This window comes from Mustela nigripes, chromosome 13 (assembly GCF_022355385.1).
Source record: "Mustela nigripes isolate SB6536 chromosome 13, MUSNIG.SB6536, whole genome shotgun sequence".
NCBI classification, from domain to species: Eukaryota; Metazoa; Chordata; class Mammalia; order Carnivora; family Mustelidae; genus Mustela; species Mustela nigripes.
Window position 1 is genome coordinate 135,768,706 of NC_081569.1, and position 72,089 is coordinate 135,840,794.

Consider the following 72,089-nt stretch of genomic DNA (forward strand, 5'->3'; position numbering starts at 1 on the left):
CCCAAGCACCCCTGGCTCGCTCATTCTGCCCAGCGCTGTCACTGGGGGGACATTCATCTTTTATCCTGAATGCCGGGCACGAGCCTGGCCCCTCATAGGGAAGCAGGCCGTGTTTGGCAAATAGACAAACATAAGATCTCCTCGGACTTCCCTTGTGTATTGCCAGCCAGCTCCGAAGACACAGCTGCCCCTGACCTTGAATCCAGCTTGCAACAAAGTCCAGCCACCTGCCCCAATGCTGGATGGAAACTCAGCCGCCATTTTGTAGCCAATTCTCAGACATTCTCTGGCGGTTGAGAAGGGCAGGGGCTGACTTAGAAGAGCCGGCACCACCTCCCCACCCAGGTTCAGGGAAAGGTATTTGCTCTCCTCAGGGCTTATTATTCTTCTGGCTCTTACTGTTACTGCTGATAATAGCTGTCACTTACAAAGGCCCGCAGAAGTTAGGGGACTCGCCCACGCTCCCTTGGGTAATGAGCTGCCTCATCCTTCCCGACGTCCGCAGCGTAAACACTGTTGAGCACCACCACCCCTGCTCCCCCACCCCATGAGCCCTTGTCCCTCGGTTCCTCTGTCGTCTTCCGAGAAGACACTCCTCTCTCTGTCTTCAGCTTCTTGTCACATTTCTTCTCAGTCCTCTTTTCTGGCACTGGGTTATCTTCTCCCTCCATCCCTGGGCACTCAAGGATTGCTCTCCTGCACACTTTGCCATCCTGATGACCTGAGCTGCCATTGCCTTCAGCCCAGTTGGTCCCTGATGGTCCCGGCCTTGATCTCACAGTTGCCTCCCGGGCAACGTCCTTAGGGAGATCCACCATCCTTGCAGTCTCTGTATCTGGAAGCTCCCTTGTCATCTTCCCGCCCAAATCTGTCCCCTTCTTCACCTTCCAGACAGTGCCGTTAGCTAAAGGCTTTCCTCCCTTTACACAGACCAGTGGGGACACAGGCGGACCGAGCCAGGTCTTGAACCCAGCCAAGTTCGTCTGAGTCCAGAGTTCAAGCTCTTGAAATCCCTCCACACAAGGGGCAAATGCATCATTATGAGAGTATTAGTTGTTGTTTTTAAAACAACAGATCTCTCTATATATACTTTTGGAAGACTTTCCATCACTTGGCCACTTTCCGCCACTTGGCTTCCCCTACAGTTATGCCGCGGTGCCCCCACAGATGCTCTCTGAGGCCGCTACAAAGAGAAGCCTCGTGTTTGAAGCATAGCACTGAGTCACCCAGCGCTTGTACCCTGGCATTAAACTGAATCGTGCTGGGTTTTGTGTTTCCGAAGCGCTGGGAAGCATCTTGGTTGGTGTTTCCCACCCTTGGGGCCAGTGTCAGTCAGAGCCTCCAGCCTCCTGAGCCGGGGACTGCATTTATGGATTCCCCAAATAGATGTTTTAGCATCTAGACTCTGTTCTGAGCTCTGGGGGTCCGGTGGGGAACAAGACACATGAAGTCCTTGCCCCCCTGGGGTGACAATACAACTGATGAAGACACGATTACAAAGAAGGGTCATTTCAGAGTGTGACAGCATTTGAAATGAATAGGTCCTGTATGATGCAATGACAAAGCCCAGGAGGGGCTTTGGGAAGGCTTTCTCAAGGCAGTGACATCCAAAGAGCAAAAAGGAACCACCCACGTGAAGAGAGGGGAGGGGAGCAAGTCCAGAGAACTTCAGGAGGCCTTTGCAGCCAAAGCAGAGTGAATGAGAGCAGGGGGACTGGGAGGTGAGGTCAGAGGGCAGGCAGGGGCCAGATCGCCCTGGGCCTTGAAAGCCATGGGAGATGGCCTGAATTTTGTTCTAGGTTAGCAGGCATTTGTCTTATTGGGTATGCCATGGATGGAAGGCTCTGGGCCTCTTGACCTGAGCCATTTCTCAGGGTTGTGTTTACAGTGAGAAAGCTTGGGACATGAAGGAATGTCCCCTTCATGGCAGAGAACAGATTTATTTCCCGCTTGCTATAAAAGCTCAATTTCTTTCCCGTAATGCAAACCCATGGCATGCGTAGGCATACATCGAGGCCCATCCACGTCACCCCTGTGGGAATCAGGGCTAAGAGACCATCAAGGAGCCTGCACTGCCCACTGTTCTTGTTGTGAGTGACGAAGTCTGTTGTCTCTGACCCAAGAGTCTCGTGTCTCTTGTCAGCGTCCATGAAACCAGCCTGATCTGTCGGCTTTCAGCCAAGTGAGATCTCAGCCCCTTCACAGTTCTGGACAGGATGGCTTTTGGCGCTTGCAAAGACAGGGCATGCATGGAGAGGAGGAAGGAGGACCAGTCAGGAGGCTCTTGCGGTGGTCCAGATGAAGGCTGCTGGATCGTGAGCCTGAGAGCCAGCTGCAGACATGGAGTAAAGTGGACTGATCTAGAATTTCGTTTGGAGGCAGAGTTGTAGGTCTTGCCGAAGGCTGTAAGGGATGGAGGGAAGAGAGCAAGACAAGGTGACCACAGCTGTGTGACCACGCCCTGCGTGGCTGGTGGGTGCCCCTCGGCAAGATGGGAAGGTTAGTAGAGGAGCAGCCTGATGGGCTCTGGTTCAGCCACGTGAGGCCTGAGACCCCTGAGAGATGTGCAGTGAGAGCATGAAGGTCTGGAGATCGACAAGAGTCCTGGGCTTTATGAGGGGACTGGGGACTGCCAGCATGCAGGCATTGCGGAGAGCCACGAGGGGGCTGTTGGCCCCTCCCCGCCAGGAGCTGCGTCCTGCGTGCGTCCTGGTGAAATCCCCCACTCTACCCTGAGTGGGACCCTGAAAGGGCCCCTCTGGTCCCCAGCAGCCACCACTGTCTCTGGACCTGCCTTGAGGGCCGGCACGTCGTAAACTGGAGAAAGTCTCCAGAGCCAACAGCCACCCTGCAGAATCCTTGACATCTGGACTGAACCCCCTGTTCTCAGGGTGCCCATGGGGAAAATGACTTGGCTTCTTTAAGCCCTGTTTCCTAACTCCGTAGAACAAGAATAACACCCCCACCTCTTGGGTAGTGCTGTGGATTAAACGAGATTACTTCCTGGGAAGCATTCTGCGTGGGACCCGACTCACTAAGCATGCGGGCACACCCACTGCTGTGTCTATCCCTTCCTTTCATTCGGGGGCTGCTTGTAGGGCCTGGAATTCCGGGCAGGACCCAGTTCTAGGCTCTGCAGACACAATAGTGAATTAAACAGGAAGGGGGAGCTCACATTCTCGTGGAGGGGGGCATAGACTGTGAAAAACACATAGAATGGGGGATAGAAAAGCAGGTTGTGGTGGGACCTGTGTTCTGCCACCCAGATGTCCCTTCAGAATGGCAACTTGCACGACCCCCCACCCCCTGGCCCTGCAGGGAGTGTGGGTTGCCAGCAGCTCTCAGCCGAGTCTCTCTCTGTGCTCAGCGTCCTCATTCATTCAGGCTTATACTCAATTTCCAAGGGTATCTGCATCCAATGACTGGTCGATGTGGGGGCGTAGAGGCCATGGCTCAGTTGGCATCAATTCTGAGCTGGTTGAGGCCTTTGTTATGCAGTGGAGTCTGTAAGTTTTAGATGGATGGATGGACGGTGGACAGATGGATGGATGCCTGGCACTTGCTGTATTTAACTTTTTCACCTGAAGTCCACTCCCTTGGGTCCTCCCTGTTGCTCTCTGTCCATGGTACTGTGTGGTCGCAGCAATATTCTGCCACTGGCCAGCCTTTTCCCCTTTAGCCATTTGAGGACTAGCGCGGTCATGTGGCGCACGCACTAGCTCTGGACTCAGAAAGACCTCGGTCCAAGCTCAACTCAGCCATCCTGCCGTAGAGGGTCTGCCGTGCATCCTCAATTTCTTTAAGAAGTTATGTTAGGTGCTTACCTAATGCAATGGTCACTGAAAGTCACTTCCCTCCTATCCTTCGCTCTATCACGATTTCTTCTGTCCTTCCATCCTGAGTTTCCATTCAGAGAACAGCAGCCTCGGAAACTAAAAACTATTGTGTCTTTGTATCCTGCTTCTTTGTGAAGATGTGGGGGGTGAGCTTAGGTTGAAGTTTACTTTTGGAAAGGATCATCAGAAGAGAAGTCGGGAATTAAGAAAAGAGCGGACTCTGACCCACTACCCATAACGTACAAGCAGTTGCTGGCTTTGAGCTACCTGGCGGATGAGGTGAAAAGGGGCATGGGCTCCCTGCCACAGGTCTCAGGATCAGAGAGGGAAGAATCTACCAGTCATCCCAGGAGATCAGGAAAGGAGCATTCTACATGCAACAGAAGAAACTAAACCCCACCTCCTTCTAAATTTCTTCAGTTGAAAGAATTTTGGAATGCTCTGCTTTCCTCTTCCTAGGTAGAATTTCTACATAAAACCTAGGCCGAGTCGGGGTGGTGGTGGGGAGGTGGGGGGAGTTGGAAAGAAGGGAAGTAGAGGCTGTGAAAACATTATTCTTATTACACATAGCGATGGGGCTTAAACTAACATCTCTGATCTGCCGTGTCTCAGCATATGCACGCTGGCCGGAAAAATGCTTCCGCCTAATTGCCAGTGGATGAAACACTTTATTTATAGACATCCAGAAGGAAATTTGGCTCCCTGCTCTATAATACGGCAGGGAACAGGGCCAGGTAGCTGCTGGCTCCAGAGCATTCTGTGCTCCGAACGGCGGGAATGTGGAACCACTTTCCATGTAAACACAGTGGGTGCTTCTCTTTTTCTTTCTTATACTCTTTTCTTTCTTTTTAATTTTAGAGCTCTTTGGAGAAGAATGCACTTAACCACGAAGGCAAGGGGTTAGTCACCCCCCTCCGTGTGGCTGGAGGCACTGCCAGAGCTGACTTTTCTTTCTCGGGTTCTAATTAGCGACCAAGGAAATAAGGAGGATGGGGGTGCCCCGCTCCCAGAGTCGGGAGACCGAACCAGAGGCGGTCTGATATTCTCAGCCCCCACATGAGGACTGGGGGCTCTGCAGAGAATCTAGTAATGGCCCAACCCGTGGGCCCTTTGTGGCAGGGACGTCCTCGAGGAGGGGAACCTTTGCTCCACTGCACTCAAGACTGGAAGAAACTACACTGGGTCAGGGGAAGCCAGGGAGAGCTGCGGAAGGCCGGCTGCGGCGGGCTGGGTTCCAAGGAGGGATGGGAGCGGGGATTTGGGCTGCAGCTCAGGTTCCCCAAATGGTGTTTCAGTCCAAGGAGAGAGGCCCCAGGCAGAGCAGGCCCAAGGGTAATAAAGAGAGCACGCAGACAGCGCCTTACAGCGTCCAGAATGCTCTCAGCTACTGTCTGCCTGCGTTTCTGGTTGGCCAATGCAGACTGTGCACCTGCCGTGTGCCGGCCGTGACGGACGGGCTTCCAGGGGGAACAGAAGCAGTCACATCCTCTGGTTCGAGAACCACACGCCCATGAGTTTGCAGCATCTCCACTACCCCTGTGGCCTGGGCCCCCACCTCTTGCACGCTACCAAGGGCCTGCAGTGGCCTCAGGACCCATTGTGTCCCTGGTGGCAGCCAGTCATGCCCCTGCAAGTCATTCTCCACAAGGACCCAGAAGGATCCTTTTCCAATCACTCAGATCAAGTCGCTCAAGAGTAAACCAAAACTACACCAGGTACGTGAACAGGTAGAATGTCATCTGCATAAAACCTTCCAAGAGCCTGGTGATGGTGACTTTATGCGTCAGCTTGGCCAGGCCCCAGCACCCAGTCACTGATCCAGACACAAATCTGGGTGTTGCTGCGAAGGTCTTTTGTAGAGATGCTGAACACCCGCTGAAGCCTTCGCACCTGCTGTTCCCGCTGCTGGGCACACCCTTCCTCCAGACGTCTGCCTCCTTCTGCTCCCTCACTTCTTCCTCTGGTGTCTGCTAAAATGTCACCTTCCCTGACCACCTGAACACTCTGTCCTGTCACTCCTGTACCCCACTCTATACCCCCCCTCGAACTTGGTACTATCTATTGGAATACATACATCCTGACATTTTTATCTTTGTTTTCTTTCTCCTCGCTGGAGAAGGGATGCAATCTGAGGGCACAGCCTTTGGTTTGTCTTGATGGCTGCTGTTATCTCCACACTTGGCTCTGTCTGGCACGTGGCAGGTGCGTACTTATTCGGGCCGGCTCAGGCCGCCGTCACAAAGTCCCACAGACCAGGGGACTTCACCCACAGAAGTGTAGTTTCTTCCAGTCTGGAGGCTTGCAGTCCAAGATCGAGGTTCCCGCAGTTTCCGTTTCTGATGACAGCCCCCTTCCCAGCTTGCAGGTGGCCACCTCCGCATTTAACTTTAATCACCCTGGTAAAGGCCCCCATCTCTAGGTGTGGTCACCTTGAGGGGTTAAGGCCGTAACCTACTGGAAAGAACTTCAAATGGTACGTATCGAATACAGGTCACCAAGCTCAAGAGAAGCCGGGAGGTGCTCCCAGTGCTCCCCATGCTCCCCGTGCTCCCAGTGCCCACAGTCAGTCCCCTGCCAGCGGGGAGTGGGCCGGATCTCATGGTTCTCCGTGGAAAGCTGTTGCTGCACCTGTCCTAAATCACAAACCAGAAACCTCACTCATATCCTGTGATTCTAAAAAAGGGGGCTGGGGGGCACAGACAAAATCAAGATGAGGTCTTAGGGAAAATGGACCGAGGGAGGTGCATTTATTTGTTTGTTTGTTTGTTTGTTTAATTTATTTGAGAGAGAAAAAGCGAGAGCATGAGTGGCGTGGAAGGGCAAAGGGAGAAGGTGAACAGGCTCCCCGCTGAGCAGGGGGCCCAACAGGGAGCTTGATCTTAGGACCCTGGGATCATGAACCTGAGCTGAAGGCAGACACTTAACACCTGAGCTGCCTGGGCGCCCCCAGGGAGCTCAATTTGTAAGACAAGGATCCTGGGTGGCTCAGGCGGTCAAGGGGGCAGCTGAGCAGCTGCCGTTGGCTCAGGTCGTGATCTCAGGGTCCTGGGATCGTGCCCCAATTAGGCTCCCTGCTCAGTGGGGAGCCTGCTTCTCCCTCTCCCTCTGCCCGTACCTCCCGCTTGTGCTCTCTCTCTCTCAGATAAATAAAATCTTTAAAAAATAATAAAAATAAAAATAGAAATAAATAAATAAAAGACAAGCATCATAAGTATCTACTGATGTAGATGCTGTAGTACTGATGTAGATAGTGTAGATACTACAGTATCTACTACAACTACAACAGTATCTACTACAACAGGTTGACACTTTGACCCAGCATTTCCACCCCTGGGTGTTCTATACCCAAGAGAAACATGTGTTTCTCAAGCCCAGAAGACATGTACAAGAATGTTCATGGGAGCTTTATTCCTAATTGTCCAACTAGAAGTAACCCAGGTGTCTGTCAACCGGAGAATAGGTAAATAAATTGAGGTGTATATGTGTAATTAAATACTACATGGTAATAACAAAGAACCAGTCAATGGTAAATTTCACAAACATATGGATGACCAAAGCCAGTTGTGCCTGTGTGTTTGAAGTTCTACTGGATAATTGTATTTACAGGAAGAGCAAACACGGGCAAAACTCACTCCTGGGGAAGGAAATCAGAAATGGTGGTCCTGGTGGGGTAGAAGGATATTGACTGGGGACGCAGGAGGGAACCTCCTGAGGGTGCTGAACAAGTTCAATGTCCTGATTGTGATGGAGGTTAGTTACCCTGTGCCAAGCTCTAAGCTGGAGGTTTACGCATTTTGCTGTATATAGGTTATGTCTACAGTGAACTTTATTTTTAGAAAGAAGTCAAGCACAGGAGCCTCAAGTGAGGGCAGGGACAAGGAAGGGTGGTCCCCTCTCTTGCCCCGGGTACCAAGTACGGTTGTGTGGCTCTCACAAGACCTCAGTAAGTTATTGTTAGAGGAAAGGGTGTATGAATGGCATCAATAATCTCATATGAAAAAAAAAATAATAGCTCCTTAGAGAAGGGAAAGAAGTGGAAAATGAAGCTAGACAAAATATTCAGGTTAATATACCGCAAATCTCCATTTATCTATCCAATTTGGGGAAAGTCAAAGAGTGCTAGGCAGCCCTGATTACAATGCCAGCCCCTGTTTTGGTTGACAAATTAATCTGCCCAGGGTTTGGGAAGTGAGGGAGCATCTCTCTGCATCATCCCACGGGCCAGGCGGCCTCATCTGATTTCAGGGGAATAGTGGAAGCTTGCCTGATTTTCATGTAGATTACTCGAGAGCTGAATGTAAATTGATGTAAATCAGGGAAACAGATCAGTGGCCACGATACCTCATTCTCCATGGTGGGGCCTCTCCTGTGCAGCCACTGGCCAGTGGCTCTCTGGGTACCTTTCCAATCTGAGCCAGGCAGCCTTCCGGGGGTGGGGCTGGTGGGGGGGGGGGCAGGAAAGTCCAAGGGGAGGTCGTGGGGGCTCCATGGAGCCCATGAGGAAATAGGGTCTCCCAGGAAAGAGATCTATGACAACCACCAGCCGTGAGGCTCTCTGCAATGGCCTCGGACACATCTCGGCCCTAATTGACACATCAAGTTGCAAAGAGAAGATGGTTATGGTTTTTATAAAGGCAATATATGCTCATCGTAGGAAGACCAGCAAATTTAGATAAGCAAAAAGAAAAGAATAACGAGGACCCACAACTCCACGAGTCACGGGTAATCAGCTGAAATTCAGATGTGCCTCCTTTCAAACCTGTTCTAATATACCTGCAGATGTGTATGACTGCGTAAGAAATTTGTGTTTTCATGGTTTGTCATTTGTAACTGTCTTATTCCTTTGGCTCCATGTAATGAGCTTAGAAACTGAATCGGGATAAATGAGGTTTAGCCAGCAGTAGATTTTCCTTGGAGCTAACAATGCTTAAGCGACAGGACCCTTCCCCCACGTACACATCCCCTTCCAGGGTCCTGTACCTAACCTTGCATTCATCCTTTTGTGGTCTTTTCCTTCCAGTGGGCTCCCCAGACCATCTCCATGATCTGCGAAACCTGATTCTGTGCCAGCATTTGGCCACAGGTCAGTGCTAGAGGTTGAATTGCACCCCCTGAAAAGGTATGTTGAAGTCCTAGCCCCCAGTGGTACCTGTGAATGTGACCTTATTGCTGAGAGGGTCTTTGCAGATATAATCAAGTTCATATAAGATCATACTGGATTAAGGTGGGTGCCAATTGCGTGGGTGCAATGCATCTACAAGCGAAGGCATGCCAAGGACTGCCAACCACCACCAGAAACCAGAAGACGCAAGGTAAGATTCTCCCTTAGGATCTTCAGAGAAAGCAAAGCCCCGTGGACACCTCGATTTCAGATTTTTTTAACCTCCAGAACTGAAAGAGAATAAATTTCTGCTATTTTGGGGTGCCTGGTGCCTCAGTCGGTTAAGCATTTGCCTTCAGCTCAGGTCATGATCCGGGCGTTCTGGGATCAAGCCCTATGTCGGGCTCCCTGCTCAGTGGGGAGTCTGCTTCTCCCTCTGTCTCTCCCCATTCTTGCTCTCTTTCTCTCTCCCCCTTTGAAGTAAATAAAGAAAATCTTTAAAAATATTTTCAGTAGTTTTAAGCCAAGCAGTTTGTGTTATTTTGTACAGCAACCCGAGAAAGCCAAAGTAGCCAGGGAACCCCAAAGCTTGCTAGGCATCAGAATTGCTGGCAAGACTGAGGTGAGCAGTGGGAAGCTGTTAGATGAGTGAAGGCCCAGATCAATGGAAGGGAGCATGTCAGTGGCATGTTCTTGGCCCCCAGCTGAGTGCCTCCACAGTCTGCACACATCCCTATTAGTTGGCGTCTGACTTAAGCAGTGCTCATTTAAAATGAAGCATACCTTCTTGCTTTGACTTGACTTTTCCTCCATTGACGCCAGGAGAGGAAAGCAAGTTCCCTGAGCATCTGTGAAGTGTCAGGCCCTGAGCCAGGGCCTGCATAAACGTCCTGGTTGCTCCCAAGGAAAATAATATTATCCCCATTTTGCTGACAAGAAACCTGAGAGTCTGGAAGTTGATGCAGTTTTCTCAAGGTCACTGGGAGCAGGTGACAGAGCCAGGGTCTGAGCCTAAAGGGTTCTTGCACCAAAGTCTATGTTCTTTTCTCTCTTGCTTCCCTAAAAGGGAGCCTGGAACGTAATGTTAAAATTTTGGCTCTCATTGTCCACTGTTTACCAGCTGGTGAGCCCACGGTGAGCATGCAGTGAAGAAGAAAGAATCTTCCCCTAAAAAGGACAACAAACAAAAAAACCTTCCAATAAAAAGAAATAGGGAAATAATAACTGCTGGTGGGTATGCGAGGAAATTGGAACTCTTGGATGCTGCTGGTGAGGACGCAAAATGGCGCAGCTGCTTTGGAAAACACTACTATGGTTCCTCAGTCAGTTAAACATAGAATTACTATAGGGCTCAGCAATTCTGCTCCCAGGGGTCTACCAAAAAGAATCAAATGGGTGTTCTAGAAAAATCTTGTACATGCATATTCACAGCAGCACTGTCCACAATAGCCAAAATGGTGGAAGCAACCCACGTGTCCGCCGATGAAAGAATGGACCCACAAATGTTCCATACCCATGCCAAGGAGGATTATTCAGCCACAAAATGGAATCAAGTATTGACACCTGTTACAAATATGTCAATGGATGAACCTTGAAAACATCACGCTGAGTGAGAGAAGCTGGTCACAAACGGCCACATACAGGATGACTTCATTTATATGAACTGTTCAGAATAGGTAGCTCCACAGTGATGGAATGCAGACTGGGGAGGAAGAGGGGAGGAATGCGGAATGACTGCTAATGGGGACGCGGTCCCCTTGGGGGAGGATGAAAATGTTTTGGGACTTGATAGTGGGGATGGCTGCACAGCATTGTGAATGTATTAATGCCACTCAATTGTACACGTTAAAATGGCAAATTTTATGTTGTGTATATTTAACCACAGTGAAGGCTATTTCAAAAAAATCTGCAGTGGATTTCTCATGGTGCTCCCTTTTCTCCCCTCTCTCGTTTCTGTCACAGTCAAACTTCTCCAAGGAGCTGTCCCTACAGGCTATTTCCATGTGGCAGGCCATCATCCACTCACCCATTATGTCCTCCTGTCTGGCTTTGGGTACCATCATGACTTTGACATTGTCCCATCAAGTCACCTTCTCACCTCTCATCTTAACCTGGCCTGGCGGGCATCATCAGACAACATGAACACACACACACACACACACACACACCCCTTTTTCCCTTTGCGGTGAGGTGCCCTCCCTGAAGACTGTTTTGTTGCTGACACAGCTCACTAGGCTTTGGAAACTTTCAGACTGACACCTCAACACTGACCTTGAGCAAGGTCTCATTCTCCAGCAGGAGAGACAGGGACAGAGCCCAGCAATTACGTGCTGATGGCCGTCAACCTAGCTTGTCCTGGGGACAGAGATTCTCGCCCCCGCAGGCATCAGATGTGGTATATATATTCATGAGAGTCAAAAGGTAATTTGCACGTGTCTCAGATTGCATCCTATCTTTGCTCCCTCCATTTTCCTCTCCTGCAGAAGGTAAAATTAAGGCTTCAGAATATTACACCTTTTAGTAGTTACCAGGTGACAGGGAATTAAGGTGTCAAAGTTATTGACAGACGTGACGGGATGAACTTGAGCTTGGAATATCCCTTTATCATAGCTACAATTAGGGCACTTTGTAACCATGTCCCAGAGACAATAGCAATTAATTTAGACACACCACAACCACCGTAAAAACTCCTACAAACAATTTTACCAGCACATCTTCAAAACTCTTCGGGCTCACTGGGTTCAACTTCATTGGAAGTCAGAGGTGACAAAGCACGGGGGTTCAGAAGGAGGCTTTTCTATGAAGACAACCTGGCACACAGCCAGGCTCTGCCTCTTCTCAGCTTTGTGGCCTTGGACCTGTCACTTGCTTCTCGGAAGTTTGGTGTCCTCCTCCGTAGATTGGGGGCAGTACTCATTCCTCCAGCACAGGATTTCTCTGACATTTCAAGGAACACGTTTCTCCACCTTTATTATGTGCTGGGCACTGGGGGCAGGATGGAGAACCAGCCAGGTGAGTCCTGCCGTCCACATGTGTGCGTGCTAGAAAAACTACAGGTACCGCACTAGGGCAAGGTCTGGCTTCCTCTCAGCCTTTAGTGAACGCTAGTTAACATTACTTTGAGTACATTTTTTCCTTTTTTACCGAGATATCACACATTGTACAGTGCACAGAGTGTACTGCTCAGTAACGTGTTTTTTTTTTTAATAAACTTTATTTTTTAGAGCAGTTCACAGCAAAATTGAGTGGATGGTACAGACAGTTGCCATGTCCTCCCTGTCCTACCCGCACACAGCTTCCCCCACCGTCAACATCCACCCCCCCAAGAGCACCGACATTTGCTACAGTGGATGAACCTACAATTACACATGGCCGTCACCCAACACCTGTACTCTGCCTTCGGGCTCCCTCTCGGTGCTGTATATTTAATGGGCTTGGATAAACGTCTGATAACATGAATCCACCATCCCAGGGTCATACAGAATAGTGTCACGACCCCCCAAATCCTCTGTGCTCTGCCTATTCATTCCTCTCCCTCCCTGGAAACCATGGATCTTCCCCCAGTCTCCAAAGTTTTGCCTTTTCCAGAATGTCATCCAGTTAGACTCCTACAATGTTTCGACTTCCCAGACTGGCTTCTTTCACTTACTGCTAAGCCTCCAAGTCTCTTCCATGTCTTTTCATGGCTTGGTAGTTCTTTCGTTTTTTTTATAAAAACGAACAATAGTCCACTGTCTAGTGCACCACAGTGTAAAGCTCCATTAGCTTTTTCGTGTGTAACCACCGTCCAGGTCAGGCGAGAGGAGGGCTCTGGACCTCCCCAGGCCCCCTAGTGCCGCCTCCCGGACAAAGCTCCTCCCGGTAACCACTTCTCTCTCCTCCGTCCCCAGTAACTGGTTTTGCCCTGTTTGAACCCTGTAGAAATTGAATCTTCTACTTATCATCCTCGTTTATATCCGGCTTCTTTCCTTTAACCTGACGTCTAAAAGACGAACCCTCTGAAAGGTTCGTCCAGGGGCGCCTGGGTGGCTCAGTGGTTAAAGCCCCTGCCTTCGGCTCAGGTCATGATCCCAAGGTCCTGGGATCGAGCCCCGCATCGGGCTCTCTGCTCAGCAGGGAACCTGCTTCCTTCTCTCTCTCTCTCTGCCTGTCTCTCTGCCTACTTGTGATCTCTGTCTGTCAAATAAATAAATAAATTCTTAAAAAAAAAAAAGAAAAAAGATTCCTCCACATTACGTGTGGAGGAGTTCATTTCTTCGTTGCTGTATTGCATAGAAGCCTGTGGATTATGTGTTCTGTCTTCCACTACGAGCACGTCTTGTGGATGAGACGCTGAGCTGGGTCCCAGGGACTCCGCAGCGGGGCCACCGCAGTGGCCGTGACCAGCGAGGGCGCAGGGCAAGAGTGGGTACGAGCCACCCTACATTCCCCCACTGCAGCGTCTCCCCGGGTGTAGCCGGAACGAGGAGCGCATCATACTTCATGGGGACACTGCTGGGGAGGAAATGTAGTCATTTAAGCACTCGGCGAGCTCTCCTGAGGTGCCCAGCCCTCCCCGGGAGCCGGCAGGAGAGGAAGTGGACAGGCAATGCCTCCTGCTCTTGGGAAGCTCGTGTGAGGACAAGGGGGGAGTGGAGACAAGTTGCAAAGCGAAATGTGCTTTAATAGAGGTTCCGCAGCAGACTCTGGAAATCCAGACGGGGCGGGCCCTCCCAGCCGAGGACTCAGGGAAGATGCCGTAGACACTGTTGGACTTGCCTACAGATAAGCCCCCTCCTTCCTCACAGCCGAGCCTTCTAGGTGCAAGAATTTTTTTCTCAAAATGGCAGCCACCTCTTCCCAGAAGGTTGAGCTCCCCGCCCCCCGGCTCCAGAGGATGACTGCTGATTGGTCTGAGCCAAGCAAGAGGCTCCTGTTCCCCACCAGCCACGGGCTCAGTCAGAGGCACGTGATAAATTCTGGCCAATTAGATCTGAGGGGAAGTCATGTGGGCGTGGTTGAGGCGTTAGTCTGGGAAGGGGTCTCCGCACTATTGTGCCTCTGGTCTTCATCGCAGGTGGATGACCTTGTGTGTTTTGCTCATGAGAGTAGAATTAACCCGGAACTAGTTCTCTCTGGACTTCTAGTTCCGGACCGTAATAAACCTTCCGTTACTTACAGACAAAAACGTTCCAGTTTACAGTCTCAGAGGACACGAGCTCTCAGCGGAGTCTTTAAGGATGCTCCAGAATTCACGCGGGAGGAAACTCCATGGAAGGATGTTCGCGTGCAGGCCGGGACCCCACCAGGAGTGAAAGTGGGCATTGCCCGCACGTCCCATGGCCTGAAGGACCTGAAGCAGTTCTGCCCTGGAGGAAATAGGACGCGCGGACGCAGTTCCCGCTGCCTGGTGGTTGGGGTGCCCTGGATCGGCGTTCCACGACTCCGCCGATCCTCAGAATTTCCCAGGGCAGGTTGAAGATCAAACCCAAGGAGCAAGAAAGTTGCTTTTAGGTGACCTGTGCGCAGCCAGCAGGCCACTGTCAGTAAACTCAGGGCGGGGATAGGGTAGGGTGGGGTGGAGGTTTCACCCTGGACGTCAGGTACCCCAAAGCCTTCAGGGTTGCACGGCGGGGAGGCAGGATCCGTAGGGATGGGACTGCTTACCTGCTCAGTCGCTGTCCTCACTCTTAGCTGGGATTTCTGAACAAGCTTTCATTTGTGATTAGGGGGAGAAAAAAAAAGTGCACTGCTTACAATATTGATTTTTATTTTTTGAAAACCCCTGCTCCAGAACCGATTTCCTAATATGGAATGCATGGAACTAGGGGTCCTTGGCTGGACTTCCAGGAACTGGGGGAAGTTTCTGGAATCCGAAGCAGAAATCTGTGGCATTTGCATTTTTTCCCCCCTAGGAAGGAGACTCCATGGCTTTCAATTATTATGAAGGACTCTTGAAGCTCTTATCATGAAAGGTAAGAAGTGGAGATCACTTTTCAAACAAATGTGCACCCAGATCTCCTAAGGGCTTTGTCAAAGGGCAGATTCAGACTCGGTATGTCTGGGGTGAGGCTTGAGCATCTGCATTTCTCGGGGGCCCCCACCTGACAGTGCTGCTGCTGTCGGTCCATGGACCAGACTGAAAAACCAGCATCTACGGCTAAGCCACCCAACCTGGGAGGGACTGGCCACGTGCAGCCCCTGAGCTCCTGACACGTGGCCAGATGGAGATGTGCTCTAAGTGTGAAGTTCACCAGATTTCAAAGACTCTAACCCAAAACATAAAATCTCTCATTCGTAATTTTTTTTTATCGATCGGATGTTGCAATGATAATATATTGGAAGTATGGAGTTAACTACATGTAAATACTACATAAATGTAGTATTTAAATTCATTTCACCTGTTCTTACTTACTTTTTAAAAATATGGCCAGTAACAACAACAATAACAACAACTGAACCTTTGATCACATGAAACTCACATTATATTTCTCTTGGCTACGACTAACGGCCGCTGACTCAGGAATGAAAAATTGGTGTGAGGCGGTGGAATTTGGTCCCAGGGTCAAATCCCAGTGGTCCAGAGACCTTGGATCCGTCGCTTTTCCTGTCCAAGCCTGAGTGAGTTCCCTGTATAACAGGGAGTTGGGAAAAGTGAATGTTCCTCTCAGGTCTCCAAGGTCCTGCGTCTCTCACATGAGTGCCCCAACGTCTATAGCTTAATGTCTTCCAGAGTCTTCCGGAGAAGCGGCGCAGGGGCAGGTGTGCGTGGTCTGGGGCAGACTGCCTGGGTCCACATCCTGGCTTGCAAGTTGCCACCTGTGTGGCTTGGGGCAAGATGCTGCAGGTCTCCATCAGACCTTGTTTTTTCCATCTGTAAAATGGACGTGCTAATAGTACCCATTCGACAATGTTGATTAGGGGAATCGAAGAGTTCATACCTAAAAAGGTTCAGACCATCAACCAGCATACCACAAGCCCTCCATTAATAGGAACTGTTTTCATCCGTCACAAGCCAGAATTAAAATCCATAGTCCACTCCTTCTGGGTGAGATGAGCTTAGCCTTTTACTTATCACCTTTCATTCCCTCTTGTAAAATAAAGACACCAATTCTGGCAAACAAGTGATGTTCCTAGAGTGCCTAACACTGTGGGGGGGACACCGCCAGCCCCAAATAAATGACAGATGGTCATCCTCTTCTCCTTCCTGCTATTTTTATGTGTATCACACACACCAGGAGATGTTGTGTTTCATCACACAGAACGTCCCCCCCCCCCTCCCCTGGGGCTCAGCATCATCTAAGCTAGAGGGAAGGCACCTTTTTCATCAAGATGAGGTCGGGTTATAGGCTTAGGTAAAGTTGTAGCATGTATCTTCTGGAGAGCTGTTCTGTGCCCATCCAGAACTTGGTCAAATCAAAAATCAAAAAGAACAAAATCACCAGCCCCCCTTGCAAGGAGCTTCCTGGATGGCTCCTGTGGGTCATGGCATTCTGATTCATTCGCAAGACCTGGAAACTTGAAAATTGCACTTAAAGACTCTGTGTTTGCCTCCTCTCCTCTCTGCATTGTGTGTTTGGGCCTCGGTTGTTATATATTTTAGGTTTGCAACTGCATATGACACTTTGGGTTTTGCTTCACCTGATGGACGGGGTCCAGAAGGCTACCTGTTTGCCCTGCATGGGACATTGCAGTTCCCAAGTGGAGTGGCCTAGCGGAAAGGTCTGGAAAATGATTTACGGGAGGTAGGGCGTCGCCTTGCATGCAGTAAAGGATGGGTGAAGGGGCCGGTCCCCACTCGGGAAAGAGAGTGTTTTTTGTTCCAGGAAGCTGAGGACCACAACTATTTCAGACAAGCCGGCTTGGCAGTTCCTTTCCACCAAGCTTCACAGAAGGTTGCAGGGCTCATCAACTTTTCCAGGCTCTGAAGCAAAAAGGCAGCTGTGGTGTGGCAGAAAGTCTGCCAGCGCCGTAGCTGGTCCCGCGGCCCGCCTCTGCCTCTTGTGACCCGGCCTCTGCTTCCTCTTAGGCACACCCGGGCTAATGCTACATGGCTCCCCACTTAGCTGTGAGAATTCGAAGGAAGAGGTCTGAGCTGCTGTGTCAGGCTTAGAAAGGGAGCACCGTAAATGTTTATTGAGTTGAAAACCCATCACACGAGGACGCCCCGTCTTGGGGAGGGACCAGCGAGAGGAGAATTTCAAGCTCTGTGGCCAAAGTGCTGAAAATCCCTGAATTCAAAATGGCGTCTGTGACCCCAGGGAGGGCTTCCTGTAGGCTCCCTGGGGTCAGTCCTGTGAGGGTTGTGAGGAGGGAGAAGACCGGCCTGTTGGCTCCGGCCTGGCTGTGCTTGGCCTCTTCAGGGAATGACGCCCTTGGTGAATGGATATGGTACATCCGATGCTGGCTTCGGAAAGCTGGCCCGATGTTGCGTGCTCATCGACTGGCTGTTTCCCTTCCTTTGTTCTAACGGCTCACGGCACCTTGGTGGCCATTCTCTCCTTTTGTCTTTAGTCACGATAAATACCACACCTCCCTCCCCTACACACATACACACACACACACACACACACACACACACACGCACAGAGCAGGCTTTTTTTTCTCTTGGGTCTAAAGGTTGTATATTGTTTTATTCTCATTATAAATACAGACAGTAGCCAGTTGGAAAGAAAAGAATTTATAATCTCGTCAGAAGTAGGGCACCACCGCTCGTAGCTTCACGATCTACCCTTCTAGGATGGGTGCCTCCAGTTTCATTTCAAAAAGAGGATTCTTTCTCTATACGCAGGTTTGTTTTTGATCAAAAATATTTTTTCACTTCAAGTTACATCGTGAAACGGATCTTTTGAACAACGGAGGTACCGGTGGGATTGGCTGTGTATGTTTTACCTGTCCCCGTTCACACATACATTTGGATATCAACCTAATCTGTGCAGCAACAGCAAAGTCCAAATGAGATTATAGTAGGCGGAGAACCAGACCTCTAATGGCCGTATCTTTCTTGAGAAATTCCAAGACTGGACCCATGAGCCTTTAGGACTCGTGAAAGATAAAGTTGTTCCATGGCTTTGAACCTGAGTTTCTTATGCCATGAACTTTAAGTATTTAAACATTTCTATTTTTAATAAAATGCAAAAAAAATTGTACCCCCGCCCCAGATTGCATTGTGAGCACTTTCCCACGAGGTTACGTTTTCTTAGAAACACATTTCCTTGGAAACTTTTGTCAGCCAATAGTATTCCATAATATGGATACACTGTTATTTACTTATATCCAATCTATTATTGGATACTTGATAATTTCATTTTGCCATTCTCCTGCTATTAAAAATACACTTATATGAGAAACCTAATACTGATGGTTTAGTGCCCATTTCTGACCCTAGCTCTTGGGTAGATTCTTCAAAGTGGACTTGTTGGGTGAAAGGGCATGACTATATTTAAGGCTCTTAATATATCTTGCCAAATTTCCTTCCAGAAAAGTTGCAATGCAGCATATTCCCACCAGAAATAGATGAGAATGGGTCTTAGAACCATGACCTGCATCATGGGGACGCAGGATCCCCAGCCTGTCCCTGATGTCCCCCAGGGAGCTTGTTAATCCTCATCTGATAAAGAAGATGGCGTGGTTGGCTGAGAATGGCAGATGGGAATAGACACTCTTACGGGGCACTGTAGAATGTAGATGTAGAATTTATTTCTAGTTGCATCTTCACCAAGGGAGTAGTGACTGCTCTTAGCCAGACTGCCGAAGGGCTGGTGGCAGGTCTGGCCCAGTCTGGCTGGTTCATCTCTCAAAGTCTGCCTTCTCATTCTATACTGGGTTGCCCTGGCATGGTCACTGTCTTTCGTTAGCATCTTTGCTCACAATCTCCGCCTGAGATCACTTTAAATCCAGTCTTTACTAAGTGTGTGACCAAGCAGGACAGTATCCTTGAATATTCTCTGCATGAAGTCTGCCACCAGGAACTGGAGACATTCGCTTATCTCTGTATTCATTCATTTTTTCCTTCAACACACATATAATGACTACCTCCTATTGCCAGACGCAGTGGGAAGCACAGTGGTAGACAAGACATGCATGGTGCCTCCCCTCATAGAGCTTATTGGCTCATGGTGGAGCCATATAATAGGCCACAGATAAACAAAATAATATGTAATTTCCAAACTTTGACCTGCACCATAAGGGACACAAATAGAAGCTTAGGCCAGAGACCACTGTGGATCTACTTCAGAGAAGTGGGCAGGGATGCCTCTTTGAGGAGGTGGAGTTTAATCTGAGACTTGGATGAGAATGAGAATGGGATGATTGAGGGAAAAGTCTTGGCAACAGGAATATCAATCAGTCGATCCTTGAGATAGGAGAGCTTTTTGTGTTTATAAGGAACGAAAGGAAAATGGTGGAGTGAAGTGGAGGGTAACTGTGGCGGGAGGGGGGTTCGGAGCCAAGGGCAGTGAGCAGTTTTCCTTTTGTTCTAAATCCAGCCACCAACAGGTTAGAAATAGTGGCAAACAGAGGGAAATGTATCCCGGGGGCCCATTCTCCTTTGTAGATGGGTTAAAGAGAAAGAGACAGAGAAGTGTCATTGGACCATTTGCAATACTCCAGGAGAGAGATGACTATGACACAACCCAGGAGGAGGGTATAAAATAAAGCCAGGAGGAATTTCCACGGCATCTTGTCCAAGCCATCCTATTGGACAGCAGGAAACCCTGGGTCCAGGTTCTGCTGACCAACGGGCCTGTCACGTACATAGCTGGCTAACAGAGCACCACACACACCTGCAACCTGCTCTCACCTCTGAAATTCATTCACAGGAGAGCACTCCTTCCCCCCAGACACATGTAATTTCTAAAGGAAAAAAAAAATCAACCAGAAGACCTCTTATTTCAATCTATTCTGTTATTGACCCCCAAGCGGGAAAGCAGTTTCTGAGACTAAATCTTGGGCTATATTGGCCTGTTTTCTGATCTGAAAAGGGAAAGAGTATGTGTCTCCTCCTCCCTTGGCTGCTTCATTCAGCTGCTCAGGTGCCCTCTTGCTCACTGTGCCCGGGCAGGTGCTGGAAGCATGGTTATGAGTGAGTCACGATTCCTGCCCCTCACCAGAAGCTCCGGGTCCCTCAAGTCTGTAAGGCTCCTGTTAGCTTGTAAAAATAAACATCACAGATTTTTCCATTTTGCTGAGTGCCTGACCTCCGGGGCCCTCCCATCGCTCCTCTCAGACCTCGTCTGATGGATCCTTTTCATGGCGTGGACACTTCCTGCGGGCTTTCACTGTGACTTCTGGGGCGCGAAGGGCCCCAGTGGGTGTGTCGCAGAAGCCCAGGCCTTTTCCCTCAGACAGATGCCTGGAGTTTGTGACAAAAGCTAAGCCACGTGACATTCCTGCCCCTGGGACACACCCTCAAACCATTCCCTCCTCACGGTGGCTTCTCCCACCCACCCTCATCCAATTCCCCCTCTTGTCCAGCCTGGGCACAAGCAGAAACTGGTCATAAAGGACTGTCGGAGTGAATTTCCACAGCCTAAAACATTCAAACATGGCCGCCAAGGCTCATACCAAACCTTGTTACCATGGCTCTAACATGAACTCTTTCTAGAAGGGTCTGACTCAGGAGGTCAAAAACCTGTTTGTTTGTTTAGTTTTAGAGGGAGTAAACATAAAATGAGATCAAAGAACAGACAGGACGGGGGAAACTGTGACAGATGCTGAAGGCCTCCTGTGGGCCACACATGCTCACTTCCCAGTAGACCGTCTTATAGATGGGCCTCCTGAGTCAGAGAGGTTGAGAAATTGGAATGGCCAGCCAGTAAGTTTGAAGGCTGGGAATTAAATCAAACTTGTTTGATTTGAGGAATTTTTCCTCCTTACTACCTGGGCACCCAGATGAGAAGAGGGCTGGTCAAGATTAACGAGATTTTGGACATGGCTTCTACACCCCTTTGCCTGTACCGCCATGTGCAGGGTGCTGGACGGCAGAGAGAGCCCATGATGAGCTCCCTGCCCTCGTAGAGCTTGAAACTAGCAGGCAGATATCACACACACACACACACACACACACACACACACACACACACACATGACTGGAAAAGAAGGCAGAACGTGACAGAACAAGACTGCACATTAAGGGGATGGAGGCTCCAGGCGAACAGGGTGGTTTCCCCAACCTGGGTACATCATAATTCTCTTTCTTTCTTTCTCTCTTTGCTTTGCTTTGCTTCTCTTCCCTCCCTTCTTTCCTTTCCTAAAGCTTTTATTTATTTATTTGAGAGAGAGAGAGACAGAATGCACACAGGAGTGGGGGGCAGGGCAAAGGGAGAGGGAGAAGCAGACTCCCCCCACCCCTGAACAGGGAGCCTGACTCGGGGCTCGATCCCAGGACCCTGAGATCATGACCTGAGCCGAAGGCAGACACTTAACCCACTGAGTCATCCAGGTGCCCCTCTGCTTCTTTCTTTCTGTGAGAAGTTTTCTCTTTGATTATAAGTAGCTAACTCCGCCATCAAAGGACGTGAACGTGGCAAAAACGCCCTTTCGGGGCAGAATGTGTTTTATGGCCATCTGAAAGAACTAAGTTCCGGGCTGAGTGTGCGCCTTCCATACTGGGTGTGCTCCAGTGCCAGACGTTCAGTCCCTATGTTTCAAATCCGCCAACACACATGGGGTTCATTTCCGAATATTTGGTAATAACGGGGAGTTCTCGAGAGGTTTAAAAAGAAAGACCAAAAGGAGGGAAGGGAGGGTGGGAGGGTGGGAGGGAGGCGTCCTCGTTTCCTGTTGCTGCGTAAGAAATCGGCACAAGTGTAGCAACCTAAAGCAACAGAATTGATAATTTTGCACTTTCTGTGGGTCGGGAGTCTGGGCATGGGTGGGTAAAAGGTCTCACAAGGTGGAAATCAAGGTGCTGGCCAGGCCTGCGGTCTCATCTGGAGTTCGTCCACACTCAGGTTGTTGGCAGAATCCAGTTCCTTACCTCCTTGACTCCGTGCTGGCTGTTGATTGAGGGCCCCTCTCTGGTCCCAGAGGCCATCCCATTCCTTTCCAGGTGGCCCCTCCAGCTTTAAGCCACCAATGGAGAACTTCCCCTAGGAGCGCTTCCCATCTCTGACTTCCCTCAACCCAAACTTGAAGGGATCCTCTGATTAGGGTTGGCCCACCAGGATATCTCCTGATTTGAAGGTCAACTGACTTGGGAGCCTCCTTCCATCTGTAAAACCCCTCCCCACAACATGTGGGTTCATGTCTGACTGAATAACTGGGAGAAGGCAGGTGTATACTGGGGGTCAAGAGTATGGGGTAAGGATTCTGCTGTAATAGAGAGACAGAGATGGAAAGGCTGCCAAATGTCTATGATGGTAGATGGAGTAGAAAGTCCATAAACACAACTTTCATTGGAGAAGGTGAAGGGGGTGAGTCATTGCCCACCCTCCCGCATCCACAGATACCCACCCTGGAGGCGCTGGTGGGTCCTGCAGACCACGCAGACTCAGGGGGCTCAGCCAGCCCTCAGCGCACAAAACTGGCCAGGTGGTTCGGAGAACCCCCACCCCAGTGGCAGGATGCACTTTTTCAGCCACATTTCCTTCGTTATGAACTTGAATTTTGTCCACTGGGTCAAGGGGAGTCCAACTGCCAAGGGTGATTTTCTGGTTCATTGACTTTTCCAGTTACCTCGGCTCTCTCATTTAAGGAGACAACCTTTTCTTTTCTTTTTTCTTTCTTTTCCAAGAATTAAGAGCGACAACTTGAGTTGTTTTTCCTCTTCCTTCAAAAGCAATACATGTTTGTTGTAAAAGGAGAATAAACCATACATGAACCAAAAGACAAAATATTCCTTTTCATATCCCCTCCACAGACATGGCCACATTTAGGAACTATGTGTTTGTCCAAAATGGAAGGGTATCATATACATTGTTTTTAACCCATTGTTTTCACTTACTGCATTGAGAGAATCACTGCACATCAATATTGTCCTACAGCTGCACTGTGATTACATAATGTGATTACATTATTACATTATATGATTACATCACATAATCCTCTGTGATTATGGATATATCATATCCAATTATGGATATATTATGATTAATTTAGCCAATCTCTGATTATAAACTATGTTGTTATGAACATCTGATGACTAAGACTGAATTGCCTCCTTAGAATAAGTGCCCAGAAGTGGGACTGGTGGACATACTACCTTCTGTGTCTCAGTTTCCTCATCTATGAAATGGGGATAATAGGAGTGCCCATGTCCCAAGATGTCCCAGTTAAATATGGGGCCGGTAGTCCTAAGAGGGTCCAGCACATACTAAGTGTTCAATAAAAATGGCTAGTAAGTAGCACCTTTTTGGAAACATTTTTTAAAGACTTTATTTATACACTGTGCTGCTCTCCCATCTGCTTCCCCTCTGGCCACATCAGGTATGGCCTTACCACTTGCTTTGGCCAGTGGAAAATAGGCAGGGATCCTGTGTGCCAGTTCTGACCAGCCTTAAAGAGAATCATCAGTTTCCTCCTCCTGGAAGCAATCGTCATGCGATGTTCCTTTGAGACCGTGATGTTGTGGGGAAGCCCATACTGGCCATATGGGGAGAGAGGCCCAGCCAGCCCCCAGGGGTTTCAGTCATCCACCCAAGCCAAGGCATCAGACTTGCAAGTGGTAGTGCCATCTTGGATTTTCCAGTCCCAGTAGATGCCACACAGAGCAGAATAACCACCTGGCTGAGTGGAGTTAGGAAGCTGCCATTCAAACCACTGAGTTTGGGGATGGTTTGCTATTGCGTAATAGACAACTGAACACACCCCCATCCCCCATGCCTGAGCCTCTTCCCCTAAGATGTCCAAGAAATTTCAAGGGATCTCATTCTTGCCCCAGGAGCCAATCCTGGCTGGTGTTGCCAAACGGGGGGCTCAAATCTGGACCCAAATCTTTGCGTTCAGAGGCCTCCACAACCCAGCCTGCGTGTGGTCATTCTAGGCTGTGATCTATCACAGGAGTGGCACCCGACCCCCTCAAAGGAACATTTTAGATTTCTGTGCAGTGGGTTGGTTGTTACAATGACCAAGGAGGGGGTATAACTCGTTGTTTCTTGGGAGTATAAGTATACTTGGGAGTTTAAGTATACTTGGGAGTACAAGTACTGTGGAGGCATAGGGCTGGCCCACACAACATGGGGTTTCCTGAACAGACATTGTGTGAGTAGTAAGTCATCATACACTCTGAATTTCTCTGGGAGAAAGTGATCACATAAATCAATGGAACTTCATTAAGAACCATCCTACATTGGGAAAAACACCTCCCTGGGCACCACAGCTTTTGCTCTGTGAGTTTCCAGTTCAGTCGCTGTGTGTCTATGTGTCCGTCTGCTGGGGATGGTTCCCACATGACATCCACATGCCCAGTGGAGACAGACCCACGCATCTCCCCACTGAGATGCACACACTTTCTGTTATAGACCACTTCCTTTTTAGTTTGTCTTCATCTAACACTAAGAGCATTATATTGATGTATAAAATTATGGGTTTAGTTACAGTATCAGGTCAAGGAGCTTTTTTTTCAGAATGGTAAAAAGGAAGTGAAACTAATTGTTTGAAAGGAGCTTTGGGTTAGATGGGTCAAGAACTTTCTCCAAGACATGCTATGGTGCTATCCTCAAAGCCAGAGGCTGAGACTTAGTACTGCATAGGTATGACCTCCCAGTTCCCAACATGGGCGCTCCAACATGGCAGTGAGACAGGTGCAGGCTGAGCCCCAGAGGTGTCACAACCCCCAAGGAGGGGCCCAGACTCTGGAGGGCTTCTCAAGGCTACAGAGGAGATTTACTGTCCCTCCGCATTCTGTCCAGCCACCTGCAGTCCCTGCCAATGACAGGCCTGGGCACCCAGCCCTCCTGACACAACTGCTTCCCCAGAATCTTGCTATTAGTCAGGACTACTGGGCTTGACCAATGTTGGGAGTCATTGTCCTTCCAGGCCAGAATCACGTGCCCCTTCCACGTGTATCCCTAGGGAGGAACCCCACTAGCTCCTTCTTCCCACCCCTTCCCTGGCCTAACTCCTCTGGCCTTGCTCAGAGCCATCCTGTCCATCCAACGACAGAGCCCCAGTTCAGTCACACAGTCTGCTTACACCCATCCCCTGCCTCCTCTACACCTTACCAAAGAATAATGATACACCTGCCATTGTTAGGTAGTCCAGGCATAACACACTTCTTATTTAATTGGTTCAATTTATTATTATTATTTTAAAGATTTATTTATTTATTTGACAGAGACACAGCAAGAGAGGAACAAATCAAGGGGAGTGGGAGAGGGAGAAGCAGGCTTCTGGCTGAGCAGGGAGCCTGATGCGGGGCTCAATCCCAGAACTCTGGAACCATGACCTGAGCTGAAGGCAGATGCTTAACCAACTGAGCCACCCAGAGGCACCCCTCAATTTATTACTTTTAATAGCATAATAAACATCTGTCAATCATCCCGCAAAACCTTAACCTAAGAACTTAACATAAGTGGCCCCACATATTTCAAACCTGTGTTGTTTGAGGGTCAACTGTAGTAATTTTAGAAAGCTACCGACAAGCAAATGCGTTTGCTAGCTTTGTTTCAACTGCACGAGCAATGGATGTTAACCATTTTAAAAGTGTTTGCTACTCTATTAGGAATCGAATAGTTTATCCAAGTTATTTAACTTGGTTTTCTTTTAATAATAGTGAACATATAGCTGCTGAGTCTATTTCATTGTGTTCCCTTGTGTGACTTGCCTATTCATGCAGACTGGCCCATCTTCCTGATTGTGTTATGTCTATATTTGGATACGAAAACGACCAAATACTTTCCGGGAATAACGTCTGTTATGGGCTGAGCTGGGTCCCCCCAGAAGATAGGCTGAAATTCAAAGCCCAGCCCCTCCAAATGTGACCTTATTTGGAAAGAGGGCCGTGGCTGACATAATTAGCTGAGATGAACTTGTCCTGGAGCAGGGTGAGTCCCTGATTCAATATGACTGTGGTCCTCCTAAGGCAGAGGAAGAGACATGGAGACAGAGATATGCCCAGGAAGAGACCACGTGATGACAGAGGGGGAGGCAAGAGCGAGGCAGCTCCACGCCACGGAGCACGAGGGATCACTTGTACATGCCAGAAGCTAGCAGAGTCAAGGAAGGATTCTCTGCTAGAGTTTCCAGAAGGACCACAGCTCTGCTGACCCCTTGATGTCAGACGTCCAGCCTCCAGAGCTATAAGCCCCATTTATAGAACAGGTGCATTGGCCCCATCCTGTCTCCCTCTGAGATTACTGAGAGGCCCAGAGGGACTCCACTGACTTTAAGGTGCTGTGAAAAGAGCTGAGTTTTAGCACGACACGAATAATTTACTCAATAGCCACTGTCGCCCTCCTTTTGTGTGCTAGATTTTGTGGCCGGAGATGTGAAGATCAGCTCGAGGATCTCAGGGACAAAACTCAAGGAGAAAGTGGGTTTCCACTGAATCCTCAGAAGAACTTGCCGAGACAGTTAAGAGAGTAGCATATCCTGGTTAAGAGCTGGGATATGCCGGAGCTCAAGTTCCATTCTTGCCAGTTACTACCTGTGTGACTTCGGAAAAGCTCAGGACCTCTCTGTGCCTCAGCGCCCTTGCCAGTGAAGGTGGCAACTAGGGCACTCTACCAGGAGACGCCAGCAGGGCGGCCTGCGGGAAGCAAGGAGCCCTGTGTTCCTGGAAGCCTGGAGACAGAGGAAGCTCAGACAGGGGCCTGGGTGATGTGGACACGGTTCATGCACTGAGCAGGTGAACTTGGGGGCCCTGAACTCCTGAGAGTTTACAGATCCGTAGCCTTCCAGGAGCACTCGGGCTAAGGGACATTGCCAAATAATTCCAACGTGGGTGAGAAATGATTGGTGCCATGAAAGCTACGCAGAAGAAATGACCTCACCAAGGAGTCGAGGAGGGCTTTGAGCAGGAGGCATGTGTAAGGACTTTGTAGGATGGTCTGGATTTGGACCTTTAGTGACGTGAAGGAAGACGCCTGCTGGAAATGGAAACATCTATCTGTGAACCGGGACAGGTAAGCACAGGCCCATTTGGGGGGGCGGAGGGCAGAATGTCAGTCGGGGTGAAGCTTAAATGCCTGGAAAAGGGGTTTGGTCATTCACTGGGTGCTAGGGAGTTCCAGAAAGAGTTCCTACCTTCGCTGCTTTAAGCAGAACCAAGCCCCTGATTGCTAAAACCTGCCTGCACAGATTTGCACTGGCCTTTACCTGAGTGGTTAACAGAGCTGCCTCCAGCCCCCTGCCCCTCCGGCATGATGTTACGGTGCTGGGGCCCTCGGCCTTCGTCTTCACTCGCTTCTGGCTTCTCTGTCCCAGGCTTGTGCAAGAGACAAGGAGCGCTCAGAAGCTGGTAACTGTGGGTTGACGAGAGGGAAGCCGGCCAAGGGAAGCAGGGGCCCCGCCAACAAGAGTGGGTTCTTCCTCCATGGGGACCAAGCACTGCTCTAGCTCTGGGTGCAGCAAAGGGCCACTGAGACCCCCGGAACAAAGAATCCCGCTTGAGTGACGGCTCCAAGGAGGAGCTAGAAAGCCCATTCAGCCTATGGGTGGGACCATTCCACCCTAGGTCCTCAGAAGGTGTATTTGCAGAGACACAATCAAATCCAACTCCCCCCAGGCCGCCACCACCCAGGGTGGAAGCAGAAGCCAACCCCTACTTTCCAACCATCCCAGTCCCTCTCTCCGCCCTCCCCACCCCGCCCGCCCAACCCATCTATCTTCCTGAGCCCATTTCCAGCTTGGGAAGGACTGGGAGCACTTTGCTTTTATGTTCATAAAACTCAGGAGGTTGAAATGATGAAGAAGCTATCTCAGAGATGGGGAGAAGGTCCCCAGGGAAATGGCAGACACCCCGATTTGGAATGTCCAGAGCGTTCCCGTGCACTCCCGCCACGGCCTCAGGCTCATCACCCGATGTGGTTAACGGCGCAGTCTGCCCCTGGGCTGGCTGGCTGGCTCTGAACCCAGCTCTCTGTCTCATCAGCTCCTGACTTCCGATAAGTTGTGAGTTCCCCTGTGCCTCAGTTTCCTCATCTGTAACATGGCGACGACATTGAATTACTTCATAGGGCTGTTTTGAAAATTAGGGAATTGTTACCTGTCAGAGGCTTCCGGCAGGGCCTGATGCAAAGCAGATGCTCTTGTTTTTATTCTTATCAAGCAGGGCGTGGCCTCCCCTGTGGCGTCAACCCCCGATGAGGTCCTAATTTGACTTCAGGGTGTATGGTCCTTGGCATCCTCACTCTATCACTTAGGCACCAAGGGACAGTCACCAACCACCCTCCACCGCCTGCCTCGGTTTCTCCACATATAAGACAAAGTTGAACTAGGTCAGTGATTCTGAACTCTGATGGAGTCATGGGCCTTTGAGGATTTGTGGGAAGCCGTGAACCCTGTCCGAGAAAGATTCTTCACGTGATCTAAGCATTGCTTAGCCCCCAGAAGCCTGCTCACGGGCGTCCGTTTGAAGACTCCAAGATCTGTGGGCTCCCCTAGCCTCCAACCAGCTCTGGCAAGGAAAGGAGGTGGGCACGGGTTGAAAGCCGAGGGATGTCTCCAAGTGTCTCCTCCTTGCCTTTTGCCTTTTCTTCTGTCTCCCCCTCTGTAGTTCCTGCTTCTTGAAATGCTGTCCAACTGTGAAGATAGAGAAACCTCAGATTCCGGAGCAGGAGGGGACCCGGACTGGACCTTCCTCCCACCCCCACCCCCATTTCTGTTTGAGTTTTTCTGGGTCCCTTCTGCTGCTCGGAAAAAGCCTTCTCTGTTAGGGGTGGGCGGGTCATGGGGGGCATGTTTATGAGAAAACAGCGTAATCCATACCCAGGGAAGAGGCGGCGTGAGAAACTCAAGACGCTGGGGAAGGCATCCCTCTTTATCTGCTGGATTGGAGGCCAGCTGTCTGTGCAACAGACCATCTCATTCACTGCTCAGTGGCAATCAGGGGGATTTACTGAGGCCATCCCAGCAGGAAAGCAAAACCAACCCCACCAAAAGAAAAAAGCCTCACAAAGCCAGGCCTGCATCATTGAGGTGTCCCCCATAAAGGAGGCCAGTGAGGCACCTTGGAGCCCGGGGGCCCCCATTGCTGGGGCCTGAGGTAGAGCCGTAAAGCCTTCTGGGTGTGTTCCCTGTTGTCCCACATCCCTCCCATAAATGGTCCAGCCACTTGGCAGTCTGCTCTTGCCGTTTTTATTTGGGGTCGTCCCAAAGGCCACGTGGCAGGGAAACAGCGCTGGGGACACAATGGTGGCACAGTGACCGGCCGCATGGGTCCTGGCTAATCACTCAAAACACCTGGAGAAACCCGTCCGAGGAAACAAGAAACAAAATCCCTGTGATTAGGGTCGCAGGCTTCTGGTGGTCCCAGCTAATCTCTTTCAGGTGGAGGGCCCGGTGGGGAGGCCAGGCTGTCCCCGACCCGGAGCTGTCCCAGAGCCTGGGCCCCCCGGGCCCGGTGGCTGGAGCGTGTCCAGCCTCAACGTCTGTGGCGGCAGGTGCCCTGCCAGTGACGAGGGGGCCACTGAGACAAGCCGAGGTATGCACAAGAACCCCATAAAAGAGATCAAGCTATTTAACAGACCACCCCCCTCCGTGGAGAGTTCCTCCAGCCCCCTCTCCATCCAGCCCTCAAGCAGATCGGAAGCCAGAACAGCCCAAGGTCAAAGCAGAGAGGCAGGAATCTGACGGCACTCAGCCTCTCAAACAAAATCATCTGATCATTCTTACTCATTACAGAAGTAATACACATTCATGGTGAAAGATTAAGGTGACATACAGACAAGAGAAAGATGAAAAAAAGTGAAAAGCGCAAAATCCCACGCCCCAGAAATGGTCATGTTTAATATTTGGGGCTTATCCTTTATTGCTACATGTAATGGACGTTTGTAAATGTCATATCCATGTTTTCTTCTCGAGACAGAATTATGTGATCCACACCATTTTAAATCCACCTTATTTTTTTTATTCATCCGTTTACCCTCAGCATCTTTCTGTGCCATTCACTGCCCCCCAACAGCATTTCTGGCTGCTTCGTTGTCTTTGCACTGTGAGGAAACCTGAAATCATTCGGCTAATCCCAGCCTCGCGGTTTCCCGAGGTTTTCCACACTCACATTCAGGATTACTTCGATGCATTTTTAATCTTGAAAATGTCATGAACTCCCACCTGGGGCATGGGTTGGAAAAAAAAAATAAAAAGCTTTAATGAATTTAATGAGAATTTTACATGAATTAGTGTATTGATATACATACTGGTCTAGGACAGACTTTGAAGTGTGGGGGGTTCTTTGGGGTGGGAAAGAATGACCTGGCCCACCCCCAGCCACCCCCAGCCCACCAGTTGCCCAGGAGAAAGCTGAGGCTTGAGAAAGGAAGTAGTTTGGCCAAGATGGCAGGACAGGAAGAGCCTGAGGTAGGACCTGAGCCCCAGACACAGCGAGCACGTTCAGATGGATTCAGGGAGGGATTTTCCATCAGTCCCAAGTGAGGAAAATGCCCAAAGAGGTCCGTCTTTATATCATTTCTTCTTTAACTGACAAAGAGTTTTGTTCTCCAAACAACTCAGGGCTAAAACCACATCTTGTCCCTTGAATGTTGGTTTTTGGAATGACCCAGCCTCACCAGCTGGAAACCGAGTCATTGACTGCAACCGAGAGGGGACATCCAGGGACCTCTCTGAGGACAGTCTCCTTGGGCAGAGCCAGATTCTCGGGCAACACACACAGCCCACACTCAGAAAGATGTTCCCCCCCCACCCTGGGTTAGGGCACTGCTCCGCCATCTTGAAATTCTGAATAAGGAGCCTGCACTGTTCTTCCCCCTGCAAATCCTCTAGCTGGTCCTGACCTAGGGTTTGGACACTTCTCCTGCTTCCCCGTTAGCTTCATCTCACATGTCACCCGAAGGGACCTGGACATGCAAGCCTCCTCGGCACAAGGAAGTTAATTTAGGTCCCCAGTGGGGAAATGAACCAACCAGTGTCATGTGACCATCAGTGATAGAGCTGGGACCCTAACCCGGATTTCTAGGTCTGCTACACATTGACCTGCTGCCATCAGACATCCATTGGACACAACCATTTCATAAACAGGGCAGTTACCCTTTCCCACTGAGAATGAAGGCCATGTAAAAGAGGTGATTTGAGATGTTTGGAAGTTTCTGGCAAGGATATCTGTCTGCAAACACTGCTGCCATGAGCCTACCTGAAGTCTACGGTTAGAAAGAACGTGGCCTCAGGGCACTGGATCCCCAAGCCACATCTTTGGAAACTCCACAGATCTGTAAGTAGTCACACAATGGCTCTCGTTCAGCTTACATTGGGTCACACCCCTAATGGTCCCACCTGCCATCTGCTCAGTACTGGGGAGAGGGTGAGGACCTAGATCCTGCCTTTAGGAAGCCTACACTCTCATAGACATGTAACTCCATGGGTGTCCTCAGACTTCCCACGCTGAGGCTCTGCAGTCCCTTCTGAACTGGGGTATGTCACTGCACCACCCTGAACCCCAGTGTCTTCTTCAGTGAAGTGGGGATAACACCCATGTTGCCCGGTCCTTATGAAGACAACGCCTTTGTGTCTGATAGAATCCATGCCCACCGGGCGGGGGTCCTCTGGGTGGCTCAGTGGGTTAAAGCCTCTGCCTTCAGCTCAGGTCATGATCCCAGAGTCCTGGGATTGAGCCCCGCATTGGACTCTCTGCTCAGCTGGGAGCCTGCTTCCCCCACCCCACCCCAGCCTGCCTCTCTGCCTACTCGTGATCTCTGTCAAATAAATAAATAAAATCTTAAAAAAAAAAAAAAGAAGAAAAAGAATCCATGCCCACCAATGACAGACAAAGATAAACATGCACTTTCTTGTCACTCAGGCACGTTTTCGTCACCGCCTCAGAGAGGACTCCCCTGGCTGCTCCGTTTCCGTGTTACGCTCTGTGAACATGGCAACTCAGCTTTCCTCCCTCACTGCGCTGCTCCCAGAGCCTGGCACTGGGCTTAGCACATGGTAGGTGCTCAATAAACATTCACTGAATTGTGTTGAAAATGAGCCTGATGTAAAATTCCTTCCCTTTCTTACTTATTGTGCCTTGGACGGACGCCCCCCAGAAAGAAAGCCACGCCCCTCTGCCTGTGATTAGGGGAGTTGACCGTGACCTGGCAGCATCTGGCCCTTCCAGCCTCACCCCTGGGACACACCATGGACCTCCCAGCGCCTCCCTAGACCTCCTTGGTTCCCAGTGCTCTGCCCCCTGCACAGCCCAGTTCCATCATTTCCACCAGCCTGGTCCTGTTGGGAGCTGATCCCAGGAAGCCAGGAGAGCCGGGATGGGGAGGGACACAGGGAGGAAGGGGGTGGCTGCCGAGAGCTCAGGCTATGGAGGCTACCCAGGGAAGGTGGCAGGCGATCTCGTGGTCTGGCCCGGGTGGCCGGCTCAGGACACATCACCTGCGGATGGGGCTGTGTGTCCGCGAAGCCCTCTCAGCCCCTCCATGTACAGACCTCTTCCCAAATTCGCAGTTACTGTATTTCCTCCAAAGTCTGTGCGGCGTGGTATCCATGTCTGCAGGGACGGCTGAGCCTGGCACCTTCCAGGATAGAAAACGTAGGTGGCCATTTGGGCAAAGTGCATCGGATGTCCCGGTGGTGGGGACACAGCCCTTCATCCTGGTCCCGCTCGTCACCCCCTCGCAGCGGGCCCTCCCCCTTGGTGATTTCACCGTCTGTCGACCCAAGAACAGTCACCGCATTGTTTCATCCACAGCCCGATCCCACTCCCTTTACATTTTTACCGCTAAATTGAACCCACTGCCAGTAATCTAATTTACCTTTGAAGGCATACACAATGCCAACACGACCAAACGCCAATAAAATTTCTAGTAAAACCCATAAATGGCTCAGTACTCGTGTTTATGGAAATCTTAGCCTGCTCCTGCCCCAACAACCCTGCAATCGAGTCCTAAATCATTCCCATATGACGGTGAGACACTCTGGATGCCCCCAGCAATGGGGAACGAGGCCTTTCTCCAAGGCTTGTGGTGGAGACCCCCAGGTTCTGACCGGTCCAGTGGGAGAGGGCATGGATGTGGCTGGCCCAGGGTCAGGTGCACACACCTGCTGTCCCTCTTCCTGTCCCACGCCCTGGCACCCCGCCTCCCTGCCTCCCAGCTCCGCAGCCGAGGCCTCTTTCAGAAGCACTGACCATCTCACTCCGGTTTCTGGAATGACAGATGAGAGAAAAATTAATCAGTAATTCCCCTCTCCTGCTGAGTCACCCTATTCCATCTGCTGGGCATATCACAGGCATTTCTTGGATTCACGAAAGTGAGGCTTCTTGGTGTTGGAGGAAACCCAAGGAGGACACCTTTTCATAACACGTTGAATAATAAAAGTTCAAGCAAACGCCCAATGAGGACTGCGTATGTGGTGGGCCTCGTTCTAAGAATATCACATAGATTAACTCAGAATCCCCATGATAACCTCTTGAGGCAGAGCTCTCCTTGTTCCCATGGAGCTGGTGACGAGGCTCAGGCACAAAGGGGCTGAGTAACGTGTTGATACCACAGAGGAACGAAGCCTCAGAGCCAGCTTTTTTGTTCCAGAAGATACTCTGCAGCTTCTCTCCACTGAAGAAGCACCTACTATGTGCCAAGCTGTGGACTGTGTTCCCTACACATATTACCCTGGAGCCTTGCAACAGCCTTGCCATGCAGGACTGACGATCTCCGACAGGTGAATTATATTGACTGGGGACGCCCACCTTGAGATTTGCAGGCTCAGCCAACATGATGGTTGCATGACCTAAGGTTCAGAGGACTGAGTTATCACACTCCTCAGTTCATGGCTAGAGGCACTGCTGGTCCATGCTAGTTTCCCAGCTTGAGTGATGGATGGATAGGTCAACACGATCTCTTTTTTTCCCATTCCCCAAGCTCACTCTTGCCATTGTCGTATAAAACACGTTCATTACTATATGTGCAGGTAATATGATTGTACTTAGATATTATTCTGGTTCTTTTTTTTCCATTCAGCTATGTGTATTTATGCTCTGTCCATGTTGCTCCGTGTCTTTCCCTAATTGCTCATGGTATTACATGGTGTAGGCATCTAGCATGACTTCATTACCCATCCCCGCCCCAGTGATTGAAATATGAGTTGCCTCCCGTGTCTCTAGACCTAATCAGTGAGGTGATGAACATTCCCATAAATATCTTCTGGATTTCTCCAGACCTAACTCTAGGGAGTTGCACTGCTGGGTCACAGGAGATACACCTAATTGATGGCGTCCTGTTGGATGATCTTCCAGGATGACGTTCCACCTGCCTCCCCGTACCCTCCTTTCTCATCCATGCTAGTCTGCATGGATGTAAAGTGATATCACATGGTTGACTTAATTTGCAATTTTCTGGTTACTAGTAAGAGCATTTCCTCTTATGCCTGTTAGAATTTGGGGCTGCATTGGTTGTGAATTACTAGTTCATACTCTTTGACCATTTTTCTATTGCGATTTCTGGTTGTTGTTATTGGCGACGGTGATGGTTTTTTTTTTTTTTTTTTTTTTGTAGATTTACCATAGTTTATATATATATATATGCTAGGCTATCAGTACCTAATTAATTTTAGATATTAAGATATTGCACATTTCCACCTTATGTCTATCAGTTTTGTCCGGGTTGCCCTTAATGAACAGAAATCCTTAATGTCAATGCACTCAAAATCCATCTGTTCCTTCCGTACACTGTATTCAAACCATAGCTTGTATTCTGAGGGTCTTGTATAGGAAATCCTTTCGTGGCCCCAAGTTACAAAGATGATCTCCTATAACTTCATGATGTTTATGTTTGTCTTTCACATTGAGGTCTTTAATCCATCTGTGGTTCAACCTTATTGTACCACTAGTTAGGCTTCTAACATTTTTTTCTTCCTGTAGTGACCCAGTTTCCCCAATACCTAAGCAATCCTTCCTTTCCCCATTGAAATGTGTGCCCCCTTTACTGTTCATGAAGTTCCCACATACACATACAGCTCTGTCCCAGCCCCCTCTTTGCTTCCTCGGTGTGTCATCCCAACTTGGTTTGTGGGGCAGTGGCTTTGCAGTATGTCTATGTCTGATAGACTGAGATTTCCCACTTTGCTCCTTTTTTTCTCAGTTGGTTTAGTTATTCACAGACCTTTATTCTTCAAAATAAGTTCACGGAATCTGTTAAAAAAGCCCAACTGGAATTGAGATTGAGACCAAGACGGATTTGTGGATTAGTTCGGAGAAATTTGACATCTTTTTCATATTAAGACACCCCCATCAAAAGCATGAAATAGCTATTTATTTTGGGGGTCTTAAATCTTTTAATGTAATTACATTTCAGAGAGGTCATGTGTTCTCCTTTTAGGTTACTTTCTAGATACTTTATGACTTTGTTGCTCTTGTTTATGGTATGTTTTATTATATTTTCTATTATTCATGTAAAAAATCTACTGGTGTTTTTTAGAAGTTGTTTTGTATTTAGAAACCTTTCTGAATTTCTTACCAGTTTTAGTAATTTATTTTTTATTTACTTTAAAAAATATATTTAATTAATTTGGGGCACCTGGGTGGCTAAATCAGTTAAGCATCCACCTTTGCTCAGGTCATGATCCTGGAATCTTGGGATTGAGCCCCGATCAGTGGAGAGCCAGCTTCCCCCTTGCCTCTCACTCTGCTCATACTCTCTCGTTCTCTCTCAAATAAATAAATAAAATCTTTAAAATAAAAAAGATTTAGGTAATTATTATTTGAGAGAGGGAGTGTGCGTGGGGGAGGAGCAGAGGGAGAGGGAGAAGCAGGCCCTGTGCTGTGGCAGGGATCTCGATGCTGCGACCCCAGATTCATGAACAGAGCCCATACAAAGAGTCAGATGTTCAACCACCTGAGCCCTGGTTCCTATAATTTATTGATTCTGGTTCATTTGGGTTTTGTTTTTTTTTTTTAATGTGTCTGCAACTTTCCTTCCTTAGATTACTCTTATTTATTTAGGGATCAGGATTACACTGATAATTGCATAAAAATAATTAAATGGTTTCTTTTTCTTCATCTCCTCTTGAAATCACTTGTATAAGATAGGAATTTTCTTGACTTGAAAATGTGGTAGCATTCACTTGTACAACTATCTGGGCCCAGACCTTTTGTGACAAAGGGACCCAGATCACCATTTCAGTATCTTTAAAATGCGCAGTGGTCTATTGGAGATCAATTGCTTCTTCTTGAATAGGCATTTGCTATTTTTTATTCTTCCAAAAATTTGTGTTGATTTTAAAATGGGTTACCTTTTAGTTTTTCCTAGTACTTTAAAATTATGTTTTAGTTTCTCTTGTATCAGTAGGCATTTTCCTCATTTTTATTTTGTATTTGATTATTTGCATTTTCTTATCTATCTTAATTGATCTTTTTGAAGAAATCACTTTTGGCTTCATTAATCTTTTTTTTTTTCTTCTGTTGCTGGTGTTGTTTTCTCCATTTTGTTGATTCTGATCATTACATTTATTATTGTCTAACCAACGCCATCTCTAACCTCAGTTCTGAGCCCCACGGTGATGCTTTTTCTGCTTTGCTGAATCACCTCTGCGGCAGCTCCTTCAAGGGACATTTGACCTCTGTCCTTCTGTGACCCTTAACTCACTGTCTCAGGATACAGCATCTTCTGCCTTTGGGTGACTTTGCTGCAAGAGTAACTCTAGGGCACCTGGGTGGCTCAGATTGTTAAGCATCTGCCTTTGGCTCAGGTCATTGTCCTGGGGTCCTGGGATCAAGTCCTGCATCAGGCTCCCTGCTTGGAGGGAAGCCTTCATCTCCTGCTGCCTCTCTCTCTCTCTGTCTTTCATGAATAAATAAATAAAAGCTTTTTTTAAAAAGAAAGTGACCCTAAAGATGACTCTCTATAACATTTCTCCCACATTTTGGTGACACAAAGAATATCCAGTTTCACCTTCCCAGGACTGCTCTTTGACTATTTCAAGATATTATTTTTAGGTGCTTTGACTTTTCTCTTCTCAAAATAAATCATCCCCAGAGTTCCTTCAATGGCCCCCATGCGGGTCTATATCGGGTCCCCAGCCCCCTTTCCTCTGGAGTTTCCAATCTATCAGCACTTCTCTTAAATGACAGGCTTAGAATGTAGGACAACTCTCCAAAAGTAAAACAGAGCTGAGTGAGAGAAAACCACCTCCTTTATTTTAAATGTTTTATATCTATTAATGCCACCTGAGTGGGTATTACTTCCATTGGCCAATCTCCCACAGTGGGACTTACCCTGAACTCACTGCTGGTGCAAATCCTTTCTCTGTGTGCTAGTTACTGCATAAAAATAATTAATTAAAAATAATTTTGCATAAAAATAATTAAATGGTTTCTTGATTCTGACTTCTCTTTCTGATCCTGAGAAGTTGAAATCACTGGCTCCTTCATTTTAGTTGGGAGATACTCTTTCCCCCAACTGTTCAGTTCCCTTCATTCATAAATTCTACAAATATTTAAGCAATTACTGTGCATCAGACCTCGGAGACATAGCAGAGGACACAGCCCGCCAGGCTCCATTTCCCAGGGCAGTCCCCAGCCCCCACAAGGATTCATAAATTTGGCTTCCAGAACATTGACGAAAGCTGAATCCATTCATTAATCCGGTCATTTGCCAGACACATATCTGGACTCTTACGAGGCACTTCCTATGCTCCCCTCTTGCCCATCCTTGCCCTCAAGCCCACCCCCTGCTATGTGGGGAGTAGCCGAGGAGAGGGAAGCAGGGAGCCAAGCTAGGCTCTCAGTGAAAACCTCGTTCTCTGACCAGAACCCAGAGCCCCAGCCCAGCCCTAGTGTCTCCCAATAAGCCATCAGCCATGAGAGGTGACCCCCAGGATCCACACTGGCCCTCCAGCTGTGCCAAGGTCATGGGTGGGCTCCAGGAAAGTGGAGAAATCTTGTCAGGTGCTTTTGGGGGAGAGAGTGCCCGAGATCTAAGACTTCTCCTCTGTGTGTCTGCCAGTCAGACACCAGAACTTAGGGCTGGAAGGACCTTCCCCCCATTTTACAAGTGTGGAGACTGAGCCATCTGCCAGCCATTCCCCGAGGCTGGGGCAGGGGACTTAGCTGACTTCCTACCATCCCCCATGTCCGCTTCCTCAGGGAGGTTATGGTGAGGACAAGAACCCAGGTGGGGTTGATGGGCCTCCTCCTTGGACTTGGCATCCGGCACCAGCCCTGAGGAGCTACAGCATCCCAGGAAGGGGGCCTCCCCGAGGGCAGGGAGGCTTGTCAGAAGGGGGAGAGCCCCATCACAGGGAAGCTGCAGGGAAGCAGGCTCTGGGACCGCTCAGGGTGGGTGAGAGCAGGCAGCCAGGCTGGGCCAGAAACCAAGCTGCCCTTGGGTTGGTGATTAAGTATCAAGGTGTTGTAATATAGTGCGTTGTTTCTTGTCTCAGAGAGGGTCTGCTCGAACCTGCTCCTTTCTGCTCACCTTTGCAGCCACTTTCTGGCCTGGCCCATCTGTGGCTGGCTTTCCATGAGGTCCCCTCCTCAGGAGGTAGCACACCACCCTGCTGCTGGAGGTGACACGGGCCACCACAGTCTGGGCAATTGTAAGAGAAGCAGGATCTCGGGCCTTGCCGAGGACCTCCCGCATGAGAATGCATATCTTAACAAGACCCCGGGTGTGCATTTAAAGTCTGGAGAGTTCTGCCATAGACTGTGGTTCTGTGAGGGTCAGAAGCGTGTCTGTCTTATTCCCAGTCTGAGAAGCACAGGTCTGATAGCTGTTCCCCCTGTGTGACCCTGGATGTGGCATTTCAGCTCCGTGCCTCTGTGTCCTCGTCTGTGAAATGGGGCAGCCCAGGCCTCAGTAGAGCCGTGGGGGAGGATTCATGAGGTGGGTACAGAGAGAGGGGGTCCATGGTCATTGCTGTTATTGCTACTGCCAGCCCCCTTGGAGCATGTTCTAAATCTTCTCGGTCACAGAGGTTATAGGCTATGCTCTGGCTTTATTTGGGTGCCTGCCTTGTTTTCCGTGTTTGTTGTTTCTCATTATTCATTGCCTTATTGCCCAGACAGTGCAGTGACATCGTCATGGGGGTGTTGCAGAGAACTGCATGGTGTCCCCCCGCCTTTACCAACCAAACTCCTTTCCGCATGTGCCGGTGCTCTTTATGTCAACACAGCCGTCCAGGATTTACTGAGCATCTCCTTTGTGCCTAACCTTGCCTTAGCGGCTAGACTTAGTAACAATGAAAAAAACAGACAGAATCCCTGCCCTCCGTTCATCACTAACCTCCCAGTCTAATGCAGGGAGACACACACAGAGGTAAATAAGCAAACGAGAAAGTTAATGCGATGTAGGTTCTGGGTTGCCTGTTTCTCTTTTCCCTTTTACATATCAGATGTGTGTTACATGTTGTTCATAAAGCGTTCAGCTCCCCCACCCTTATAATGTGCTTGGAACACTTTATGGACCAACGTGATGGAATCTGTGGAGTCACAAGCCCCCCATCTATTCTCAGAGCTTGTTCCTGGGACAGGTGGGGTCCTCTCCTTCCTGCTGCCGATGGGCCTCTTGTGAAAAGGCATGAGATGTAAGTATGGTGGGTCAGAGCGGCACCCTGTCTGAGTCCCCAGAGGAGGTGGGCACACGACTCAAGCCAGGCCACCCGGCCCCAAGCAGAAGACTTCTTTGTCTGAGTACTTGGGAAGGCCTTGCTCGGTTTCTTCTTCTTCTCCTTCTACCCTTTCTCCTTCTTCTTCTCCATCTCCTCCCCCTCCCCCTCCTCCTCCTTCTTCTTCAAGCTCTAGGCCCAACATGGGGTTTGAACTCACCACCCTGAGATCAAGAGTCATGTGCTCCACCAACTGAACCAGCCAGGCACCTCTAGCCTTTCTTTCTCAGTTGACTTGAGCCAGGAGGACATCGGGCTAGATGTGGGGCAGCGGTCTCATCACTATGAAGGGAGAACTTCTGAGACTGTGGGAAGAACAGAGGGAAAAACCTGGAGACTGGGAGAAAGAGACCAAGGCGTAGAAAGACTGTAGAAGCCTCTGTCACCTGTTCTTGGACTTCTAAGTTTTCCAATGAAGACAATTTGCGCTGTTTTTCTCAACCCTTCCTAGAGAGATTGGAGGTTCTCTCCATCTTCACAGGAAAAAAAAAATGCAGGCTGTATGTTGCAATATGGGAGACAAATATAATGAATGAACACTTCCCAGAGTAGGTCTCAACCAATGGCACTCAGGAGATGACCTGTCCATGCCCCAGCACCCTCGCCCCTTGCGTGGGAACATCTTGAGGGCAAGTTCCTCCCTGGCTTCCGCATACCCCTAGTGGGATCCAGCTCTGGTTGCCGCCATGGTAACACCCACTTCCCTAGGCCTCCTCCTGGTCCCCAGTGCTGCTCCTGGATCACCTCCCAGAGAAACAAGGGTCACTCCCTTCTTTGTTTCAGGGTCTGCTTCCAAGGGAATCCCAACTAAGCTCCTTCAGGTCTATCTCCCTCAGATCACGAGGTCTGAATGGGGGCATGTCTGACACAGAGCTAGCACAAAGAGAAGCCATTCTTCCTCGCCTCTCTGGTGTTAAAACACATGCTACGCTCCCTTCACCATTTATCTTAAGGGCCTGAGAGGGAAGCCAAGCAGCCTTGGCAGGTAAACGCTTATTATAAATTTTACTGGTATGGAAGATGTGTAGCACACAGTTAAGAGATAACACAATACCCAGTACTCTTTCCTGTACATTCCACACAGCTGGTTGATTCTCCAAGAATGCTTTCACGGAGATGAGCTCCCTGAGCCGTAGCCAACCAGTAGTGTCGACTGAAGAATGAGGACAACACCCCCAGCCATGACGCTGGATGTTCCCATTGGTGTTAGCACTCGTAAGACAAAAGCGAACGGTGACGATTTCATGAGTAATCCGGGAGCAGGGTCTTTGCGGACTCAGACAATAGTTTTCAAAGGCTGGGAGACCGGGGCCTCAATTCTGGGGACTAGTGACAAGGCACAGCGACAGACACCACACGCGTCAAGCATATTCCGCATACTTTTCTTAAATCTAAACAACCACGCAGCGGTATACATTCTGCCGCCTGTGGGGCAGTGGCCCACGTGCATGGTAGACACGCCCATCCAGGGAATGGGCGTGGCCTGGGCAAGGCGCCGCTGGGTGGGAGCAAAGGCAGCGTCTCCGTCTCCGGTGTCCCTATGACGCCGCTCCAAATGCACATGAGGAGCTCAGGCGGCAGCAAAGGTCTAGTACAATGACCAGGAAAGATGGGCTTTGAGTACTCAGGACTCTGCTTTTTCATTAATCCCGTTGATTGTTTTTGGGCAGTTCTTGGTTCACCGTGACGTCGAGCAGCAAGTAGAGTCCCCCGCTCCCCGTCCCCAGCCTCCCCGACTTCAGCATCCCTCCCCAGAGCGACAGGTACATTGGTAACTGTCAGGGACCTGTAGATCATCATCCCCCAGAGTACACAGGGGACTCTGGGCTTCCGTCGTCTTTTGCGAATGATGCTGCACAAGACGAACGTGTGATGGCACGCATTCACTATCTTGGTATCGTGCAGAATAATTCCACGCTCACCTTTGTTTCTGATAGAGGTTATTTAAGTATGAATTTACACAATTTAATTATTAATGATGGCTCTATTTAAAGCCCTGCTCGTAAAATTCCTGAAAGGGTAAATAACTGGCTCTAGAGGTTTAGGGCATGTTGGCTCCCCTGTCATCGGGCCTCACAGAGATGCCTGGGTTCCCAGGCCACACCTGCACAGCTGCCTAATTACTTCCAGGCAGCACCAGACAGGCTCCAGGTAGCTCTGAACTTGGAAGACTCACTTTGGAGCTGAGTGGAGCTGGGTGCCTCCCCCGTGACGGGTGGGACCCTCTTCCCTGCCACTTCTGGCCAGAGCTCTTAGCAGTCAGGTGGCTGGTGGCACTCTCCAGTTTGGGGACAGGTATGACACCTGGGAGCCTGACACGAGAAGCTGCGCCAGATGGGCCAGGAGCGAAGGTCGATTCCCCAAACCCTTATTCCTGCAGGTGCAGCCGCTTGGGAAGCGCGATCACGCGTTGGGGTGGGAAATCCTGAGGAGTTCACAGTAAACATCAAAATCAATTTTATGTTGAGGAGGAATCATTTAATTGGAGAGCCACGGCCTGAAAGTGCCCTGTCCACGCGCTTAACTCGCACGACTCTCATCTGTATCGCTCTCCAGAGAGACTGACTCAGGACGTGCTGCCTTCAGTGGCAGCCCCCGGAGCGGAACCCCGCAGGACCCCGGAGGGAGCCTCCTGAACGCTCTGACATGCCAGGCCTCCCAGTGCGGGGAGCTGGGGCTGGAGAGACGGCAGATCCTGCAGTCGGTGGGGATGGACGTTTCCAGGACAGGGAGATTTGCGCCACCACAGGGGGAAAGAACAGAAGAGGCACGGACCCAGGACACCCAGGGGGCTCATCCAGTTAAGTGCCTGCCTTCGGCTCAGGTCCTGATCTTGGGGTCCTGGGATCGAGCCTCATGTTGGGCTCCCTGCTCAGTGGGGCATCTGTGTCTCCCTCTCGCTCTGCCCCTCAGCCCCGTTCAGACTCCTCTCTCTCTCTCTCATGCTCTCTCAAATAAGTAAACGAAATCTTTAAAACAAAAAATAAGAGGCCCCAACCCAAAACTTATCTGTTTAATACCCACGTAGCACCTGTGATATGTCACACACTGCTCCAAACGATTTACAAGTACACGTTACAAATACTACATGTAAACCTCATAAACTAAGGTACTATTAAACCCATTTAACAGCTGAGTAAATAGAGGCCTCAGAAAGGTAAGGGACAGAATTTGAACTCAGGCGGTCTGGTCGGTGAGTCTGTGCTCCTGTGACGTCACTCGTGAAGGCAGCACGGAATGCAGGGGGGTCGGAAACAGCTGTAGCCCCCCTTGGCGGGTGTGGCTGGTGTGGGTGCGGAGACGGGAGAGAGCCAGCGGGGAGCAGATGTACGCGCTCACGCATGCACACCCACACGCGTAGCCACAGTCACACACATGTGCGTGTTCGCGGCTGTGTATGGAGGCACATGGGTGTACATGTGGACACACACTCGCGGGCACAAGGCCATCACTTCCTCTTCACCCTGAGGGCGGCAGCAGGTCCTTGACACAGGAGAGCGTTGCCCTCAGATCTGTGCTTTGGAAAGCTCCCTGCGGCCAGGAGGCTGGTGGGGAAGTCATTTCTCTGCCCCTCAGCTTCCTCATTCGAACAGCAAAGGACCTGTTTTTCCTGTAGTGAAGCCCAAGGCCCTTGTAAACCGTCAGCCTAACAGCGTGTGAGCCATGTTTTCACAAGCCCGTGTCCTTGTCCTGAGCGTAAACTGTGAATGTTCCAACATGGCTCCATGGCTCTCAGCTCCTTATGCTGGTGTTGGGGGTGTGTGTGTGTGTGTGTGTGTGTGTGTGTGTGAGACTGTGTGTGTGCGCGTGTGCCTGCGTGTGCCTGAGTGTGCATGAACATGCCCGAGTCTGTTGCAGCCAGAGAAGAAACTGGACCCAAAAGGAGTAAGAAAAATGTGCCGTGTCACCCAGCAAGCTGACGAGTGAGCTAGGATTCAAGTCCAGGCCTGCCTGAGTGGGATCCTCAAGCCTCCTGCCTCTTGCCTCGAGGCTCTGGATATACCCAAGAGTCAAGGTCACAGAACATCTTCCCCAGGCCACTTGTCTCCGCTGACCATTTGACATCCCCCTCCCCATGGCAGGGCTAGCGGACCCTTCCAGCAGGCCTCACGGGACAGCCATCTACGCGCCATTAACCGCAGGCGACCTTTGTCCACCTGAAGGTCTTGACCTGTATTCGTTCTTCAGAGCTTGACAAGTTGTAAGGCCCTTTGTCTGTCCCTCCCTCTTTCCTGACCTTCCTTGGCCTACGAGCCAGGGTGCACCGTCCCCCACCCCCTGCAGGAGCCTACTGGCATCGGAACAAGGGAGACTACTCGGAAGAGGTTTCACATGGGATCCGACCTGTGCTCAATTGCCGGCCTCATCACTTCCCACCTGTAAAATGGGCACGAAGTAAGCAGTCTACCCAGGTAACCTATGAGACACGCAGGACCTGATGCTGGGTAAGAGGGTGTGTGTGAAACAGGAAAGGGGCAGTGGGGGCCAAAGGCTCTCTGGAGAGAGAAAGGTGCAGGCGGGACCGTTGTGCAAAAGGGGGCTATTGGCCTTTCCTTTGACTTCTGAGAAACTTACGCAGAGCTGCCCCAGAAGGAGACAGAGCCATGAATGTGATCTCTGAGTCCATAGGTCCGGGTGCTTGGACAGAATGACCAGGCGCCACGGAATCCGGAAGGCCAGTGGAACTGGAAAGACGTGGGTTCGAGTCCCAGCTCTGCTACCCATTAGCCGAGCAACCTCACCAGATTCCCCCGGCCTCTCGGAGCCTGTTTCCTCTTCCCCAAAATGGGGAGAATCACACCCACCTCTCAGCTCTGGGGCCCCTTGTGGGCTGTGTGGAGAAGGCCAGGCACAGAGAGGACGTTCCAGAAATGGCAGCTCCCAGAGCTGGCCCCTGTTGTTTGGACACTGCCGCTCAACAAGGCAGGGAACACCCCCCCGACCCCTCAGCAGGGCCTCGGGAAAACTCCAGACTGCCCGCAGGGAACAAAAGCTTCCGGCACCCCCTTCCAGCCGGCACTTGAGGCTTCGCTTGCCTCTCTGAAAATTGAATTAAAACTTAACAGTAGTACCATTGTGGAGGACACGCCGTGGCCTTGCCGGGGAGTAGTCTTCAATATTCACCGCTGACAGGATGGAATTAGCTGCGTTTTGTTTTCTTTATTCTTTCTTTCTTCTTCTTTTTTTTTTTTTTTGAGTTTTTATTTCTTGCTCTAGCTTTCTTCCCCCCAGCCCGGCACAGGGGGTATAAGCTGGTGTTTAATCTTATCCCGAGAGCCCTGGGCCGCCCTTCAGTAGGACGAGCGGGAGGCCTTGGCCCCCCGGCCCGACCGAGGTGAGTGCCCCATGAGCAGAGGCCGAGGGAGCCTCCCTCTGCGGATCTCCCCGGCATCCGAGTTGGCCAAGGCGGGTTGTGCAGGCACAAGAGAATCAATGAAGAATTACGGTTAAGCTCCCTGATCATTATCCTCATTAGAGGTAACCAGAGCCCCCCTGGCCCGAACGCAGCTCTAAACCCCACTAAGACGGGACACACTCGGGAAGAATACGCTGTGTGTAATTTAATAATCCTGGAAACAAGTCCGCATTCTTTTCTGTCTTTGGCCCAAAGGAGAGGTAATTCCTGATGCAGCCAGAGAAGTGGAACCGTGCCGACTCGAGAGAAAGGCCTAGATGGGGTGGACGAGGAGGACTTGGGATTTGGAAGCTGAGCTCTTTCTCCTGGAGGGAATCACCTCCCAGTCCTCCGTGCCCCCAGCAAGGCCTCCGCTAGCCCGTCAGAGCCTTCTAGAACCTTCACATGCATCAGGGAAGGAGCTGCTTTCTCCAGGTCAGTGCAGCCCCACATGCGACTTTGTGTGTGGTGAGCGGAGAAGAGGTTGGATTTCAACCTCACTTTGCCCTCTTGGGCACATCCCTGTATAGACAGCTCCCATTACCTGCTCGCATGCAGAAGCACCTTACAGTTTACAAAGCACTCTCGCATCCTATTTGGATTTTCCCACGGTCCCATGAGAGAGGTCAGGTGGGACCGCTGCAGCCATTTTGCAGATGGGAACATGGAGGCCCAGAGGTGTGAATGGCCTGCGGAGCTGTCCTGGACCGTGGCTGGGCTGGAACTTGGGGCTTCTGACCCCGAGTCCAGGAACCCTTTTTGTGTCGCCCAAGGCCATTAAGGACTGAATTGTGGGTTCCCTCTGATTTATATGCTGAAGACCCCAGCCCAGTGCCTCAGAATGTGACTGTGTTTGGAGACAGGGCCTTTAAAGAGGGGATTAAATTAGAATGAGGCTGTAGCCCTGATCCCTTCAACAGGTGTCTTCATAAGGTGAGATCAAGACACAAACACCAAGGAAGACCCAGTGAGGAGACACGGAAACGACAGTGACCTACAGTCCAAGGAGCGAGGCCTTAGGAGAAACCAACCCTGCCGACACCTTGGTCTTGGACTTCCAGCCCAAAGACTGGGAGGAAACCGGTGTCTGTTGTCAAAGCCACCCGTCCGTGCTGCTCTGTTACGGCAGCTCGAGCAGACTAGTGAATGTCCCGCCAGGCCTCCCGGCCTCCATGGAGACTGCACTGTTAACCCAGTCCCCATGTCTCCTGTTGGCTCCCAGCACCGCCTTGTGAACTGACCAGTACTTGACCCCCACTCTTGGGACTGAGACCTGACTTGTGGTGGCGGTGCTGTGGCGGGGAGTGACAGGTCCCAAACCCCTGGTTATCCAATGAGGCTGGCGTGTGACAGAGCTGGAGGTTTCTTAAGACAATGGGACATGTAGGATATTCTATCCCACTAACGTGTGTCTTTGTTACCATTTATGCTTTGATATCAGCTTCATGTGCTTCAAGGGTGCAAGACAGCTCTGTATCTGGAAAGATGACTTCTGGAAGAACGTGGTGTGAATTTCATTCTTAGCATCGTGGCTGTGTGTGTGCATATCGTATCTACAAATACACGTGCAGACGTGCTTTACGACTGGCTTTATGTATTGAGTTATCTGTCAAAAATGACATATATACGCCAGCACAGATGTGTTTGTATTCCCACCAGATGAACACACTGGTAGGGTTTTATTCAGCCTGTTTGCCATCAGCATATGAAATGTTAGACCTTTGCATTAGGCAGAAATCTTCAACACCAACAAACTGATTCCTAGCACCCACTTTTCAGACAGATGTGTCTACCTGTCCCTCCTATGTGGATGGGTCATTCCACAGACCAGAGCACAGAGTAAAGAGTATATAGCAGGTGCTTAAAGGCTGGTGCTTTGCAGAGTGAAAAGCATACAGCAGGTGCTTAATAAAGGCTGGTGCTTTGCAGAGTGAAGAGTATACAGCAGGTGCATAAAGCTGGTCCTTTGCAGACTGAAGAGTATATAGGAGGTGCTTAATAAAGGTCAATCCTTTCTCCCCAACTTCTGTCCATCTCTCCCCCCTGTTGGGTCCTGGCCCAGTCAGGTGAGTCGGTAGGAGTCACCAAGGGCCAGCCCTGCCTACACAAACAGGGTGTGGTCTTGACTTCACTGATCCTTGGCCCTCCCTCCAGTGCCCCAGCACCCCCTGGGAGGACGGTGCTTGGGTGGGAATGTCCATGTTGAGGTCAGCAGGGCAACGGTCTCTTGCAGAGGTGGTGGGGGGAGCTGTCACTACCGGCCTGTAGCCAGAGCAAAACCCTGACTCTGGTCTGAATGGGGGTCAACCTGGGCCGGCCTCTGCCACTCATGGATTCCCAGCACGGGACCACCGGGCCCCAGCACACAGGAACACGGCCCACGGACAGGGCAGCCCAAGTAGAATCCCACCCAGGAGAAGTAGGAAGAGGCTCCCATTGAGACATTATGACTTGGGGCTGGATGGCAGGGCTGGGGGTGAGGAGGCAGAGCCCAGAGGGGCAGAGAAGACTTTGCAGAAGGAGCTGCGTTTTCAAATGAACCCGGAGGCAGCGGGAGCTCACAGGTCGGAAATCAGCCACGCCCGTCATGGAGCTGCAGCATCTTCTTGGCGTGGGCCCAGGACCCGACTCTGCGTGGACTGGCTACGTGACCTTGGCCGAGCCTTGCCTTATCGGGAGCGCTGAGAGAGGCAGAAAAAGCCGAGAGGGTTTCCCACCGGCGGCCGGGCTGGGGTGGCCACAGCGTGAGTGGGCTGGCGGGTCTTCGTGGGAGGTCACAGAGGGGCGGGGTGGGGCGGGCCACCCACCCCAAAAGTTCAAGCGAGAAAGGAGGAGACAGTGGCTGTCCCTGGGGAGAAGCCCGCTCCCGTGCCCGCCCCCCAGCCGGCCAGGAATGTGCTGACGGGGGTATGGGGGTACAAACCCGGTCCCGGCCGAGCCGGGGCCCTTTCGTCCTGCTCTTTCATACAAACAGCATCTGTCTGGTCGGCCCGAGCGCCCTTCCTCACCGCATGGGCCCTGCCGTACCTGAGACATATAAACAAGGCTCGGGCCTCAGACTATTGAATTAGGCCGCTTCTGGCGTTGCTATCGTTGGCAGAGCAGTTCCTGCACGATTGTTATCAGCTCTAATCAAATCTGCAGAGTGGCTGGAATGCTGATACCTTCCCCAGCCGTGTGTCCTTCCGCAGACGCGGGCGGCCACGCTCCCCTCTCCGCAGAGTCGCCCCGTGGGCTCCAACCCCGGGCGGTCTTTCTGTTTCAAGCCAGTCGGCTCCCCAACGTGCCCCATGTGCTGTCGGTGGGCCAGCCGGTGGGGCCATGCCATTCTGTGTCCCGGGAGAGCCCCCTGCCCCCACCCCGAGATGGGGCCATGAGAAGGTGACAGTGTTTGGATTGTAGCCCCTGTCCCAGCCCTGCTGGGAGGGTGCAGAGGTGAGCACCAGGGGGCTCAAAATGTGATCTCTCTGGGCCCCAGTGAAATTCATTCATTTATTCATTTGCTGAACAAAGGTGGGGTGGCGCACTTTACCACCGGGCACAGCTAAGGATGAGAAGAGGCTCCTGGCCTCCCCCCAGGGGCACAGTCAGGGCCAGCTCTCCAACCGACCTAGCACAGACATTACAGCACGAGTGTTATGGACACAGTGATGAGCATGAGATGGGGGCCTGGGGGCATTCCAGAGGACTTCCTGGAAGAAGCTACATGACAGACGAATCCAGGGCAGGGTGGTGAAGGCTGGGTCTGGTGACAGGAGGCTCTACTTAAGGACCTTTGGGACCCCAGCAGAAGGGTTTGAACTGGCACCAGATGCCTGGAGCGAGCAAGGATCGGAAGTTATATTCTCAGCATGGGGTTGAGGGAAGGAGAGGGAAATCTCATGGTCCCCAGTGTTGAGGAGCATGGCTCCCTCCTTGCCACAGATGGGGATGAGGGGAGGAGCCCTGGAGGAGAAGGTTTAGCTGGGATGCAGCCGTACACGGGTAGGAGGCTGACTGCGACCCTGGCCAAACTAGGTGCCCATCTTCGAGGGACCCGATGTACTCGGCAAGGTACCCACAAGGACGGTTGCCTGTGTTTCACACCGGACAGGGGCCTGGAGTCCTCCCCGGTGGCTTCTTAGGCCCGGGCTTGGCCATGAAGGAGGCAGATTATTGGGGGTAAAACACGGCCTGGGGGGTCCTGCCGACCCCCAGGAGTTTATACTATAGAGAGAGGAGACAGGCAGGTGACAGGGAAACACAGACTAACAAGTGAATGAGATGAGTCCCAGTTTGACCAGTGCATTTCCTGTCACTTGGTGAGTCTGCGAGGCCACTGGGGAGGTGGTTAGAGACATGACCTGGAGCCCACCTGCCTGGACCCATGTCCCAACCCTGCCACCTGCTCCCGGCCTCATTGCACAGCTCACTTAATGTCCTTGTGCCTTGGACTGTGAACTGGTCCATGAACTAGGAGTTATCTCGGGGTCCATCTCGGGGTGAGGGCACAGGTGCAAGTACTAATTCAACAGCTCAGAACGGCGCCTAGCTTATGCCAAGTCACACAAAGGTGCCGTGTCATGTGTATTATTGGTGGCCCGTGTTGAGAAGGCTTCTCAGGCCCACTGGGCTCAATTATGGCACTGGGTCCAGGACTGGTGCCCCATCTGGTCACCCCCAGTGATGGGCTCTGCTGGGAACCTGCTGCTGGGAGCCTCACAGCCCCTGGCAGGCCCATGGCTCTGACCAGCATCTCCTAAACCTCCCCCCCCTTCCTCTGCTCTCCTGAACTCATTCATTCATTCTTTCCCTGGGCCACAGCGGGTGGCAGGGTGAGGGTCTGGATGAAGGTGGCAGCGGTGGACTGGAGGGCAAGGGACGAGGAGCCTGGAGTGTCCTCTCACGTCTGAGACGGGCAGACGAGCAAGTCCATTCCACAGAGCACTGGCCTGGGAGTCCCAGTGATTCCACCTCAGTGCTGGTTCACGGGCAAGTCACGCCTGCTCCCTGGGCCCTATTTCGTCCCGCTGAACCACGAGGGGCAGACATTTCTTCAAAGAGACCTCAGCAATAAGACAGAAGTGGACCTTTTCTGGTTGGGGTTTGGGGTCTAGGGTCCATCCATTCAGACTCATCCTCCCTGAACCCTGAGGACCCTCTGATCGGTCCCCTCCTGCCTGGGGTTAGGGGAGATGGCCAGAGAGGGCAGTTCGCCACTGTGGATGGGAATGACTCAGGCTTGGCTGCCTTGGACTCCAAAGCCAGAGCTATGTCTACTGGCCACAGCCCCCTGAGCATGGGATTTTTAGCCTCTGAGCCTTAGCCTCCCTGTCTCTCAAAAAGGATAACAGTCATGGTGGTAGGCGTGCAGAAGTGGGGGCTCAAGTCGGGGCTAAAAGGAGACGGGGAGGTCTACCCTTCCTTGGATAAACCCTCCTGGGCAATGCGCTTTGCTCTTAGCTTCCACTGAACGCTGGCTTCCTCTGCCTTGGCCCCATCCGCAGCCCCTCTCCCCATGCCCCATGCAAGCTCATGTTCTGGTCCTCATGTCCAGCTCCAGCCTCACGTCGTCCGGGCAGGTTTCCTGACCACTCCAGCCAGGAGCCTGCCCACCCCTCTGCTCCCGACACAGCCCTCCCCATCTTCCTTGTGCAATCAACTCCCCCCTACTCCTTTCAAGACCAAGTTCAAAGACCCATAACTCGGGCTTCTTCTTGCCTCTCGTCTTGCTAAGAAGAAGTGGACAGCACATAGCCCGTCGTGGGCACAAGAGGTTAGGGCTGCCTCCAAACCCCGTGTGACCTCCGAGACTCGGCTTCCTGATCTGCAAAATAGAGAGGCGAATGCTAGTGTCTGCTTCGTGGGAGGACGTGATGAAGGACGTGGCCCAGTGCCTGGTCTATGATAAACACCTAGTAAGAACATTCCTTCTCACCGAGTTGTATTATTTGCCATCTATGCACTTTTGCCTGCCGCCCCCACCCCCGTGCCTAGTGCAGCCCAGCAGGCCCCCCCAAGGGCTGCTAAGGAGCCCAGACTCTCACTGTGCCTCTCACAGCCTGGTTTTACTTTCTATCCCTCCAGTGTGACTTTGGGGGACAGGCACAGGAGAAAGATGGTTAGGCTCCCTTTTGAAAGGAGGAGAAAAATCCATGGCTGTTCCCAGATGCCCGGGGGGCCCCAGCTCACCCCCACGGCTTCAACTATGAGATTAAGCCCTGATGATGCAGGAGGCAGAACAGGAATGTTCTCGAGCGCGAAGTGAGGAGGCAAGACGTGCCACCAGGGCTGCTGTGTGCACAGTCTGTCCTCCATCCCACCGCTGGGTCCTCTGAGGACCAGTTATCAGGCAGGGTGGCCCCAGGTGGGATCCGGGGGCGAGTGAAGGGGCCAGGCTAGAGGGAACCCAGTCCAGCCCACACAGAGGTGATTTGGACCAGCACTCCCACTGGGGCCACAAGCTCCGAAGATTCGTGCTGCAGAGCGAGGCTTCCCAAGACCTACTTCCTATGATCCCCATTCAGGCCCCAGTCCCAGACGATAGTATACAGTTTACAGACGAGGAAAATGAGGTTTGGGAGGATTTAAGAAGCTGCCTAGACCACATGGGTCATAAAGAGGCAAGCAGAAGTGAAGGTGGGACCTAGGACAGGTTCTAGGTCACTTTCCTCTGCACCGCACACCCCTCAAGAAGGCTGAGGTGACAAGCCCACAAGCTACTCCACCGGACTGTGCCCACCATGCTCCCCCAACCCCATTCAGGATGGGCTTCTAAACCATCCAGTGGGGTGCCTGGGTGCCTCAGTCCATTAAGCGTTCAACTCTCAGTTTCGGCTCAGGTCATGATCTTGGGGTGGTGAGATGGAGTCCCATGTCAGGCTCTGTGCTCGGTGAAGAGTCTGCTTGAGATTCCCTAAATCTCCAGCGGCTCTCAAGGCCTCCAACACCACATGACCCAGAAAGGCTAGATGCACATTCACCATAAATAGGTCCTATTTCCATCACCACGTCCACCCGATGGCGACTGTGACATCCCCTCAGCACATCACAGTCTAGAAAGGGCGTCCCTGTGCACACATTTCTTTGCTCATTGAGCACCTTTTGGGGGTCTCCTATGTCCCAGCCACAGGTCTGGGGGCTGGTTGACAGTGGGACACAGACAGCATGCCCACCTTCCTGGAACTTGTACGTGGGAGCGTGGGAGAGGCAGTCGGCAGATGAGGCACATGGCATGTGATCAGAGCTCCGTGGAGACAGAGAAAGCACCGTGATTAAGAGAGAGAGGGGTTCTGGGCTAGCCAGAGTACACCACTCCAAGTCTTACCAGGAGGCTGAACCCCGAAAGGCCATTTTGGACCCTCCCCTCTCTCTCTCTGAAGCAGGTAGACTGGGGATTTGCTATTCCCATTTTCCAGCAGAGCAAACCCAGGCTCAGAGAGGTTAAGTCGTTTACCCAAAGGCACACAGCTAATCATCAATAGAGCCAGGGCTCCAGCATGGGCTCATCCCTTCTCCTCTTCTACCTTCCCTGCCTTACATATTTCCCCTGCGATTTATTCGGTGAAGTAAAAACTCAGAGTTGACATTTAAGAGCTGAAGTGGGTGCCTGTAATGGAAAAGATACTGTTTCCATTTCGAAAGAGACCCCGCCTGTTCTGCAAGTGAAGCAAGACCCATCCGCACCGGGCTAGTAGTCACGTGACGAAGCCCGGGCCAATGGTCACGTGACGAAGCCCAGGCCAGGAGCGTCTACAAAACTCACATCCTGTCAGTACATTTTTAGGAATGTCATCACACCCAGATTTTAAAAGCCACCGACAATAAAAACAAGACTCAGCAGAGGGGGACGGGTGTGTGTGCGCGTGTGCGTGTGTGAGCACACGCGTGTGCCCGCCTACGTGCAGCCCCATGCCGGCTGCTCGGTGCTTTCCTGCTCATGGTGACAGGGTCAGGGAAGAATTTTCTGTGACTAATTAGGTTTTAACTTGCCAGAGAGAAAGTGGACATTGGCAGGCTCTTGTATAAGAGTGAAACAAAGTTTGAACTAGAGTGAACTTAATTTCCTTTGCACTGAAAGGAAAGAAAGATTAATGAAATATCCCCAAATCCATCCTGTTAGTTTTTATTAAATCAGCAAATGAAATTTAACCTCCAATTCTGTTATAACGTCCTTTCCTGTAGATTGGGTTTCAACAAGCCTAAGTGAAATAGACACCCTCCCTCTAGAACAACATTTCGATATGAAAATTGCATTATTGCCGTCAACATCGGGTTACCTGAGGAACAGCCGCTTGGAAAACAATTATGTCCACAGAGAGCACAGGGACACATTCGTGGCCTCAGATTTGCAGGGGCCACGAAGTTCTGATGATGGTGTTTCTGCAAGGCTACTCCTCACCTCTTCGCCAAATGCTAAAAAAAAAAAAAAAAAAAAAAAGAAAGAAAGAAAAGAAAAGCATTGAATTTTACATCGCAGGAACTGCAATATTTTTATTTTCAAACAGGAATGAGAAAGAGGAGGGGAAAGAGGATATCCAGCAATGATCTGTGTTGCACCTGCCCTCTGCGGGGCCCTGGGTCTCCCCGGTGCGTTGGTCTGTGGACACTGAAGCCTTCGAGAGGCAACGTATATAAATTAAGCAACAGATCTGCTAGTCAAGCTCACTTAACTAACCTGTTTCCTGGCTTCATAGCCAAGAAGTATATACAGTTGAACAACTCGAGGATTGGGACACCAAACCCCCAAGCAGCTGAAAATTCAAACTTAACTTTCGACTCCCCTAAATTTAGCTACTAACAGCCTACTGTTGACCAGAAGCCTTCCTGATAGTGTAACCAGTCAATCAACACATTCTCTGTGTTATACATATTATATAACGTATTCCTGCAATAATACCTAATTTTTCTGGGATTTTGTTGTTGTTATTGTTACTTCTTGGCTCTGCGGTTCATCTGTTTTTATTTTTGTTTTTGTTTTTTCAAATTGTTGCAAATCTCCAGACACCTTTCTTACGTACTCATTGGAAAAAAAATGTACAAATTGGTGGACGGGCCCTTTGAACTCATGTTACTTAAGGGGCAACTGTATATCATTTCATTCACTTGTTGGACAATTACAGAGAAGTTCAGCGTCACTATGTGCCATACCCTGATGGTCTGAGAAATGCCAGGCTTCAAGGTACGTGCAGATGGCAGTACTCACAACCTCTGGGCAGCCCTTGGCCATTCAAGACTTCTGTCGGACATCACATTCCGATGAGAGGAGATACTAAGGCCATTTCTTAGAGTTTCAGGAGGGAAGTGACTTGTCTAGGGCCACAGACAATAAGGGGCAGGGCCAGAGCTAAGTGCCCAGGCTTCAGCCTCTGGAGCCCAGAGCAAATTTCTTCACTGCAGGGAATCCAAAGCAAGCCACCAATCATGTCTGTATTTGTATGTCCTATAGCCACTGGGCTGTGGAGGGAAGAACAGGAAGGACGACTTCAAAGTGGTTCTCAAGTGAGTTACACAGAAAATCCTGGTTTCATGTCAGCTTTCTGCTGTCATCGGATTGAAGGAAATGTGCAAAATAAGAAGTGGTGAGTAGGGGGAGGCTTGGGAATGATCTTATGCCTGCAGAATGGAGACTGCCAGGCTTCACCCCGGGTCTGGCGGGGTGGGGGGAGGCAAGAGCCTTCCCGAAGGCTGGGAGAACCTACCAGACTCTGAGCTCAGCTCGGAAAAACTTCCGCCGGCCAGAGCTGCCCTCAGACGGTATGCCTGCCTTAGGGAGAGATAAGATGCTCGTTCTTTAGAGGAGATGCCTAGAGACAAATGGACCACTTGGCCGGGAGCGGGGAGCCTTGTGATGAGGATACAGCTTGTGCCTCTGTCATTCAGGGACTCTGCCTTAGAGAAGTTCATGTCCACCTCTCCTGGGGATCCAGCCCAGCCACCCCAGGACGAGGCTCAGTGCAGCGTGGAGTGCATCCAGGAGCGCTCCAACCAGGAGACAATTCTTTCCCTAACCTGCCACCAGGGGCAGGACATGAGGCACACTGCCTGCCGCACCCTACAGACCGCCTGTGGGCAAACGCTGGACGCCCATGAGCCTCAGTGATCTCCTCTGGGAAATGGGGGTGATGCTAGGCCTTTCCCCACCAGGCTGCCCATGGTTGGGGTTAACTGAGAGAAGGAGTGCCAGCACGGAGCCCAGCATCTGGCACACACACAGTAGGTGCTCAGTAAATGTAGCCTATTTTCAGCCAGTTCTCAAGACCTTTCCTTCCCTCAGAGCATGAAAACGGATGCAAACTTCCTCGCTTAGAAACCTGAATGTCAACGCCTCCCTCGAGGGCCTCCAGAGAACCGCTCTCTGGGGGAGGGCGCCCACCAGAACATCAGTTCAATGGGCCCCTAGATTTCCAAATGCCCACATTTTGGGCTCTATCGCAGCTCGATTAACTGCATAAAATACCCGAAGTGATAGCCAAGAGGGAGGCCCCTTTGCCGAGGTTCCCCCAGCCTGTCCTCTGGAACTGATTACTCAGAGCCTTTCAGAAACGCAGAAAGAAAGCGATGCCAGGGCGGATGGACAAGCTGGGGACCAGCTCATGTTTCTAATCCAGCGGCTCCCTCCATCCCCCCCGCCCTGGAACAAAGTCTTCTCCAGTTTTTAGTAAACTTAACTTGACAATCGTCAAAGGGAATCAAACAGCGCAGAAACGAAGCCTTTAAAAGATGTCAGAAGAAGTCAGAATCGGTAGAAATCTACTATGCCTTCCACCCGCCCCCCTCCCCTGAATTAGTATTTAAATCTTTTAGGAACAGGCTCCAGGGGCTGGATTATTTAACTTGCTGGCAAGAATGCACTTAGGAAGGGCGCGCGTGTTTATTTTGGGCACTACCTCCTCACCTCCTTAGTGTAATCCCCAGATTCATTCTAGGATTCTTGGGAAGACACCAATTAGCGGCACCGGCTGTCCTCCTCCCCCTCCCAAATCCCCAGATTGGAGGAGGGAATCCGCTGGAAGGTAGATAATTAGCAGAGGGTGCTGCTCTGTTCTCTGCAGGCCGAAGGGTGGGAGCCGGCTGGGACCACCAACAGACTGAGGGGCTCTGTACACATCCCCTCGCTTCATCAGAAGGGCCGCCCCCAGCTGCGGGGATCCCTCCACCCGCCCCTGCTCATTAACAGCTCCGGCTGGGGGCTCCTGTCTACACAATGCCTCTTTACAGCACAAAGATTTAGCACAGAATAGGCCGGGCGTGCACCCCAGACACCTGGGCACAGCTGACCCAGTGGGGCAGCACCCCCGCTCAGGGTTCTGACTTCTCAGACCACTCCCAGTATGACCTGATTCCTGGTTCCAAGTCCTGCTGGGGATGGGGGAGGCAGAGCGAAATTCCTATTTGTTGATGATCTCCCATGGGCCACACCCGGGGCCTGATAATTTACGAATGCTTTTTCATTTAATTCCATGTAGGGAGCCCTTTCCACATCCCCCCAACTCTAGCCCACCTACCCCATTTCTACTTGGGCCCCTAAAGATTTCCTCCGTGTGCCCATTCCCATGCAGGGGGAGGCACTGGAGGCCAAGACAGAGACATGCGTATGTGCACAGGTGTGGAATTTGCACACGAAAACCCATCCTATCCCTCCAGAGCTCTGCCTTCCTGAGCAGGTCCATGATGGGGACTCTTAGCGGTCCAAAGCAGCAGATGGATGGCTGGGTATGCATTGGGACCCCAGGAATGCCCAGACCTCCCCTTTCTGGGCTCTGCCCTCAGAAGGGACCATCTGGAGACAGTTCTGCTATTTCTTTTCTAGCAACAAAAGAGAATGTCTCCAGCATCCTGGGCTCAGGGAATCTTCTCCCTGACTGTGACACTTCGGGACAGGGCTATTGGAAACCAGCATGGTGAGCTGGGAAAGCTGGAGGTCAGAGTTGAGGCCAAACGTGACATTTGTCCCTGGCCCTGGCTGGGTAACATTGACGGGTCACTTGATGCCTCCAGCGGCTCTCCCCTCCTGGAGAACCACCAGCCTTCCAGGGTGAGGCCGGACGACTGGGCAGAGCTAAGTGTGCGCAGTGCAGGGGCGGACACAGCATTTGGGGGAAGCTCAGGGAATGAATTTTCTTTTTCCTCCTGTGTGTTGAGGTCAACGAATATTCTGACAAGGTTTTAACCACAAAGGAGCAGTTTTCTTGCTCTAATGGAGACATCGTGAACCTTCCAAGGGGCTTTGTGACTTGTGAAAACTAACCTGGCCCAATGGTCCCGGCACCTTCAACATTTTAACACAAAATCTTCCTCAGGGAGCAAAACGTTGATTTGGGGGCCCTGCCTCAAGGACGCCCTGTGACCTCAGGGGCTCTGATCTTTGGGCTAAGACCACCTACTTGCAGTAGGCTGTGTGCAAATCACAGACACGGGGTGAGCGCATGGGTGGACACCCTCAACAGCAGCATGACGTCATCGTCCAGAGATGGGGACACCCGGCTTAGGAGAAGCATTCGTCCCACACATGTGAGAGGACTAAGGGTCAGGCGTCCTGAATCATAGACCTGGTCCCATGGCTGACCCACCCTTCGGCCTCTGCCATGCCCCCCTCCCTGGGCCTGCCCCGGCTCAGGTCCTACAGAGGGTGCTCGACAAGATGGGCCAGTTCTGAAACTCTGTCTTGCGGGTGACTGGCCCATGTCCTGGAGATCCCCAGGCTGGTCCTCCCCAGACAAACCTTCTGGAGTTAGTTGGATGATTCTGGTGGCCTCAAGTGGGCCTCTCTGTGAGGTCTGTCTTGAGCTTCGCTCCTGAACATTCTTACAATGTATGGCAAGACCATACTCAGGAGGAAATGTCTTTAGAAAGCTGAGAGCCAGAGCTTCCAGGAACCCCCCAGAGCAGCTCATCTCATGATATGACCGTGACTGTCAGACCAGCCTGCTCACCCCCTGCATGGAGTGATCAGTGTCATGGTGTGTGCGCAGAAGCTGCTGAGTGGGAAGGTGGCCTGGCGCGGGATGGGAGGGCAGAACCTTGCAGCCTGGTGGCTCGTTGTGTGTGACCAGATTCTTAGCTCTCGAGCCTCTGCTGTCCCATCTGTACGCTGGGATGATGATACCTACTCATGGGGCCATTGGCAGGGCAGAAGGCATAGAGCAGAGAGGAGAAGCACGGGGCTCCGCCATTAAACTCCCTCCTCTAACCTGCCACCAGCTCACTCTGGCCATCCTGAGGTCCTCAGCAGAGCCGGGACAGAGGGTACCCACGCGGGCCTCTCTCTTCTTTCTTTCTCTCTTCCATTCGCTAGAGCCAGATCCTTCCTATAAAGAGATGAGGAACCCTCACGGCCGGCGCTTGCAGACGCTCGTTATCTAGAGAGAGGCGCGTGAGCAATTAAACTAGGGTGCAGGTGACAATGGGCATGCGTACAGGGGCCACCTAAGGTTTCCTGCTTATAAGGGAGAGGGCTTGGATGCCAGGATCCCCAAGAAGCTTTTCTACCTGCCCCAGAGAGATGAGTGACCAAGAGGTATTCTCTGAGTCCTATGCTTTGGGTCTTTACCTAAATTAATCCCTGCCACGTGTATGCAGATCACCCCAACTTCCCACAGAACCCTTCCTCTCAAGAGCACCCCGGCCATGCATGAGCCCACACCACAGGTGACACTGTAATCCCCCAAAGGATGCCCAAACTGCATCCATCATCCTTAAGGCTGTCCTCTGCCACCGGCCTCCAATCAGAGCACCTTCAATTAACATCTGGGGAGAATCCACAGGAGACCACCCCTTCCCAATAGAACCTTCAACCTACAGACCCCCAAGAAAGGCACTCTTAAAGGTAGACACCACCTCGTGATACCCCACAGATCTCTCTATCCTTCCCGGCTGTCTTCCAGACTTTCTTCTGCCCCCCCCCCCCACACACACCCCAGAGAGAGGTTTCACAAAAACACAGGAATTCTGGGAGAACTGGCTAAGATCGGCCCTGACTTCTGGGCACTCCTGGTGAGTCACTAGGTCTCGGAAAGACCTCAGGGCCTGAAGATGTCTGCCAGGGAGGCAGCGAGCCAGCCCCCAGGGGCTCCCACGATCCTTTCCCTCCCTCCTCTGCAGCGAAATATCAGGGAAAGTGGGGTGGAGGGAATTATATAAAGAGATGTGGTATTTCATGAAATACAAGAAGAAAAACGCTCTAAAACCCATAATCATAAACACAGCATATGGAAAAAGGAAAGAGCTAGTTTTGAGTAAGAAGCGTCTTTTCTTGACTCCCGTGCCCTCCCCATTCTGGTCAAGATTAGATACATCATCAGAGAAATGTTTGAATTTCATCCGAGGCTTGCTGGAGTTGGAAGCCTGATTTTTTTTTTTTTTTTTAAGAAATTCCCTACCATGCGTTTTATGGCAAGAAGGATTTCCTTTCTCAAATGCTTTCACCTGTCAGAAGCCCTCGCTCAGAAACTTAACAGATCACTCCATTCTTTCATTCCCACAAAGCAGAAACGAAGGGAGACCCCATAGAGTGTCTCCCATAGACACTGGGCACAGAAGCTGACATCTCCTGCTGGCCTCGGTGAGGGTTTCCTAGCACAGTGGGCTACCCGTGGGCTCATGGACCCCGAAAGGCCAGGAACAAAGTCAGGACTCTATGTAACCCCAAAACGCAGTGCACCCCACGCCCCTGCACAGAGCTCCTCATTGGAGCAGAGAAATCGGAGTAGAGGAACATCCCCCACCCCCACCCCAGACAACTCTGGGGTGGGCAGTTGAGGGGGGGGCTTGTCCGATTTCCTTCATGCTTCTATATTTATTCATCTCCTAGAAACAGCCACGGAAGCAGCCTGCTCTGTCACTTCCCTATTTGATACATTTCCTTCCTTCCTTCCTTGTCCCTACATTTTTTTTTTCCTTTCTTGATTATTAACTTTTTCTGACTTATTGAGACTGGATATATATCATTAACACATGCACTTCTATCAACTTGTGATGACTTTGTACGTACATATATATCCACAGAATCACCACTCGGTGCCTTGCCCCAGTGAGCCAGGTAAGGACTGCTCTGATCTTTAACACCAGAGATCCAGTCCACTTGGTCTTGAACTTCATTGTTCCTTGCTGTATAGTATTCCATTGGAGGGCTCTACCACTATAATCATTTCTCCATTCCACTGGTAATGGACACTTGGTTATTTCCATTTTTTTTTTTTTTTTAGCTAATGGGTTACAATGTTTGTTCTGAGATTTCTTGTTTTTGTCTTTTGATATCTATAAATAATCTGTTCACTTGGGTATGTGACCAAGCGTATGGTTTCTGGGTCATGGTGTATAGAACGCTTTTCTTGATTATTACTACCTTTATTTCAGCATGGTAGACATCATTGCAAGAAGTTAAATACAGAAACTCCTCTCGTCCCATTCCCTCACCCCGGGGCATATTCTAACACACGTCTCTACGTGCCCATCCAACACACACGGATACACATACCACACACACAGAACATTCTGAATCTTTCTTTCATGTCTTTTTATTTTCTTGTTCAGACAGAATAAGGGCATACTATAACACTAATTATACCTTGCTTTTTTGTTTGCTTGTTGTTGAAACCTTACATACTTTAACTGTTCTCCTGGATTCGTACGTATGAATCTGCTTGTTCTGTTTAATAAGCTGAAATAATATCCCAATATATGGATATAAAATCACTTATTCAACCAGTATTCTCTTTCAAAAGAGGTGATTTCCAGTTTTCCTTGACACATGATGCTACGATGAGTGTTTTGAGACCTGTCATTTGGTACTGCTCTTTTTATTTTCCTTGTAAAGCAGATTCCCTAAATCGTGACTTCTGGATTGAAGGATATGAGTCTCTTCAAATTTAACATATCCAAGCCAGACACAAAAGGACAAACACTGCATGATTCCACCTATATGAGGCACATAGACTAGTCAAATGTATAGAGACAGAAAATACAGTAGAGGCAGCCAGGGGCTGGGGGAGGGAGAAATGGGGTGTCAGTGTCAGTGTTTCTTCTCCAACCTTCTGTTGTAGAAGAAAAAACATTCTGGAGACAGATGTTGCTCCCCATCGTTCAACAATGTATGCTCACTCAGGGCCCGAACCATACACTTAAAAATGGTTAAAATGATCAATTTTAGATTCTGTGTGTTTTATCACAATACAACAATTTTTAAATTCTGAATTTAATATACCCAGTGATGACTTTCTCAAACCCTATATTCACCAAGTGCTGCAGACACTGGGGTCCCACCCACTTCTCCCAGCATTCCTGGTTCCAGCATCTTCCAGCGGCCTCCTAACGCAACCACCTGGGACTCCTCACCTGAGGTCCTTCTCGCGGCCAGCGTGGTGGAGCGGATGGTGAGATGGTGTTCCCTGGAGAGCCCTCAACCAGTGATGGACGACGGGAGGTGGGGCAACTCTGTGGCACCATCTATACTTTCCAGAGCTCTCCAGAAGGACCGCTCCACAGAAGCCACCATGATCACCTGCCAGGGATGCACCTGCTATTGGCTTCTTTCCCTCCCCTCTGTTCTTGCTTCCCTACTGCCTTCAAGTGCTTTCTGGAATCATCTCCCCAGCAAGACTCACACCCTTGTCTCAGGGTTAGCCTCTGAGGGACTCAACCCAACACACCCACTCCCCACTGAACACTGCATGGGCCAACACCATGTTGAGCCTCATAGGGGAGAAAAAGATGAGTTAGCACCCTGCACAGCCAGGGACAGAAACCAAGCTTCATAGGGTGCCATGGATCCTCTTCACTGTATCAGGCAGTGAGTCTCACCCCAGAGGGTCGGATTAGGGCACAGTCCCTGAAGCCACCATGTCTGGATGTCCCGGGAGACACCTGTGTGGGGTGGTGAGTATGATAGAGAGGGAGGTAGCAGGTGTACCTGTCAGGAGGACTGTCACAGGCAAAAGGCTGGAAGCTGGAATCCACGAGCCCTGGGCAGTGTAGGGGTGTGCCGGCTTCACCTCTGTTCTGCAGCACCTAGAAGGGCTGGGGCAAATCCCTTAGACATGGGGAGCCTTTATGCACTCTTCTATAAAACCAGGCCAAGCCCTCTAGGAGGACCAAGCAAGTCAGCCTGTGTGGACGTGCTTCTCCAATGGGGTGCAGATGGTAGTCACTTGGGGATGTGTTTCCTTAAGAGGGTGGGCATCTGGGTCTGGGGGCTTAAGAGACAACTCTACCCCCCCCCCCAATCCCCCAATACACACACACGTGGCTCAGGGTTGTTAGGAGCAGTGAGACTCTTGAAATAGGAAGGGTGAGGAAAGGCTGCCATTCTAGTGACCATAATGCGGGGACTAGGAGTAATGAGGTGTTCTTAATGACCTTCAGCACAATCAGGCCACACTCCTTACCAATTCCCTTCTCCATGCATTTATTAACTGATGGCAAAGTGCCTGGCACAGTGCTGGGGCTGCCGGAGACGAGGACATGCACAATCCGTGAGAAGCCCTGAGCAAATCACTACACCTTTGATGAGCCTCCGTCTTTTCATCTGTGAAATGGGGAGGGCACCACTCACCCCACACGGATGTTCCAATGATTCAAGCTCACAGAACAGAAGGAACCTGGCAGGCTCTTGCCCGGGAGACTAGGAAGTCTGGATTATCGGTGACAGTAGCCATCTCCGCACTCACCATCGCCTGCACAAGAGGAACACAGAGCGGGGGCCGGAAGTGACCCATGTCGCCTATAAAACACAGGGCATCCAGACTGCAGGAAGATCCCACATTTATTAGCCAGTCGTTAGCCAAGGGACATTTGTGTTTTTTCCAAGTTTGGGTGATTATGAAGAAGGCTGCTGTGAACATCTTTATACTTGTCTTCAGTGGATCTCCATGCACATCGCTGCTGAGTAAGTACTAGGAGAGGAAAGCTGGGGACATAAAGCGTGTGTTCATTGAACTTCAGTAGAAAAACCTCACATTGTTCCAAACTGAATAGTGCCAACTGTCACTCCTACCAGCCTTGTAGAGTCCTTGCAGCTCTTGGCCAACACTCACTATTGTTGGTCTTACATTGGAGCTGGTGGGGGCATAGTAGAATTGCATGGTGGTTTTATTTTTTTGCATCTGCCTGATAACTAATTCAGTAAAACATCTTTTCACATGTTGATTGGCCATTTGGGTGTCTTCCTTCCTGAAATACCTGTTCAAATCACTTGCCTATTTCCCTATTGAACTGTCTCTTTTTGGATTGTCAGTTGTTGACTTTCTTATTTATTTGTAAGAGTTCTTTATATATTCTGGCTACCAATCCTGTGTCATTTATATGTACTGCAAATATGTTTTCCCACTGTGTGAGGGTATTGCAGAAAGATTAACTGTAACATGCCCAGGACACACAGATAGTAAGGTTTTAGTCATTCTTTTCAAGAACAAATGAAAAGTGCTCATTAGGTCTGTCTGTATGCATATCAACACCACCAAACCTTTAGATTTAAGACCTCTTTGGATAATCACAGAACCCCACATCAGCAAGTATGGGCCATGCATGGGTAAGATAATTATCTACTGCTAATTAGAAATAGCATGTTGGGATAAGACTTCTGCATCATTAGTTTAAATATACCTCCTATAGAAACTCTTAAGGAATTATCTAGATAAAACATATAGAATATAGAACAATGCTCTTGGTGAGTCCCTAAGGCCCTGATTCTCAAAATGTGGCCTTTGGACCACCAGCAGCCTCACCTGGGATCAAATTAGAAATGCAAATTCTCAGGTCCCACTCTAGGTCTTGGGAATTAGAAACCCAAGGATGGGACCCAGCCATCTGTGGTCTCACAAGCCCTTCACGTGATTCTGATCCATGGCTAATGTCTGAGAACCAGAGCCCTAATCCATCTCCCATGCATCGGGATATAAAGGCTTACAAGGGCCCCAGACCTTCAGCTTTCTGTGGTCAACATCTATTGTATATCTTCCAGACCTTCTTCCCCTGAGTAAATACTGGGCAGATATTATCCCATGAACTCCTCAGGATAACAAGGTGTGATGTAATCACTTCCATGCTACTGATTAGAAAGCTGGGGCCCAGAAAGGTTGAATGACTTCCCCCAGGCCATACAGCTCACAGGTCGTTAGAGCTGGGGTTGCAGCCTCTGCCTATCTGACCCCAGGTCTATGACTGCCCCACATTTGCTTCCCAAATCAGCACTGAAGTCCTAACATCATCAGCCCAGAGGAAAGTCTTGTATGTGGCCTTGCCTTCTTCCCTCATCCATATACTTTTGATTGAGAATTGGGGGTTTAGCAAACAATAAATGGCAGAACTGTTGGAACTAGGAGATCCCTCAGCATCTAAATAGACCAACCATTTATAAGTTCTACCCTGCGCTGGGCACTCCACTACACGCTGTGCGGGCCATAGATGACATCAGTCCCGGTCCCCACCCTAAAGAAATTTACAGGGCACTCTTGGACCAAGCAAGCTGACCAGAGCTTTGAGAGTCACCAAGGGTTTTGCAAGAAGGAGGAAGGAAAGAAGAGGGAGGGACTCATTCGGCCTGGAATCCTCAAGGCTGGCTTTTTGCAGGAGCAGATCACAGAGGGTTGGGCAGGAAGGACCTCAGAAGGCAGCTAGGAGACAGGGCAGTACAGGAAGAGGAACTCAGGACACAGAGGAAGGGGTGGGAGACTTAAATATGAAGTCCCCCCATGATGGGGTTGGAAGGAGAGGGCAGTTGGAGCAGAGGAAGTGAGCTGGAGCAAGAGGTCAACATACTGGGCAAAGGAGTCGGGGTGCTGGAGGAGGGAGTGGTCTACCTCATGGACACAGAGATCATCTGGGAACATTCCTTTCCATCCACTCTTGCCCAGCCATGCCTAGAGTAGACGGGGTGGTGCAGAGACAAGAGCAAGGTGAAGTTGGAGTGCTCCACAGCAGGAGCCAAGTACAAAATATTCCCCAGATGGAATGGCGTAGACACTGACCAACTGTCATAGACATCAGCCACCATACGCAACCCGCACAGGTATGGTAGTGCAAACCCCCCCAGCCCTGATTTACACTGGAAGCTGGCATTGGCTTCGAACACCAGCATGATTCCCCAGGACCTTAGTACCCTTTCCCCAGTGCAATTAATCTAAAAGGATCCAGCAGTCTTAGAAATTTCTGTTCCGTCTCAAGTGGACAATCCCCACTTCATCGCAGCCATGGGGGAGGGGGCTTCCCTGCCTGGATTCTCCTTGAAAAGGTACCTGAAGTGTTGGGGCTTATACCTGTCCATACCTGCAAAGGCATTGCCTTAAGAAGCTGGGAGCAAACCAGACTAGGGGCCGCCTGACAACAAGGAGGAAGCATTTGGGGACCAGTCTTTGTTAGTGTTTGAGAATCCATCAAAGGTTTTTAATTAAAGTTAAGAGGATCTTTAAGGAGACCATGGCTTTCCAGTCTGTGTGACGGTAAGATTAGCTCTGGCTGATTGACGGGTGGTGGGTGGTAGATCTGAGGCCTCATTCAGAAGACTCTCTTTGAGAACCCAACATGTTGACTTTTAACGACACTTGGTTTCAATGAGGGATTGCGAACCCCCAGCAGGCTTAATCTTTGCTGTTTGCTTTGCTGTGAAAAACCAAGTCATCAATTCCAAATCTTCTTATGTTTTTGTCCTAGGTTTCAGGTCTCCTTACCTGCAGCCCAGGAATCCTTGTGTTACCCCCCACCCCCAACCCAGGGCCATCTCTTATTTATTGTTTAAGAAAATGGCCAATGGTAATGACCATGGAAGGGCTGACATTTTTCTAACATTTGCTAGCATTTCTGACATAGACTTATGATGTCCTTACTTCCTGGCTCCAGAAAAGGGCTGAATTCCTATCATTCCATTAGATTGGCCTGATAGCGGTACCCAATTTAAGAGATAACTCAATTTTTAAAAACTCCATGTAGAGAAATTAAGAAATGGGAATTGGGTACTTGGAATCTTGGAGGGTTGACAGAGGATAGTTCATCACATTCTAAAAGGGTCCTCTGCTTCAACCAAGCTCTGCCTGGCTTGGGAGGCCTACTCTGCTGCTCAAGGCATCTGGTCAACTAAAGCATGTACTTTATACTTGCGGCATGTTGAGCACAGACAAGGAGTTAGGAACAACAGGGTGGTGAGGATATAGTGTGCAATGAGCTATGACAGGAAAGAGGCCACGAAAGAGCAGGGAACAGGACATATATCCATCTACTTCTTTGGTGTTCCCTACTTGTCCCCTTCATTCTACAAGCCCTGTGTTCCCTTGTGCAGACCCCACTACTGCTGTTCTGCATGAGGATTGGTTGCATCAGGTCATCTTGAGAGCACTGGTCAACACCTTTCTCTCTGGTTTCCTCGTCCTCAGCGTGGTGACTGGCATACAGTAGGTGTTCGATAGCTGTCTGGCAAAATGATGAATCAATACATGAGTGAGGTGAGTAAAGCAGACAAAGAGACCAGAGTCTAAAACCTCTGTCACTTTGGTCTTGGAGGAGACAATTACGCCATGAGCCAGTTGGAAAACAGAATTCAATTTCTTAAAAATTCAAATTACATAGAACATTTTCAGGCGTGGAATGTTCCATAGTTGGTGTTCGGTGAGGGGGCAATGGTGATGAGTCATTTCATTGAGGCCCAGAGACAGGAAAGTAAGTAAGTGCCACTCGAGATATGAGCAAAAGTTTTGTGGACTCAACCAGGGATTTGTTGGAAGAACTCTAGGTTTCTTCACTCCCCCCTCCCCTAGAGGCAGGCTAACTGGGACAGGGTTCAGTAGCAATTGAAGGTGGCATATGAAACCCCATTTGGGTTTTGTTTTGACTCTGAGGTTTAAAAATCTTTAGAATGTGCTTATTGGTTTCCAGTGCAACGTCCCAAATCCATGCTGTTCCAGAACCACACAGCGTTTAGGCTGGATGCGTCCTGAGTGGGGTGGCAAACCATCTCGCTTTGTCCGGGACTGACCTGGTTTTAGCCCTGAAAGGCCTATGTCTTGTGGAGCCCCTCAGTCCCAGGTGAACACTGATGGTCCCTTGAGTATTTAGAAACCATTAGCAGACATAGAACAGACCCAGCTTCAGCTCCTAGTATGTCTACTTCTTGGCACATGAGCTTGGGTGATGTGCTTGGCCCTTGTAAACTTCAGCTTATTTGTCTCTGAGCCAGGGAGACTCACAGTCTTCTTCTGAGTTGAACACGTGGATTCAGTGAACATGTATGTATGGCCCTTGGCCCAGCTTGCGGCCCCTACAAGCAGTCAGTAAATTGTAGTTGCTGTTGTTGTTGTGATATTCCAAATGCCTCGCCTTCGAGATGAAGTCTAGAAGGAAAACCGACATTCTGAGTTCCCCCAGCAGGGCACAGTGGAAAAGCCAAGACTCAGAGCGATACCCCAACTCCCAGTCCAGTGCTCTTCCTTACACCCAACCAACAGAAGCATGGCCTCGCCTTGAGGGGCTCCTGGTCTCCGCAGGCTCCTCTGGAACACACATCTGTCCCACACGCAGTGCAAAAGCCATTGCAACAGCTGGCGCTCTCGGGGTTCAGGCAACAGCAACAGATGCCGGGTCACTCAGAGGCAAAGGAGTTTATGGAAGCACGTGGGGGCCCCCAGGACCACACGGAAAGGCAAGGGAGGAGCTGGCTTGGAACAGCAGAGTAGAATGGGTCAGGTCATCCAGGAGGTTGCTTCTGGCCGCAGGGAGAGCACAGCAGGTGCACCACGGTGCTGCGCTGAGAAGGAGCACATCCCAGATGGTCTTCCCTCTTTGAGTCCACCCAAGGGCCCAGCGCCGGGGGCAGAGAGCCCAGCTGGCCCAGCTGGCAGGGGTGGGCCGGGAGAGGAAGGGTGGGATGGAGGAGCCTCGGGAAATCATCTGCTTCTGCTGTGGGAGGGCAAGAAGTGGGACTCACTATGCTACTAAGGTTGCATTCCAAGGCGGGGCCCCAGAAGGAAGTCAGGGTCCCCGGGCGGGGGAGTACTTAGGTGTGAGGAGGTGGCCCCAAACGACAGCTGTCCCCTCTTGCCCCAAGCTCAGGGAAGGTTGTTCTGCCTCTTGGTCCAGAACCACTTTGCAGTGGGACCACGTCTCCCCTCTCTCTTGCTGTCTCTCTCCTTCCTTCTTCCCATGGGAATCTGGCCCGAGCTCAGCCCCGTTTCCAGAAGGGACCCTGCCCAAGGGGATGGAAGGTATTCACGCTGAATAATCTTACGCCCCACCTTCCCTCTCCAGTGGGACAGTTACCCACCCAGGGTCCCCTTCCTTTCTCTGCCTGCCCCACTTCACTTCCTCAAACCAGGTCCCCTTATAAAGGAAACCCATCTGGAACTGGACAAAAATCACAGCGGGCCTGTGAGTCCACATGAAACCCCAATGAAAAGTTCTCCCTGGAACACAGTTGCTGCAATTTTGGTAAAACCACTGTAATAAAACAGTAGTAAACATCCCAGAAACTCTCCGTGTGAACCAGGACCAGAAGCCTATTTTCTCCCAAATGGGTCCATTTTTCACTTTCTCCTCTTCCAAAACGGTCCAAGTAATGACTTGCTGAAAACCTGGACCATACCACGCTGTTTTGAAGCCCAGCCCGTCTTCAAGGGCTTTTTACCTCCGATTTAACTTGCAGGGCGCCTCTGGAGTCTGGTATTAATAATAAATATTATTGCCGTGCATCCTTATTTTTTCCTTAATTTAATTAGAGAAAATGTAATAGCCCTTATGAAAACAATATATGAGTTTTCAAACCTAATTAACATGATACCAAGTGCGCAGGTCACTAAAATTGTTGTTTTCTCTGGAAAGCTTCCATGCAAATAGATAAAAACAAAACTGCATTTAATTCCGTAGCCTAGGCTAACAGGCAAATCAGAGATGACGGGCTCCCGCCCTAGGGCCCTGTCTGCCCGGTAATGAATACTTTCCTTTTGTCACGATTCAAGGGAGAGCAAGAGCGATATGCGAACCCTGCCAAATATTCTGAGGGGGGGGTCAAGTCAGCCGTGACCGGGGTTCAGCCTTCTATCGTTCACGATCCCTCGGCCGAAGAGCAGCCCAGATGGAAGGGAGCCCACTCTCCTGCGTGGTCTTTTGTGTTCTGCGTGCAGCACCCCTCCTTTGTTCCCAAGCAAGCCTGGCCCGCCTTGGGGGCCGGGCATCTTGCTCCTGTTCCAGGGGGTCTCCTGGGCTGTGCGGGTCTGGCTGATCACTAGGCAGAGCCCCCAGCAAAGAGCCTGACCCCTCAGGGTTTTCTCCAAGGCTGACCAGGAGGCACTGTGGTTCCTCACTCAGTAAGGACAAGGGCACCCCTAAATGTCCAGTCTGGGCTCTGCCAGGAACCCCTCCTTCCACAGGGTGCACCCTCGACTGACTTCTCAGGTCCTGCCTTTTCTTCTTCCCTTTCAGCAGCAAGCACCAGGAGTGCACCCTGCTTTCCTCTCTCCTGGGTTCGAATCCAGGCTCCCCCACGTGGAGAGTGATCAGGGTCCCACCCGTGAGAGGTCCGTGAGGCTGGTCTGCAAAATGAAGATGGTGGGTATCTCCCACCTGGTGTTGGGGGGAGGCTCAATGTGCCTACTGGGCCCCGCACTCAGCAGGTTCTTTAAAACCAACACTTCTGCTTTTTTTCCCTACAGCAGACAACTTCTGCTAACTTTTTCCAAAGTCTGAACGTGGAGGGGACAAGCCCCCTCACCACCCCAATATTCTTCTTTTTCACAGTCTCATAAACAGCAGCCCACAGGCCCTTTTGCTTGCCAAAGCTTTGGGGTTCAGTGTCTAGAAGTGGCTAGATCTCTGCATCCAGGCGGTGACAGGTGAGGGAGCTGGAGGTCCAGAGGACGAGTACGGACATGGGAAGGAGGGTCCTGCGCCAGCGACCGAGGCTTCAGGACTCAGGGAAGAATCAGAGTCCCTAGTACACACACACATGGCATCCTGGATTCTGGTTGGTTCTCCTTAGGGAACTAGAGCAGGAACCTGGAACATCAGACCAACGCAGAGCGCCAGTAGATCCACACAACCAAGGATCACGTGATTCTGCAGGGTTGGGGCAATGGACCAAGATACAAGGTTCACAAGGGGCCAGCATGAGGGTCTGTCCCAAGCTTGCTGTGTCCATACAAGAGGCTCAAGACAAATGACAGTACATTTAATAATAAGACACCAAATGGGCAAAGAACTTTGTTTATAACCAAATGGAATTCCGTGTTGTCATGGTAGTTATTATGTAAGTGGTATTTATTATTACTTGCTATTATTGTTATTAATTAAATCATGCTTCCTAAATGCACGTGTTACAAATGTTTTAATGCATAATGTACACACCATGCCTTGCTAATGGCCACTTGTTCTAATTTTCACTAATTCACATGAATACGTGGTCTCTGTCAGCAAGTCTGCAGCTTCCTTGACCTGAACTATGGATGCCTGTGAGTGTGAACGGCTGTGTGCAGTCCAGAGAAAAGACCAACTGTGCATTGAAGAAAAAGAACACCCACATGTGACACTTTTTAAATATTATGTTAAGATTTATTTATTTTGGGAGGAGGGGCAGAGGGAGAGAGAGACTTAAGTGGACTCTGCACTGAGCGTGGAGGCTGACACAGGGCTTGATCTCATGACCCCTGGTTCACAACCTGAGCCAAAACCAAGAGTCAGACATTTATCCAACTGTGTCCCCCAGGGACCCCCTCTCCCACAGTGTGGCATTTCAATATACACAGAATTAATACATGATTGCCTCCTCTCTTTCTAACACCTTCTGAAGTGACAGTCAAGGAATAATGAAGGTCTGGACCCACAAAAAAACAAGAGAATTGAGGTGAGGAGAGGTAGGCCCCAAAAGACAAGAATTGACTAAAATCATGGGAGAGATAACAGTAAGCAATTTAGCAGAGCAGTGCTTATGGGAAGGAAGGGGTGGGGGGTTCCAAAATCAAGGGGGAACTAGGCCCCTAAAGACTCGGGAGTTGGAGGCTACAGAGATAACGTCAAAGAGTTAGGATCAAGTTGTGTCTTAAAACAAGGTTGGTCCAGAAACCATGTAAAGAGCGGTTACTCAGCTTTCCTTCCCCACCATACTCTGCCCTGGAGCACCTATCCTGCATGCTAGCAGAAAGCTAAGGGTAATCTCTGAAGAAACTGAACTAGGGAGGGTCAGAACCCAAGGACACCAGACACAGCTGAGGGTAGGGTGGGCATGATATTGAAAACAGGTGTTTGGGTAACAGTTGGCATTCTAAATGGTGAGACCCCGTCCCCTTTCTATTTAGGTACCCAGATACAGGCAGCATCTTCCAAAAGCATAAGCCTGGAGCAGACTTTTCTGGGAAAACTGACTAGTGAGAGAAAAAAACTTACTATAGCTCCTCACACTTGAGGTCCCTCGATGATGAAATAGCCATAATCCTATAGAGAGGCGCACCCATCCCCAAGGCCCTGCATCCAAGACTCCCAATCCCGTTTTTAGTGCTTTGTTCTAAAACAGGAACAGACAGACAAGAATCACCAGACATTTGAGGAGAGCATTAAAACCCGCAAACAGAACAAAGGAACACGTAGGGAATAGAGACTTCAAAAACACCCATATCCTCAGAGAGATAAGAGAAAATATTGTATCCAAGTACAGGATGTCATTTATAGAGCTCTTAGAAACTGAAACCCACTTCAAATGAAAATCCAGTTAACGTTTGGGAGATACAATTGAAGTAACCTTTTTGGAAAGTATGACAGAAAGACAAAAGAGCAGGAAAATAGAAAATGAGGGATGAGAGGCTCGTGCAGGAGGAGGTCTGATACCAAATTATTAGAGTTTCCAGAGAATGACAGAATTGAGACAAGAGAAAGAAAAAAAAAAAATCAAGGAATACAATTAAGATCGGCAGAATATACTCAAATGTGTTTCCAGATTGAAATGTCCCACCAAAGACCTAGCTCAAGGTAGGAACAAAAGGTGTCCACCAAGGCACATGGTCAAGAAATGTTAGAAAACCAGGGATAAAGGGATATTAAGTGCTTCCAGGAGATGGGAAGGGCGGGTCATATGCAAAGAATCATGAATCACAACAGCACTGAATTTCTCAGTACTTGGAAG